Consider the following 71,678-nt stretch of genomic DNA (forward strand, 5'->3'; position numbering starts at 1 on the left):
GGGAATTCCATTGGATCCTTTATTGTTGCGAGTGAAGTTCACTTGGGCGTTTTTGCTGCTGAATCTTTTTTTTTTACAAGTTAGGCTGACTTAGGCGTTTGAAGCAGAGAAACTGCCTAAGGCCGCACGGATCGCGTGGGAAAACTCTAAGTCCGTGACAGTTGGTATCCGAGCCAAGGTTTGAAGCCACCGTTGAAAGATGTCAAAAGAAGTTGAGGGAATAGAGACCCGTGGGAGGGCTAGGAAAGCCAGTCGCTCAAGGGACATATTGTCAGCTTTAGAGGATCGCGTCGTCACTCTCGAGAGTTCAATGAGGGATATCAAGGAGAGGGTTGAAGATGTTGATGATAGGCTCCATGATGGACTGCAGTCCATGCAGGAGCAGCTTAAAGAGTATGTGACGGATAATATGAAACAGTTGACTGGTAGAGATGATGCCATTGAGGCTATGGTGCTGGCCTTGAAGGGAGAGATTGCAGAGCTCAAGGGTGAACTCACAATCTACAAGGTTGCCTTGGGCAATGGTGGGTTAGCGGCTGCCGCACCCAAGCCCAATATTGATGTTCCCAAGCCCAAAGAGTTTAAGGGAACAAGGTCCGCAAGAGATGTGGACAACTTTTTGTGGGGGATCGAGCAATACTTCTGTGCCAAAGGCATCACGGAGGATGTTACTAAGGTAACTACTGCTGCGATGTATTTATCTGATGTTGCTTTGTTGTGGTGGCGTCGTAGGTCCACTGATGTGAGACGTGGTGGGTCTGAAATCGAAACATGGGAGGAGTTTCGATGTGAGTTCAAAGCACAATTTTACCCAGAGTATGCCGAGGATGAGGCTCGGGCTAGGTTGCGTCGGCTTGCGCAACAAGGCACTGTGAGGGAGTATGTACAGGAGTTTAGCGAGCTTATGCTCCAAATCTCGGATATAGGGGAGAAAGAGGCATTCTTTTCCTTTATGGACGGATTAAAACCGTGGGCGAAGCAAGAGTTGCAGCGCCGAGGAGTTCAAGAACTCACCAAGGCTATGTCAGTAGCAGAATCACTTGCTGAATTTGGTGGGAGGAAAGACAATTCCAATTCTTCTAAACCCAGATTAAAGGGTAATAGTGGGGGAGATAAAGAAAGGCCCACTAGGAACGGCGATGGTAAGAAACCTTGGGACAAGAGAAAGAGTGGGCCTATAAGGTGCTTCCACTGTGAGGGTCCACATATGATCAAGGACTGTCCAAAGAAGGCCGCTCTCAAGGCTATGGAAGCAAAGGGGGAGTCCGATGTGGAGGATAACAACCTTGGATCGATACTAGGGGGTGTCGAAGATAGAATGAGCCATGGTTTGATGTTTGTAGACATCATTGTGGCCGGCAGAAAATTGAATGCGCTCGTTGACACAGGCGCTTCTGATTTATTCATGTCTGAGGAGGCTGCTTGTAAATTGGGCCTCAAGATAGATAATGAAGGAGGTCGGATCAAAACAGTGAACTCGGAAAGTATTCCAATCAAGGGGGTTGCAAAGGGAGTGGATCTTCAGCTCGGCAATTGGTCAGGGAAGGTATCCATTAAGGTAATACCACTTGATGACTATGATTTTGTGGTGGGACTAAGCTTCCTTGATCAGGTTAAAGCTCTTATTACCCCTTCGAGCAATTACATGGTGATTTCAGATGCGAAACATCAATGCATGGTGAAAGTGACAAGGAAGAGAAGCTTTGAGGGAAAAACACTATCAGCAATTCAATTTGCTAAAGGTGTACGGAGAAATGAATTATCATATTTAGCCACCTTGAAGATCGAAGAGACCGCTGAGTCTGTTAGTGAGACCCCGAAAGAAGTGAGACAATTGCTACAATCATTTCGAGATGTAATGCCTGCTCAGTTGCCAAAAAGTTTGCCACTCAAGAGGGAGGTGGACCACAAAATCGAGTTAGTATCCAATGTGGTGCCGCCAGCAAGGGCCCCCTATCGTATGTCTCCGCCAGAATTAGAAGAGTTGTGGAAACAATTGAAGGAACTTTTGGATGCGGGATTCATTAGACCATCTAAATCCCCATATGGTGCTCCAGTGTTGTTCCAAAAGAAACACGATGGGTCCTTGAGAATGTGCATCGATTATCGAGCTCTAAACAAGATCACCGTGAAGAATAGATATCCTATTCCTCTTATCGCAGATTTGTTCGATCAGCTTGGTAGTGCAAGATGGTTTACCAAGTTAGATTTGAGATCGGGGTATCATCAAGTTCGGATAGTCGAGGGGGACGAACCAAAGACAGCTTGTGTGACACGGTACAGTTCGTATGAGTTCCTTGTGATGCCTTTCGGACTCACGAATGCCCCAGCTACATTCTGCACCCTAATGAATAAGGTACTTCAACCCTTTCTTGATCATTTTGTGGTTGTTTACCTTGACGATATTGTGGTCTATAGCAAGTCGCTTGAAGAGCACGTAAGACACTTGAGGGAGGTGTTCCAGACTTTGAGGGAAAATGAGCTGTTCGTCAAGGAGGAGAAATGCTCATTTGCCCAACAAGAGGTGTCATTCTTAGGCCACATTGTGGGAGGCGGTAAGATCCGAATGGATAAAAATAAGATTCGAGCCATTTCAGAGTGGGAGCCTCCAACCAAGGTAACAGAGTTGAGATCTTTCCTTGGATTGGCAAATTACTATCGCCGCTTTGTCGAAGGCTACTCCAAAATTACCACTCCCTTGACGGACATGTTGAAGAAGGGGAAGGTATGGGATTGGAACCCAGAATGTGAGAAGGCCTTCAACCAATTAAAGCAAGAAATGACGAGGGAGCCCGTACTTGTCTTGCCGGATTTTACGAAGCCTTACGAGGTACGTACAAATGCATCAGATTATGCTATCGGGGGAGTACTGATGCAAGAAGGACACCCAATTACTTTCGAGAGTCGAAAGCTTAACGAGACGGAACGTAGATATACGGTCTAAGAGAAAGAGATGACTGCGGTAGTACACTGCTTGCGCACATGGAGACATTATTTATTGGGTTCCAGGTTCGTGGTCCTTACCGACAATGTTGCCAATAGTTACTTTTTAACCCAGAAAAAGTTATCTCCCAAGCAGGCTCGTTGGCAGGTTTTACTAGCAGAGTTTGATTTCACAATGGAATATAAACAAGGAGGTGCCAACAATGTTGCTGATGCACTTAGTCGAAAGATGGAATTCGCAGCAATCAGTCAACCTAATGGCTCTTTGTTGGAACGCATTCGAGAGGGATTGTCCCATGATCCTACGGCCAAAAATTTGATTGAGCTTGCCAAGGAGGGAAAAACAAGAAGATTTTGGCTTGATGGGGAGCTAGTATACACTCATGGACACCGCCTCTATGTGCCCCATTATGGGAAACTCCGTAAGGAAGTCATGAAGGAATGTCATGACTCGAAATGGGCAGGCCATCCAGGGATGCATCGTACTTTGGCCCTTTTGGAGGATCGCTATTATTGGCCTCACATGGGTGCTGATGTGGAAACCTATGTGAAAACTTGTCTAGTGTGCCAACAAGACAAGGTTGAGTTAAAGACTCCAGCCGGCTTGCTTCAACCCCTGCCAGTCCCAGAAAGGCCATGGGAGAGTTTATCCATGGATTTTATTATTGGTTTGCCTAAGTCTGACGGGTTTGCTAGTATTCTTGTTGTGGTGGACAGGTTTTCAAAGTATGCGACTTTTATTCCGGAGACCAAAGAGTGCCCTGCTGAGGAAGCAGCTCGGTTATTCCTTAGACACGTGGTGAAATATTGGGGAGTGCCACTATCTATTATCAGCGATCGAGATGGTCGATTTACTGGTCGGTTCTGGACGGAGTTGTTCAAGTCAATGGGCTCATATTTGAACTTCTCCACGAGCATGCATCCACAAACCAATGGGCAAACTGAACGAGTAAATGCACTGTTGGAGACGTATCTTCGGCACTATGTGAGTGCCACACAAAGGGATTGGCCAAAGTTGCTGGATGTGGCCCAATTTTCATATAACTTGCAGCGAAGTAGGGCCACGAATCAAAGTCCATTTGAAATAGTGATGGGTCAACAGCCACTCACACCCAACGCTGTTGTGACCCATTACAAAGGACCAAATCCGGCAGCCTATAGATTCGCAAAAGATTGGCAAGAGAAGAATGACTTGGCTAGAGCTTGTTTACACAAGGCAAGTAAGCGTAGCAAGAAGTGGGCCGATCAGAACCGAAGGGATATACAATTTCAAGTGGGTGACTCAGTCCTTGCTAAACTACACTTGATTTTACGATATACTGGTTTGCACAAGGGTCTTGTGCGAAGGTATGAAGGGCCGTTTAAAGTTGTGAAGAGAGTGGGCAAGGTGGCCTACAAGCTGGAGTTGCCACCAAAACTTAAAGTACACCCAGTCTTCCATGTAAGCATGCTTAAGCCGTTTCATGAGGATCAAGAAGATCCGAATCGAAGGCAAGTCCGAACGAGCACCGATGGGGGTAAAAGTCTCGTATGATCGTGAAGTAGATAACATTGAGGCAGATCGGGTAATTAGACGAAAGTACCACCGACCACAGCATGAGTACTTAGTTCGATGGAAGGGACTTCCTGATAGCGAAGCAAGTTGGGAACCTGCTGAGGCATTGTGGCAGTTCCAAGGGAAGATTGACCAGTTTCATAAGGAGGATGCGACGAGGGCGTCGCTAGAACAAGTGGGGGAGAATGTCATGGGTTGCGCGTCGGTGCTCGCAACCATGACAAACTGATGCGATCCATCGCGTTCGAGGGAGGTCATTTAGCCCAACCAAACTGGCCCAACCAAACTGGCCCGGTGATTAGAGAGATTAAAAGCCCATCTCAAGAGCCTGATAGAAATGGGAAGTGTTCTAGAAGATATAATTATGGAATCTTAGAGTTCTATTTGTATATAGCTGGTTATGTAAGCTTAGAGTTCTAATTGTATTCAGCTTTTAATTATAGCTATTGATATACTGTGAGTCTCAACTATAAATAGAGACCTTTTTGCTCATTGTACATTCATTAAGTTATTAATAAGAATTTTGAGAGTATTCACTCAAACTTTTCTCTCAAGTGTCCTTGCTTTTGTTCATCTTTCAAGGCTCGTTCTTACTTCGTTCTTCTGCTGTTCTTCGTGAAAATCTTAAGGGAATTCCATTGGATCCTTTATTGTTGCGAGTGAAGTTGACTTGAGCGTTTTTGCTGCTGAATCTTTTTTTTTGAAGCAGAGAAACTGCCTAAGGCCGCACGGATCGCGTGGGAAAACTCTAAGTCCGTGACACTAGGACATTGATGGCCAACACCCCTTTAGCCTATATATATAAGCTATTTGGTTGTGGTATTGTAATTAGATGAGAAAAAATTGTTGAGATTATCATTAAATGGGGGTGTTTGGGTGTGTACCATCAAATGGGGGTACCGTATTTGGGAGTATATCAGTAAATTGGTGTGATGTAGTGGATTGCATATGAGAATGTTTTAGAGTGTACAATCGAATTTCAGGGTTGAATTATATACTATCATGTTTTAACAGAGTGGAATGATATACTGTCACATGAACCACATTGTGCCATTAAGGGTCGAATGACTACTTTCACCATAGATGGCGAACTATGTAGACCGGTGACGGTTAAAAAATACGACAGGCAAACATGGTCGAAATTACTAAATGTAATGTAGACCTGATTCAAGCAAAAGATGACTAACTGTGGAGAAACTACTATTCAAAATTAGTCGGTATTATTTGTTGGTCGAATTATATATTTTCGTATATTAGTTTTCTAGGATGTTCGCATTTTCTTTTATATGTAATTTTTTTAGGGAATTATCATTTTTTTAAATTATTACTTTTTACTTAATCTTTTGCACTCATTTATGCCCATAAATAATTAAGTTAAAAATTTAAAATTTTTCATATTGGAAGAATAATTACAAAGTTAATATCTACAAAAAAATCAAAACTGTCTAGATCCTGACGACATCCCCGAGGCCGGCATATAACGATTGGGCTGTTTCTGTTGGCAAGGACGTGCACCTTGAGGAGGCATTTGATAGTTGCTCGAGCCGGTATCTGGTGTCCCTCCCAGTGTACTTAAAAAAGTTGTATAATTGTATACCCCGTCATCAGGGGTGAAGGGGTATTGCAAGACCGGAGGTGCTGAGCAAAAAATATCCTCAATGTTAAACGTAGGTGCTTACTGATGGAGCTCTGAGTGGTATGAGGACGATCCAGAGTGTGTCGAGTGTTGAGGCTCAAGGTTGTCGCCAAATATGTCCTCGAACGAAGGAGGATTCGGATGGGGGTTTGCAAGGTTTCCTCAGATGATTCAGATTCGAGCCCAAGGTTTGAGACAAATTCTATGTTCCCAAAAAGTAAAACTTGGTTACAACGCGATCGTGTTCCGGTCCTTCGCCATTGAGTAGATGTCGATTGTGCATGCTCCGAAATCACCATCTATCGACCCTGACGTATGTAGGGCAACCCATTTTCAACATACCATGTTGCGTACTCGCGTGAAGAAATGAACCCTATCTCCGAGACAAACAAGAGGGGTTACCTCTCATGTCGGGCGTTCCACAGAATGATGTACGGAGCATGTTGGTTCGCCCAATTTATTTGGTCCCTCTCCTTTTTGTCCATCCTGTGTGTTTCTTTGAAGTCGTATAGAGGGTCAGGGATAGGTTGCATGCAACTGAATTATCTCAAGACCCAATTCGTGGCATGCCACTCGACCATATGAGAATTAATCAATGGAACATTTGTCATGAACGGAGCTTGCTAATCGTGAACCCATGTTGGTATGAGTGGCGTAAAATTTTTTGTCCGAATACGACATCCGCAGAAACTATATAGTATAAAGATGACATCCGGTGGACAGGATAGCTTCTCGTGGCTCACATCTCCTAGAAATAACATCCGGTATAAAACGCACAACTGCAATAGAAGGCAACAACCACCCATGGTTTTCGTGGATGGCTTTGTCGCTTGACAAAGTTCGCGGTATAAGCACGCCAATACTGTAGATCCCCAAGTATAGTTACCGACTTGGGCCAGGTCTTCGAGTAAGGGGAGATACATAATGTGGACTTTATTTTGATTTACGTTCGGCATCAACATCCCACTTATGAGCTGTAGAATAAACGCTTTAGCAGTGTAGATAATGCCTATCTCCGTTGGAGGACTGGGGAGATGCTTGAAGTTACTTCTTAATCAAGTTAATTTCAACTCGATTAATTTTCTTCCCTCATCATCGGGGGCATTTTTCCTAATAATCGGTGGCAAGTGCCCCACGAATCCATCACTTTTCCCGGCTTGGTCACTGCTTATTCGTTAATAGACAGCCCTAGCTGGGCTGCTACGTCTTGTAGTGTGATTGTTGCCTCCCCACATGGGAGGTGGAACGTGTATGTCTCCAGCGCGCTATCGTTCAACCAATGCTGATATTAAGTCGGCCCGAAGATCAATAATTTGAATGTACGCGACTACCCCAGACCCCGCGACATTCAAATACGGTAGAACCCTCTGATCTAGAAAATATTTTGGATTATGGAGTTGTGGTCTGACAACCTGGTATCGTTCCTGCAGAAATAGTAAAAATAATAAGTTTTATTTATTGGTAAAAAACAAATTATTGTAAGTTTTGTTCAAGGTCAATAAGTGAATATTTTACCTTATCGTGAACAAATTTAGCAATGTGGTTGTCATACTTTAGAAGAAATTTATCAACCATTCCGATATCCGCGTAAAAATCGAAGAAATTATCATGAACGATATTAAAAATAAAATAAAAATTGAAAAACCATTAATTTTGATTGAAATATTTTAGTTACTAACATATTTAAAGTATCAAAAAAATTAGGAAAAAAATTCGATGATCGACGGTGGTTGACAGCGTTTCGACTATGGTTGACAACGTTCGGCGGTGGTCGACAGTGATCGATGGTGGAACTTGCGGTGATCGGCGGTGGAAATTGTGGTGTTGGGACAGTTGGGGTCCAAATGAGGGATTTTATAGTAGGGGGACCATTAGGGAGGATGAAGTAAATAATTAGGAAGAAGAAAGGAAAAAAATACCTGAGAGCACCGTGATCTATGCCCGTCGGGTCACGTCGATACAGGCCTGACGCTGACTACTAATGAACCGTGACCCTGCTGACAGGGCTAACGCTGGCTACCACATGCGCGGCCTGACATAGCAGGCCTGCCTAAGCCTGAAGTCGACCATCTAATGGCCATTCTAGGCCTGCGGCCTCTGGGCTAGCCTGGGCCTGACACCGACTATCCCCTTCCCCTTCCCTTTCCCTTTTTTTTTCAATTAAATATTAAGTTTATTTAAATTAAGTAAAAATAAGAAATTCAATTAAATTTTAACTTAATATATAATTATTAAGTTAAACTTTAATTGTTTAATTTTTAAATTGATTTTTTTAATTAAAATTAAGAAATTCAATTAATTTTTAGTTTATACTTTAATTATTAAGTTAAACTTTATGTATTTAATTTTTATTTTTGAATTGAAATCATCTACACTTTAATTGGTTTATAAGTTGGTTATAATCTATATAATTGAAACGTATTAAATTATTTTTATTTAATCTTTAAATTGATTTTTTAATTAAAATTAAGAAATCATGGAAAATTATCTATACTTTAATTTATACATTAATTGAATCATGGAAAATTAAGAAATCACTAGACATCTTCCAATTCGGCATTACGAGAAGATTGACAGGGATCATAGATACGATGTGGGCAAGTGGATCGGTTGTTGCCGGATGTTCGGCATACTGTGCACTGTTTAGGTTCGCCCGTCTCCCTGACATCCATGCCATTTTGAATCCTTGTCGACTGTGGTCGACCTTTAGGATGTCTACGGAGATTGCGGTTAGACAACATCTCGAAAGCAAGCGGCGGAACTTCCTAGTTGGAGACATTAGGCATTATTGGAAATTCATTGTCCTATATACGCAATGTGCGTTGCAGTATGTAAACTTCGTCTATGAATTGTTCGATGTCTAGATTTGCACGTGCACACGCTGCATGAACATGCGCACATGGATATTGAAAAGTTTGGAACAACCTGCACTTGCAACGCCTATTTCGTAGATCAATTGTGTATGACCTGGGCGAAAGCCCTAAGCGATGGCAGACGTGCTCTTGAACCCGAAAAGTCTCCAAGTCACGCAAATACAGTTCTGTGTTCATCCTCCGCACTCTATTCGCATTTACTTTCAATGTAACAGCCCGATTCTGGGCCTAGTCGGAATAGTGGTTTCGGGACCACAAATCCGACGAGGGAAAATATGGTTATTATTATATTTTTATGGTCTACAATTTCACGGAAAATTTTTGTAAAAATTTCGTTTGAAAATTTCGACGTTTGGGCATTCAATTTAGTCAAAAGGACTAAATTGTAAATAGTGCAAAAGTTGAGTTCTACATCTTAGAGGTGTCTAATTGTTATGAAATTTTAAATTGGAGGTCTTTATGTGGTAATTAGACCATTAGTTAGTTGATGGACAAAAATAGACATAAGAAATGGGTGAAATAGATTTTTTTTAATGGGGGCATTTTAGTCATTTGGTTATTAAATAGAATTAAATGGGAAAAAGATGGCAAAATATGCTCATCTTCTTCATGGTGAACGAAATCAGCAAGGGGGAAGCCATATTTAGGGTTTTTAAGCTTTCAAGCTCCATATTAAGTGATTCCAAGCCCCGTTTTTAATGTTCTTTATGTTTTTTGGAATCCCGGTAACTTGGTTTAGCTTATTCTACCATTAATTCGTGTTAGGGTTCATATTTGGAAAAATACCCATAGGTGAAATGTGTTTATTTTGCTGTTTTATGGTGGAATATGAAGCTAGAGATTATGTTAAACAACTTTTGCTATGCAATTTTAAGCGAAAATGGGTAAATAGACATAATCGGTAAAAATAGTTAATGTTCAAAAGTATGTGTTAGAGTGGGAATTTGATGTTGCCATAGAAGGGAAAAATGTTCAGCATGTCATAAAACCTAAGAATAAGTGATGAAGTTTAATTTCCGAGCTTGGGGACAAAAGTGTAATTATGCAAAAGTTTGGGGGCAAAATTGTAATTTTTCAAATAGTTGGGTGGTGGATTATTTTAATGAATGTGAACATTAAATGAGTCAAATTTGCTATTATAGATCAAGAAAGACGTGAAGATTATCTCAAACGAGGAAAAGAAAAGATAGTGGAGTGAAGTGCAAAATTACGATATTTTGCACCGAGGTAAGTAAACACGTGACTTAATGTACTATTTTGATATTATTTGACAAGTGTTGAGATTTATTTGAAATTAAAATAAATGTTTGGCAATATTCCAAAAATGTTGTTAAATCGGGAAAGGTGGTAAGGGGTTGCAAAACGCGGTTTTTGGGTTGAACACTTGGAATAGGTCGGAGTATATTACATATAAAGGGGTTGCTGTGTGCTGATTCCCCGATTCATTGGTGGTTGCTAAGTGTTGATTCCACCGTATTTTTAAATGTGAAAGGGGGTTGCTAAGTGCTGATTCCCCCGAGGGGTTGCTAAGTGCTGATTCCCCTACTTATTGGTGGTTGCTATGTGCTGAGTCCACCGTATTTTTAAATGTGAAAGGGGGTTGCTAAGTGCTGATTCCCCCGAGGGGTTGCTAAGTGTTGATTCCCCCAAGGGGTTGCTGTGTGCTGATTCCCCAATTCAGTGGTGGTGCTAAGTGCGAGATCCACCGATAACGGTTAACATTCCGAGTGTTCAACGAGAAAATTGGAAGGTGAATATTACTATGTGGTGGATGAGTTTATGGGGTAAATATTGAGTTGGATACTAAATCAACCCATGTATGAGATGGGAGAAAATATTAAAAACGCAAAAGGAACGATTTAAATACAAAACTGTGTTGAACAACAGCAGTTGGGTAACTTTGAAAAATCACCATAAATGGTGGGAATTGAATGGGTGGTTGAATAATATATGAAATTGAAGTTGAATGAGTCTATTTTCATATGAAAGAAATAGAGTAAGCAAAAGAGTTGTATTTTTGGAGATATTTGAATTTTACTGAGACAGGGCTGGATTAATTTTGAAACCCCCTGTTCCAACTTTGGAAAATCACTAAAAGTTTTACAAAAATAATTATGGCCTGAAATTTATATCCCTGGATTCCTGATTTAATCTATTTTTAATAGAAACAAACGAAACCATTTTTCAAATTTTGTACAGTGAGTTAAGTGAATTTTAGTAAGGAAGGGTCAGAACTGTGGGGCAGTGAAACAGGGGAAGGTTTAAGGAATAAACTGTACTAATTGGCTGGGTCAAAAATTCTGAAATTTTTATGGTGAAAAGGTATATGAGTCTAGTTTCGGATAAAATTTACGGAACTCAATTTGGATCCCTGTAGATCCGGATAAAATTAAATTAGTGACTATGATGCAGAAAAACAGCTTGCTGGAAATTACCCAAACAATGAAATTATGTGTGAATAAATTTATATTATGGTGTAGTTATGTGAGAAATTACTTAATTATCATGTGTTTACTTACTAAGCTATATGCTTATTTGATTTTATTTTTCCCTTGATTAGAGTGACTTCCATCAACTTGGAATTTGGAACGGAGTCAGACAATCATCTACACTATCCTCCACATTTGGGTATTTTGCTACTAGCATTCCGGAAAAATTATGGCATGTATAGACAACTTATGTAATGTGGAATCATCATGTAAATATATGTTATGGTTTGATTTAAAATGTAGTGTTTATTAACGGTTAAATTGTGTGTGTTTATACAACTGAACTTGGTTGGTATATTGAAATGTGTTGTAAATTTGCAGGAGGTTTTAAGCAAAATTGAGCAGAAATGCTGTCGAAATTTAAAAAAAAAAACTTAGTAATACCTCATACTCTGTTCCGAGCCGGAATACGAGTAAGGCGTGTTACATTCAATGCCTTTTGGATGCCCTCAACGTACACGTGCCCGGTCTCTATCTACTTTACTTGTCTCAGCCTCATTCTTAGCATTAACGTGGCTAATCTATAGAATGTTTCTAAGAAAACAACAGAAATTGGCAAATGACGTATATGCCTCAAGATTGAGTTAACCATCTCTACGAGGTTGGTTGTCATCTAACTATACCAAAATCCATCATCGTAACTTAGACTCCACTGCCAATTCTCCATACTACCTAACCATTAACGGAGATGGCAATTTTCTAGTAATGATGTCATCTGAGCTTCAAGTCTCGCGAACCTTTGCCTAAATCTTCGCGGTTCTAACTCGTACCCTATTTACGCATTTTTGAATCAATATTTTTAAACAATTACACCGTTATAAATTTAGAAAAAATAAATTTAAAATTACAAATTTATAAATCTTGGAAAAAATACAAACAAATTCAAAAAATAAAATATGATCAGATCAATTTTGGAACAGTGTTTTTTACCCATTATCACGATTTCTTTATGCTATTTTTTATTCTTATACTCTTTATGGAAGTTTGACACGATGTGTCGAATGCAATAAACGAACCTTCATGAAACCTTCAAACGCCTTATCACAACAAGTAGTCCATTTGATTTGTCCGAGATTAGGCAAATGCTGTCTTTCCTGACAACGTGCCTCTGCATATTTGACAAGAAAAATTCCCAAGACTCGAAGTTCTCACTCTCCACAATGGCAAAAATGATAAGAAGTATATTTCGATTGTCGTCTTGTGCAATCGTAATAAGGAGTATTTGTGTGTATCTACCGTAGAGCCAGGTTTTGTCCACCTGCAACATCGGTTGTAGTAAGGGAAGGCCCTAACACACGGCTCAAACGTCCAAAACAATCGGTGGAAAACTCGTTTCCTAGGTTCTATCTCACCGTCTGGGCCTCTATACGGCAATGTTTACAAATCGCCACCGTTCCCGGTACATACTCCTACATCACAGCTACCCACCCTTGTAGTTCGTTGTATAACACATCAAAGTCACCATATAACTGCTACATCGCCATTTGCTTCGTCCACTATGCCTTCCTGTAGGAAACCTTGTGCTTGAATCGAGCTTGCATATCTGCAATAAGCGTAGATACAGGGATGGTGGGCGAGTCTTTCACCAAGGGGATGATGCAATTGCATATCGTTTTTGCATTCAACTTTTGATGGTCTTGAGACATATGAGCGGCCGTGCATGTATGAGGATATTCTATTTTTCTGATTGTCCACATTTGTGTCCGTTGTACTAATATAGCTCGAATACGCCACTTATAGCCATTTAAGGATTTCCAGCATTCTTCGACATATAAAGATTTCATTGACTTCGTGACTTTGTAGTCGACAGACAACTTCAAGCTATACTACTTTATTGCATGTAAGCAGTCTTTCTTGTTATCGAATTGTTATCCTACGAACAACTCTTCAACTTTCAATTCTTCATCCAGTAGGTAAGTTGACACTAAATCTGGATATTCAGAGAACTCGTGCAAGCGTTGCATCAGGAGGTACATCACTCATGAAGGCCCCTGAATTACTGTGGATAACTATATCGGATCTCGTGTTTCGGCCTAATGGGGATGTACATCTTCACCCTCCACCGGGCTTTCATCGTCTATGTCTTTAAGGATGTCATTCAAATCAGGGTCACTAAAATCTTCACTATTAAACCCTTCATTACCGGACCCTTCATCACCATCTTCTATGGTGGCCAACACCTCTGGATGAATCTTTAGACGATGACACGGGATTGGAATGTTGTACGAACATCCACCGTAGTTTGGATTTTTAGGAGTTTGCAGTGAACCTCCACAACCTGATTAATCTTCCTAGAAGACATTAAGATCAAAATCAATTCTCGAACGCTGGCTTACTAAAATTACAACTTGAACAAGTTCCGGTTCAGCTATCTCCACAAACAACTCAACAGGGGACAATAAATTGTTATCATTGCCTTTAGATCATCATCATCATCTTCAAGCTCCATTTTCGAGAACTTCAGCGGATTTGTTGAAATTGAAAATTTGTAAAACAGTTTCAACATTTGCTTCCCGCAACGGGTAGCTATCTTTTTACTGATCTTCTGTTTCAAATTCGCTAGCAACACAAGCTTGTTGAATCTCATTATGATTTTCTGCCGACTTTGAAATACACAACCTTCTTCAGCTGTATTTATCATTTCACCATCAAAATGAATATAAACAAGCAGAATTTAGAAACTCATCTTCAACAATTTCTACTTCCTCCTCAACAAACAAAACTGAAATTTTTAGTATTGATTTTCAATTGGTAAAACAAACAAAAAAACATTTTTTTTTGAAATTTGGTACAAGAGTGCCGACCATCAGCGTCCCAGCATCCAATTTTTTTTCTCAAATCGAGTACAAGGGTATCAGCTATCGGTGCCCTAACACTTGAAAAAAAATTTCGATCCCCGAAAAAGCTGATGTCGGCCATCTAGTACCCCCAACCCAAATTTTTTTTATCTCGTAAAATGGGTGCCGACCATCAGTGTGTTAGCACAAAAAAAATATTTTTGTGTAAAAGTGGTGCCGGCCACTTACACCCCCCAACCTAATTGTTTTTTCAAATACTGGTATAAATGTATACCAGTATGCTACCGTCTGAAAAAAAATACAAGGATACCGGCCATTAAGTCCCCCAACCCCAAAAGTTAATTTTTTTAAGCTTGACACAATAACAAGGCAATAATTGGGTTAAAAATCAAGCTGGTGCCAACCATTAAGTCCCCCAACCTTCATTTAATGTCATTTGGGTGATTGTTTTTAAACTTGAATCATTTTTATAATTATTTACTTTTTTAAGGCTATTTTAATAAGATAAGCCAGATATGATCTCACTCGGGGTCCTATGATCAATGAAACCATGTCTTTTTTGGTTTATTGGAGAGACTCTTTTTGGTTCTTCTATAAAAGAGCAGCTTGGAAAAGCCATGGAGCATCACAACCATAAATACAATAAAAAACAAAACCTGTTCCAAAAAAAGATAAGAAAAGTTATGGCAGTGGACATGCTTGTAGCGATTCTCTTGATTGTCCTTTATCTGTTTCTTGGCCATTGGTATAGAAACCAAAACTCAGGGGTCAAGGTTTGGCCTATTGTTGGCCTGTTGCCTGCACTTGTTTCCAATGCAGAAGGAATCTTATATTTTTTCACCGACATGCGTAAGTTCTATGGGGGCGCGTTCAAGTTCAAGGGACTCTGGTTTCCAAGCTTGGACTTTGTTATCACCCATCCTATGAACATTCAACCAAATTTTACAAAGAAACCATGAAAACATTCGAGAAAGGTGCAGAATTCAGGGAAATCTTTGAGCCCTTCGGCCAAGGAATTCTCACTTTGGACTCACACGTATGGAAGAGGCAAAGGAAGGTGCTGCAGTCATTAACCAAGAACAACAAGAAGTATGCAGCCTACTTACAAATGCTCGAAGGAAGTCTCATCCTGGTCCTCGAACATTTTCTGAGGCTTGGAACTGAACTGGACCTCAAAGATGTGCTTCACTTACGATTACATAGAGGAGGCTTTGCTTTATAGGAATGTGGTGCCTCAAATGGTTTGGAGATTGCAGAAATGGTTTCAACTTGGTGAGGAAAAAAGCTGAGCAAAGGGTTGGGAATTGTGGATGATTTTGTATACGACTGCATTTCGTCGAGATAAGAGCAGTTAAGGTGATCCGAAGGCCGATGATCAGTTCGACTTGTTGACAGCTTATCTAGTGGAAGACGAATCAGATGTGTGATTTGGGAAAATCAGAAGCATAGGACTCACATGATTTTTCTGGCTCATCACATCACATCCGTCCGTCGAAAACAAGATTTTGGAAGAGATCAAAGCCAATTGTCCAGAAAGTAATGATGGGAAGATGGTGTGCTTCAGTGCAAAAGAGCTGAACAAGTTTGTTTACATACATGCAGCATTGTGCAAGACATTGAGACTGTATCCACCAGTACCTGTGAGCAACAAATCTTCGATCGAAGCAGATGTACTTCCGAGCAGGGATCGTGTGGGACCGAGAACAAGGATTCTTCTATAAGTGTATTCAATGGGAAGAAGCGAAGAAATAGGGGGTGTGCAATGAACATAATCCTCAATAATCTTCCATTATGTTTCAAAACAACAGTTGTGGAGTATTGCTATGTATATACTTCAATTCATCTATAGATGTACTAAAATGGTTATCTTTAGCCAAAATATGTAAGAGTGAGAAAGTTTTCCATCTACTTATAGTATATATATATATAATCCCTCTCAGACAATGTGAAATGCCCTATATTGGCAACTACTACACAACGAAGTGCATTTATATTTTACAGCAAATAGGACTAACTATTTGAATCATGAGAAAACCTTGATTTACTCTGAACCTGAGTTTCAGTGAAAGCCGTAAAGAACCTTCCGGGGATCCAACTGTCCGCTGCAATAACTAGAGGAGACTGTGGAGATCTCTTGTCGGCCTTTCCATTCTTCAAATGGTTTCAAGATGATCGGGGTTTCTATAACAGCAGAATCTACACATAGCATGGATTGATAATCCTCATCCCCTAAATCTTGCAGAGCCTTAGCCTTTTTATCCCATGGATTCCATACAACTGCACACAAAGTGAATGTTTAGATTCTTGGAAAGAATCAAGGATTACAAAAGCAAAGTAACTTAAGAAATTTGAATGAACCTGCATCCGGCATCCCATCCTTCCACAGTTCGAATGTCCTCTTCTTCTCGTGGTCAATGATGGCAATCTTTGTTGGGGTGCTCAAATATACTCTTTCAAACTAAAGCATAATAATTATATGTTTTTAGTTATGGTTTTAAGGCTTTACACATGCATATGAAAATACGAGAGGACTACCTCGCCATCAAAAGTGATTGCATCAGCTTGCTCAGTGAACCTTTGTCTGTTATTCAAATTGTCAAAGTAATCGAGCGTCTCCAAGCCCTCCACACGCACTTCACTGCAAATTTAACAGAGTTTTCCGACTCTTCTAAGCAAAGAATATGGAACTTCTTCCTCAATCATCAATGCATAATGCATAAGCAAAATAAAGCAAAAAAATGAGCAAAGCTGTCCTGATATGTCATCACTACAGTTCATGTTTGAATTTATATCGATTAGGGCAGTTCAACATTTAAAACCTTCTGGCCATTATTGCATGAAAAAGAAGAAACAGCGGTCAAAAAATCATGGCTCCAACCTGATGTCAGAGACAGAAAAATAGTTGCAGAGTGTGAACATGAAAGAGAAGGTCTTGTTATCCGTATTCCTCACACGAGGGATCAACGTCAGCCTGCCAGCACTGAGAGTTACACGAAGACGCAATTCGAAGCTGCAAAATTGCAGGGTGATCAACATTCATCAGTGCATACATGAAGTCTGCTTTTCCACGTTTAATCTCAAAAGAACACAGGATACACAAGCATACCAACGGGGCCAGATCTTTAGATCCTCTTCTGTAGACTTCAATATAAGATCCACCGATGACTGGTTGTTAGCAGGAGGCAAAGGCGAAGGATCACTGTCCAGTGACCACATTCGGTTCCGTGCAAACCCATGCTGCTCCAGTGAACCAAGATTTCCGAACTGCAACAACCAGCAATAAAATAAAGAACATACACCCTACCCTACCCTCAAGAATGTCTCTAAGCTTAAGGTTCTCCCAACTCCGTGGTATATACTAACCTGAGGAAAGCAGATGGGTATACCTCCCCTGATGGCTCTAGGTGGCTTCCAATTTGCCTAGGGATCACAGGAAAAACAGGTAAATACAAAGACAACACCAGCATTTTAAGATCGAAAAACATATAGAATAAAAGAAGAATTAATTCACCTTGCTGCTCATAAAAAGCAGTTCTTCCCTTCTTTCGTTCTTCCATGAAACAACTTGTCCACCATAGAGTAGCACCTGAAACTCTTTTATGTCAATTTTGAAGCACCCTTTATGTACTAATCTGATAGAAAATTCCAGTAGCAAAGAAAAGGGAGAAAATGGTTAACATATTTGATAAACACATCCACACACACACATACATCTTTCGAAATGTTATCAACTTTTATCCATCAATTCAAGAGTTATAATCATAGCAGCAACCCCATTATTTGATAATCAGATTCAATCTAAACTGTTTAATTATGTAAACTTTAAAATAAAAAAGGACTTGAGCTTTAAAACAATATATTTATCTCAAAGTAAAATTATATCTGATAACCATATTCACCGTTAAAATATCAATCTCCCCTACTTTTCACTCTATTGCTTCAGATTCACCTGGCCATTTCCTTTTTCACTGCAAATTTCTCTAAATTTCTTGTTGATAAAAATTCAGGGAAAAGAAGGCAAAACAAACCTCAGCAGATGAACCGGTTGGTTCAGTGAGTATAATTCTGGGCAATCCATCAACATCATGAACTAGATTCATTGGCATAGCTTTTGGCCTTAATCTGGCCCTTATGCTACTTGAAAATGGATTTACTTTCCCTTTCCTCCACTCCAGCTACACCATAAGCATAAAAAAAAAAAAGCCCCAGTAAAACAAACATGCAAACAAACAAGAAAAGCAGGAAAATTTTCACATCAAGATTTCATATTTGAATAAAAGAACAAGTTAACACGACAAACCCACATTAGATAAACAAAAATTACAACTTACATTTACAGTTGTGAATGTGATGATAAGGAATATATATATTTAATGAATAAAAAGAAAAGAAATAGAAGATTTTGGTAGTAATATCAGTTTCGACTATGAAGAACACCCAACTTTTCACCAACTCCCAAGTTGGAGAGAAAGCTGTGAAATAAGGAAGTAAAGAATATTAAAAATTGAATATGAATGAAGAATACATGTGTCTAGAAGAGAGAAAAAGAAAAAGAAGAGGAAGTTATGGTGAAATGAATGAAGGATATCCAAAGAAAACACATCAAATGTTAACTATTTGTAATGCTTTTTGTCATTGGATACTCTGTCTTCCTTCTCTGTCTGTCTCTTTCATTGTACATCTGATGTTGTGTGTTTTGTCTTTGATTTTTTCTCTTTACTTCGTCTTTCTTTCACTTTGCCATGTCTATTCTCAACCAATTTTTATTTCACTACATCAATATTTCTTGCTCTTAACTACCCTTATTATCCAAATTTGATGTCAATCAAGATTTCATAATAATTTTGAATTTAATTGTGATTTAATATCATTCAAAATTTTTATTTTAATGATCATTTTTTCATTAATTTTAAATATTTATTACCTTTCTCAAACTCTTAAAAAAAATGTGTTTAAAGGCATTCAAAGAATTTTTTTTTAAAGTTGCTTAATTGATTTTTAAAATAAATTCCTAAATATTTTTTGTTTAGATGCTTTTATTTTTATATGTTAAATTTAAAAATAGTATACTAAATCAGAGGTGCTTAACCATTGAAGAGGAAGAATCTCAATCTCAGAGGATTAGGTTCATTGAAGTTTGACACGTACATCAGTGATCTTTTAAGGAAAATTTTAAAATAATCAACGGTTCTAATTGGTTTATTGAAATCTAAATTTTGTCTGTTTTCATTATTAGTGATGGGAAAATATTGAGTCCACGTCATTCACACCCCTAATGAAAATGTTCAAATTGTAAAAATTTCCCCTTCATTTTAAATTTTTACTTGGAGGGCCCATACCCTTTTATATTATATTTCTTGGTTACTCTTCCAATATTTTATCGTTTATTTTCAAATTTTCTAATCGACATAAATACTGAAAAATTGTTGAAATATTTTTTAAATAAGTCTTATGTTTTTACAAATTTTACTATAAATAAAATTACATTAAAAGATTTACAAACTGGCCTAGAGATCTTCATTTTACTATTACTTTTTATATTATTATATTTTAATTTAGTTATTTTTAGTTAATGTATTTTTCGAATTTTAAAATTTTAATTCTAATCAAATTTTAGTCTTAATGAATTTAATGATTATCACTGAAATTTTAAATTTTGAAAAAATATAAAAAATAAAAATAATTAAATTAAATTCACGTATAATACCTAAATAATTTAATTATTATCAAGATTAAAATTTAAAAAACAAAAAAGGGTAAGATGGTGTTAGGAATAGGGTAGGTAGGTAAGAGAGATAAGGGGTAGGCAAATTGCAAGCAAACAAACAAATCTATTGTAAGGCTTAGGTATTCTTTTCAAACTTTCGGTGTATTTCTCATTTCATCCAATCTAATCTTAACCCTACCTTACATCATTTTCACTCTTTTAATATTTCATATCAATCCTTAACTCCTATATTTTATATAATAATATATTATAAAATATTTTTAAAAAAAATATTTTTAAATATGCATTACCATCTTATTATAAAATTATACCATGTTGATATTAAAATTTATCATATATCCAATTTGTCCTCTCCTTACCTTAGGAGGAGTAAGGGGCGATGCTTGAGACATGCCGTCCAGTATCCCTCATTTTTTTGATCCCAACATTTCCCGTGGACATTGCTAGGGTTCCACGACCAATCCACGGAGGACCTAAGCTACCATATTGTTCGAATCGAAAGCCCCTAATTCATTACGAGGCTTCCAACTCCCGCCCAACTCAAAGCCAACACTGTAGAATCCATTCAAGCTAGCATAAGCAATAATAGTGGAACACTTTTCGGAGGGTAATGTATCTGGTAGGGGGTGATATCGATTCAGTTCGATTGAGTTTTTTAAATTTTTAAAATTTTTAAAATTATTCATTATAAATTCGTTTGGTTTGATTTTTGATTTTTTCAAATAAATTTTTGATTTTGATATTTTTAGATTTATTTTGATAAAGTATTTTTTTATTGCTTTTAAACATTATTTGACAAAATTTCAATATCTTTTCTATAAATATTTCTAAAAATCAATAATTCTTTTAACAACTTTTAAATTACTTTCACTATTTTAAATATAAAACATTTATTTTTATATCATAATAAATTAAAATTTATTATATATTAAATAAAAAATAGAATTTGGTTCAATTTAAGGTAATCCCAATTTTTGAACTTACATTCCATAAACCGTCAAAAGACTTCGATTTGGGTTGATTTTCGGTTTGGTCGATTTTTTTGCTCACCCATAATCCCGGGGCACAACAACAAACCCCTCTCCTGTAGATCAATTAACACTAGAAATTTTATCACATGCGTATATGTGTGAAAATCAAGAATTTAGAATACAGATATGTGTTTGAAAATAACATACAATAAATAATAAAACATATATTTGAAGCTAATTAATAATGACACATAAAATATGTATAATATTAAAATAAAAATAATTAGATTAAATTGTGACACTAACTTAATTAATAACATTATTAATACTAGAAATTTTATCACACGCTATGCATGTGTAAACTACATACTTAGAACACATATGTTAGTTTAAAAATAACATATAATAGTGTACACAAATTTTGAATTGAATATTGACTTTAAAGATTTGGAGTCAAATTTTATTTATGAACTTTGAAAAAAGTTACGATTTTTTAATATAAAAGAAACTCTAATTTTTTTCTCCGATTTAACTTTGATCTAAGGATCATTTAAACTTGATCTAGGAATGATGTGGTTTACTTCAAGGGTTCTTGAGACTTGATCTTCAAGTTAAGTTTGGCGAGAATTTGATTTGATTTGAATTTAAGAGTAATCAAACTTTATCTTAAAAATAAGTTTGGAGAGAGTTTGGATCCAAGGGTCATCTAAACTTGATTTTGGATGATTATGTCTGCTTCAATTATCATGATGACTTATTCTTGAAACACGATTTGGTCTCTCTTCTTTAGGTGAACAAAGACAACTTTTCTTTAAAACTGATATTGTATTTATCAAAATTTCCTCAAAATTTTTTATAAAGAACTTCTAGACTTTTTGAACTCGTAGAACCAATGCCGTTGCTTCCAAATATAATAACAAGCTGACGCGAAACAACTCTTCCGATTTGTGTCCATTATTATTCTAAGTATTAACAAATATTTTTTATTAATATTAATATATTTTTATAATTAAAAATAAATATTTAAATATTTAAATAAAAGTAAAGTGGAGCCAAGGTGATCTCTTACCCAAGATCCGATTGGGCGACCCATGGACAGTTTTAATAGCTTATATGGCAACTCCTCTGTTGGTCCTCTCGGATGAGCCTTTAGCAGTGATATTTGGGCTTCAAAAACACATGTATTGACTTAGAATGGCTGAAAACAGCCCAATTCCTCTGCAAAAACCTTCGCCCAATTCTTCTGCAGGAATGAATCCCTTGGCTTAAAACAAAGGGCAAAGGACTTTGGAAGCTGTCAAGAATAGAGCAGAAAACCAGACACGATGAAAGAAGAACAAAGCAGAAAGCGGAGAAGGGGGAAACACAAGAAACCCCAAAAAACCCAACCATCTTTGCTACCTAAACACTCAACAAAGCTTCACAAAAAGACCCATCAACAAAAAAACCCTGCCCATCAATCTTCTTCTTCTTCTTCTTCCTTAAAATCCTCTAGTTTTCTTGACAAGGTTACTTCTATATGTATTCGCATATATTTAAATATATATCTGATATTGGATTTATTTTTATGGGATTTATTTCAATATGCAGATGAAAGCAAGGCTAGCTGGTGGGCATTTTAGGATGATCAATGAAAAGCTTTACACTTGCACGTATGTTCTCTTTCTTTTCACTTCTCTTCTATTTGAATTTAGTTGCGTATTGGTTTTGCTCAAGTCCAAAGGAGGAAAAGAGAGAAGTTTTGTTTCTTTGCCTTATGTACAAGCGGTGCTTTATTTTTGTTTTTAGTTAATTTTTAATTGAAGTTGTAGCTTTTCGACTTAGTACTGCAAATTCAGCTTCGTTTCTTGTGTTTTCTTAGTGGTAAAGAAGCACTGGACTATTTCAAGGAAGACCCAGAATTGTTTGACATGGTAAGCTTTAAAATTATTCCTATTCTTCTATTTAGCTTCTGTATGATATTCAATTGCATTCCATGAAATTACATGTCTTTTTTTTTTTATATATTTTCTTGTGATAACTATTTGCTTCTGAAATTGAATCCTTAGACAGCTTACAACTCAGCTGCAATGACTTCTAGTAGGATCTTTGCATTGAATTCGTTTGTTATGCTTGTGCTAGGCCAAATAGGTGTTGAACTATTATTGTTATGTAACCATGTTGATGCATCTAAACTGCCTTTTGTTTCCTTGTCATTCATGGTTCATGAATGGTAGTTCTAAGTTCGAACTGATGTTCTTAAGTCTGATATTGAAGCTGCATTCTGGACTTATACATTCTGCTCACTTGGCCAGTACCATGCAGGATATCAAGAGCAAATGTCACATTGGCCTGAGCTGCCAGTCAATATAATCATAAAATGGCTGAAGGAACGTAGTTCTTCTTTGATCGTAGCTGATTTTGGATGTGGTGAGAATTTGGTTAACTGGATTTTGCCTTTGTGTATTGCAATGATAATTTCTTGAACTCATATCCATTATAAATGTTTAACTACATCCGTTATATCTTGTTTTGGCTCTTCTTCCATTGTCATCCTGCTCAATTTTATCACAGGCGACGCACGCCTTGCAAAAAATGTGAAGAATAAAGTTTTCTCGATCGATCTCGTCTCAAACGATCCTTCAGTAATTTCTTGTGATATGTCAAACGTAAGCCCCTCCTTCATCCTTTATACAAGCTTGTTATGATCATTGCATGAGTCCTTGCTGTCATCACTGAGTGTTATTACTTAATTTTGATCCATCAGTAGGTATACTGCATATGCTATCAGTTATATAGGATCTGTAGAGAAAACTACTGTCTGCCTGCAACTATAAGTTGCCTGATTCAAAATTGGTTCCATAGGATACCATACAACCAAATACCTAGTTTAATTACCTTTTAAAACAAAAGGAAACACGACAAGCAGATGGTTCCGTTTATAGGTTTCATTTTCGACAATGAATGCAAGCTGTTATATATGGATCGAAGATAAGAGTTTAAGAATCTCTGCCTCTCTACATGTGCACATATGTGTCCAAATGTTTGAGAACACAAAGTATTGGGTGCTTCCAATGTAGTAATTGATTGTTTTTTGAAATTTTCTGGCAGACACCACTTCGTCCTTCATCGGTAGATGTTGCTGTCTTTTGCCTTTCATTGATGGGGACGAACTATGCTAGTTACCTTAAAGAAGCATGTAGAGTTCTTAAGCCAAGGTTTGCTGAGCTTTAATATATTGTTTAATGTTTGTTGTTACCCTTTTTTTAATGAGTTTTTCGTTAATTAACCCACTTGTTTTGGTTCTTCACAGTGGTTGGCTTTTGATAGCAGAGGTAAAGAGCAGATTTGATCCAAATAATGGAGGAGCAGACCCAAATATGTTTTCAAAAGCTGTTTGTGAGATGGGATTTACTTCAGCATTGAAGGTTATTATCTTTCTTTTATCGGTTAATGTGTAAAATCAACCCTAAAATTATACGCCCTTTCACAATTTGGTCAAACTAGCCTAATGGACTAAATTGACTAATACTAAGATGGCATTAATATTTAAAATATATATATAAATTTGGCTTGAGAATGGCAATTTGATATTGGTTTTATCACATAACATTAGCATTTTATATAACCGCTCTATTGGAGTAATCGAATACAAGGTTTGGTACCTAATTGTGATTTTATGTAACTTACATATGGACCCTTTTATTTACATCAAAGCATACCATTTATCCTTAGCTAACTCATTCAATTCAACCCTATTTGCAGGATTTCTCAAATAAGATGTTTGTTCTATTATACTTCAAGAAAAAGGTTAGTGACTTTTTTTTCTCTCTTTATTGTGTTGTTCCGACTTTCCATTTTTATTGAAGTACTCGTGTTTGACCTCTGTGTCCGACACATTTTAGATATGGGTATGAGATTTGACCTTCCGAGGATCCTTCAAATGCATGTAAAAAACTTACCAAACACATACCACTATTTGACATTTGCACCAGATTTCGAGTAAACAAAGCTGATATGGGATGGCATGGCAAGAATTATATGTAGTTCCATTCATATCCATTGTTCCTTAACCTCTGTTCATATTTTCCATTGTAGGAAAACAAAAGTTCAAATGGGAGAGAAATTGAATGGCCAGAGTTGAAGCCTTGTATATACAAGCGTCGTTGAGATTAACCTATTCTTTTATTTGCTTTGATAAGTCAAGCTTGTTGTCAATCATAGATCCACATTAATGTAATGTTAGGCCACATTTTAGCAACTGTTTTTGTTCATTGTTATCATTTTTATTTGAGACGATCAAAGAACAAGGTATGATCATTTCATGACTATGAGTTTTGGCAGTTTTAGCTATGTTGCCTGGATTTTTTTTCTTGAAATATCTATTTAAATATGAATATAGCTTTTAATCATTCAATGCGTAGAAAATCTTTACAAAGATTAACATATCTATTACGTTTAACACTGGAATCAATCTTCTCAACAGACCATGTTAGTTAAATTTTACTTGGACGAAATAGGCTCAAACAAAAATATCACCGAAATTAGTCCCACAATTATTATATATTCTACAAATACCATAAAATACAATAGAGAGAAAAACATAGATATATACTTGTGAAATATATGATTATACTGAAATAAAAGGTAAAGAATAAATAAAATAAGGAAAGGTTAACAAGAGACATGTGAGAAGCAATGGAAGGTGGAAGAAGCTAACATGTCTGCCCTACTTATCCTTTTTATATCCAACACCACCAGAATGCATCACATGAAAATACCCAACTCTCAATCTCATGTCTCTTCCAAATTTTGTACTAGCTTTGGTTTTGAAATTATATAAAACACCCAAAACAATCTAGCCCTACCGAAAGAGAGAGCAACTGCCTTAATAATTTGTTTTCAGTGCATGGTTTCATAAGAAAGTGGATTTAATCAACAATTATTTAATCTTATTCTCATCATATGATATGAGCCATCTCATGAACCTTATGCAGACTGATTTTTTACTTTTTCATGTTTGGTTTATGATCAAATACAAAATTAGTTCAAGAAACAAACAATAGAAATCGCTGTTGTTTAAGATTCACAAGGAATAACACTAGGAAATCAGAAGGGAAAAAAAAGAACCCAGCTTTCATTGCACTTCCGTAGTTCTATTACAATAACTTTCAACAATTAAATAATCTGTGTCTGTCTCTTATCAATAGCCAGTAACCAGTTCTTATCCCACCATTAATGCTCCCGGTACTCCAATAATTCTTCCTTTCATTTCCTTCATCTTAATATAATTCAACTATTTCATTTCTTTGCTTACTCAGCTCACGTCCCATAAAAAAAACTTATCTTTGTTTTTAAAATTATTTTCTGGTGTCAGCACTTGCTTGTTTGCTGAAGGGTCTTTTCTATTGTGTGTTATCTCTCTCTGGGTTTATATATTTCAATTTTCTATTACTACATATTCGTTTTATTTTATTAAATTTTTTGTTTGTTGCGGGTTGTCTGCTGAGAACATGTGGGACTTTATTCCTTGCCTCCCATTAAAGGGCAGTTCTTGATGGTTTTTTGGATCTACAATCCCTGATTTTTGGGATGGTTTTATTGTTTTAAAGCTGGGAAAATAAATTTTAAAAAAAAGTAAAAATTCAGGCTTTAGGTTCTTTAATGTAGGCAAAGGCATGTCCTTTGTTTCCTCTGTTTTTTTTGCCCTTCAGCTATGAAAAGTTTGAGTTTCTGAGCTTTTCATGTTCCCTTCAAATGCGGGATTTTCGAAAGGGTACCTTATTGTTTGTTCAATAGATTTAGTTTGTTTTATTCTTGTTTTAAAAAGGGTGGTTTCAAAGTATGGGGTCTGGAAATGATTTTTTTTCAACTCAAGAGTTCAATTTAGATGCTAAGTGGTTGATTGATCCTCAGCAGCTTTTTGTTGGTCCTAAGATTGGTGAAGGTGCTCATGCTAAAGTATATGAGGGAAAGTAAGTCAATTTCCTTTGGATTCTACTTCATCCTGTCTGACCTTTTGATCAACTTTGAAGAACAAAAAGCTTGTGTTTCTTGATAATTTGATTATCTGTAGCTGTTATTATGTAACGGTTATCTCGTGTAATTTAATCCATTGAATGCATTTAGATACAAGGATGAGACTGTCGCTATTAAAGTTGTTCGAAGAGGGGAAACCCCTGAAGAGATTGCAAGGAGAGAAGGAAGGTTTGCAAGGGAAGTTGCAATGTTATCCAGAGTTCAACATAGAAATCTAGTGAAGGTTGTTGAATTATTATATATGCCATTAATTTCTTGTTGCTGACTTATGTTTTTTTTTTTTTTTGTGTGTGTGTGTGTGTGTGTGGATATTGTTAATGAATATCTGCAAATCATGAAGTTTGTAAGTTATATCAATTGGAAATAGGTTCATATCATATCTTAGTTATCAGAGATTTTATCTGTTTCCAGTTTATTGGAGCTTGCAAGGAGCCTATAATGGTCATAGTAACTGAGCTCTTACAAGGTGGGACATTGCGTAAGTACCTTCTGAATTTGCGGCCGAAGTGCTTGGACTTGCGTGTAGCGATTGGGTTTGCACTTGATATCGCTCGTGCAATGGAATGCTTACACTCCCATGGAATCATTCATCGGGACCTGAAACCTGGTATGACTAGTGTGTTTATAAGCCTGATTTAGTAGTGTTCTTAGAAAAGGTTAAAACTTCTATGTTTAATTGCATTTTTGTCTCCATGTATCTGTAAGATTTGGTGTTTACAGCTTTATGGCTTTTGTTCCTTTATATTGTTCTAGTCCAACTCGTAAAACAGCAAAAGGAATCCATAATAACCAATGGTGTGTGTTGCAAGTTATGTTATCCACCATTAAGAGTTTACAACTGATGAGTCCTGTTTTCCATATTTGTATGGGGCCACTGATAATTTGATCAGTATAATTTACTTACCTTCGAAAAGAAATACGAAAAAGAAAAAGTTTTTCTTTGAAATACCAATGCATGTACCAAAGATCTATTGCTTATAATGATAAACGTAAGATGATTGGCGCGCAGGCAATTTGACATAATATAAGATGGCTTAACGTTCAAGGTGTGGCATTTGGGGTTTTGCAGGATCCAGTTATTTTGCTTGTTGACACCCTAGTTGTTTTCACCAATGCTTTTATTGGGCCATATAGTAGGTGTTGGAGGGATTGAATATGCTATTTATGATTCCAACAGCAAATTTAACTTGAAGTAAATGAAAGTAGCAACAGTCTTTAATGAAATTTATGCAATATTGCTGTCACCTCTCGTAGGTATGCATGATCCTGATAATTTCTTCTTTTCTCAGAGAACTTGATCTTGACCGAAGACCATAAGACAGTTAAGCTAGCAGATTTTGGTTTAGCCAGGGAAGAATCGTTAACCGAAATGATGACTGCTGAGACCGGGACATATCGTTGGATGGCTCCTGAGGTAATGTACTGACCTATTCAGAACTTAAAATCGACTTTTCTTCCCTTCAGATTTTTTTTTTTTTTTTTGAGATGCCGACCCTTTTACATATGTTAACAGCTTTATAGCACGGTCACACTAAGGCAGGGAGAGAAAAAGCATTACAATCATAAGGTGGATGCCTACAGCTTTGCTATTGTGTTGTGGGAACTCATCCATAACAAGTTGCCTTTTGAAGGCATGTCAAATTTACAAGCGGCTTATGCAGCTGCTTTTAAGGTAATGATGTGCAGTCTTTTTCTTATAATAATTTTTTGATATTAATGATTTCTTGAGTATGTGCTTGTTAGCCTGCCTTTGAAAAGCTCGCCTGATACTATGTACCATGAATATCACCGTAATACTAATATGTTATGGTCAAAAATTACCTGACCACTGTTGAACCTGGATAGTTCTACCTTATCTTATACATAAGTGATTTGGAGAGTGTCCAGTTCTCGATGATGCTAGAGTAGCATGCATCTTGAAAGCTGTTCAAAGTTTGTGTTTGCCAAGAATAAGCTCATATACGATTAAGTTTCTTCAAATGCAACTATGGTATTCCGGTATTGGCATCGTGGTCTAAGTTTTAACTATGTTGTTTCAGAATGTCAGGCCTAGTGCCGAGGACCTTCCGGAAGATTTGGCATCAATTGTGACTTCATGTTGGCAAGAGGATCCAAATGCTCGGCCCAATTTCAGCCAAATCATACAGATGCTATTACACTATCTCTCGACCATTTCACCACCCGAGCCTGTGATGCCTCCTAAGAGAACGACTTCAGAAAATGCTGTATTGCCACCGGAGTCTCCTGGTACAAGTTCATTGATGGCTGCAAGAGATGACGTAGTGGAAACCCCAAAAGCCACTGAAGAAGACCAGCCTAGAAGCTTCCTGTTCTGCTTCAACCAGTGTTACTGAATCTCTCAGATGCACAACTTCACTTTCGAGGATATCACAAACTAAAATTTAGGGGAGTTCAATAAGATAACTAGTCTCGGATATTAGAAAGAATACAATCTAATCGGATTAGTTTAGTTCAGTTATAACATGTATATGACAGAAAGCTGTCTGGTATGAATCTGATGTGTCTGTTAGCTTTACATACTGATTTACATGAATTTTAGAATGCCCTGACCAAGATGGTTCAGAAAACTTTTGGGGTTTAGGGGTTGCTGTGATGGAAATATCAATGTATATAAGGTGCATCCTAATGCCTATGCTCTTGTTTTCTTCTTTAGAATTTGCATTAGCTTTTACGTTTTGACATGCTATGCTACTCCAACTCGGATACGAGTGTTGTCTGTATAAAATTTCAAGGGGTTTTTGAAATGTTATATTACTATATCATGTTCAGTATATGTAAGATGCCAATACTGCAAAAAGAAAAAAGGTTAATGAAGAGCTGGAGCAACGAAGTTAATAACTTCAATAGCATTATTCATAATCTTTGATTTCGTTTTTAGTGAACTGAGTAGCTGGCTTGAGAATGATTGACAAGATCTGTAAAAAGGGGACGAAAAGGTTAAAGAAAATTAATCTGCGAGTGAGAGGAAAACTAGCTAGACTTTGGTCTTAATTATCATAAATTTAATGTTTAAGAACATCCTATCACTTATTCTTTTCTTGATTTTAATGTTAGCTGCCAATAAAACCTGAAAGCTAGTAGAAGGCTATAAATCAATAGAGTGTGATTGATAAATATAAATTCAAGCTAGCAGTCAAAGGCTTTAGACAAAAAAAAGGTACATTTTTTCCTGAGCAGAATAAGATCAATAAGAGTTGCTATCATCTATGATTTGATAATCCATCAAATGGATGTAAAAACAACTTTTGTTTAAATGTCAAGTTAGAAGAAAAAAATGGTATGGGGCATGAGAGCTTTGTTATGCCAGGTAATGAAAATAAAGTGTGTAAATTGTTAAATGGTTTAAAATAAATCTCTAGATAGTGGCATGTGAAATTTGACTTGTCTTTAATTTTTAATGGTTTTAAAACCAACAAAAGTGATTGGTACAAATTAGATAACAATTCATATTTATATGTTGATAATCTTCATAGGAGAAGTAAATGTAATTCTTGGCATGAGGGTTACAAAGACTTTAACTAGTATTTTTTTAAACAAAACTCATTATATTGAATTTTTTAAAAAGAAACCTAAGTTTTTTCGATTAGACTTTGGTGCTCTCTTTTTTATCCAAACGTACATTTATTTCCTATAGAGAATTATCAAGATGTATGTAATATATTTATATATATATATATTGTTAGTAGCTTGAGGTATGCCAATGATTACACCAGACCTAACATAACTTATGTTGTAAGGGTGCTAGCTAAATTTACAAGTAAACCAAACTTGGAGCACTAGAATGTAGTTAATAATGGGATGAGATATTTAAAAAAGGATTCTAAATTATGGTATACTTCATCAAAAGTATTTTGTACTAGAGGGATACAATGATGCTAAGTGAAATACATTGTCCCATAATTCCTAATCTACCACTAACTATATATTTTTACATTGAGAGATGGAGCAATTTGTTTGAAGTATAAAAAGCAACAAATTATAGCAATCTCCACCATGAAGGTTGAAATTATGGCATTAACCTCAGTTAGTGAAGAAGTAGGTTGATTAGGGAAAATTTTTTTATATGAGATTCCAATATAGAGAAACCAGTGTCACTTGTCTCAGTCTGTTGTCATAATACTACAACTATTGGAAGAGTCGATAGCAAATATTATAAAGGAAAATCCACATCTATAAAAAGAAAATATGGTTGTGTAAGATCTCATATAACTAATGGTACCATGTTCAATACATAAGTTGATTTCGGAAAGAATACATCAAGGGAGAATTAATTGCTGATCTTTTTGGATCCAACAATGAGATGCAAACCGAGAGTGAGTTTACAAGGCCAGATTTGGAATGTGAATCTTCCAATGCATGACCAAATATCCTTGCAACAAAGCTGTTCATGAGCATATTCAAAATTACATGTCAAATCACATTGTAATACCCGATTTTGGCCCGAGTAAAAGGCCCAAACCGATTTAAAACAGTGGCCCAATTTCGAATATGGCCCAAATACAGTGGTCCAAAACGGATGAGGAAACCCTAGGGTTTCTGAGGATCAACAGTGCCGCAAGCCACCTCCACGCGATCTCCACCTGCACAGCAAGAAAGGAAATAAACAACAATGGCAAGAAAAATCAAGAAAATTGCAACAGATTCGTTTCTTTGTTTTGTATTTTTATTATGGCTATAAAAACCATTGAGATACTGTATGAAAAAGAAAAAGGGGATACAAAGAAAAAGAGAGAAAACAGATACAATAATTTTTTGAATACAAAGGTTTCTTTTTTCTTTTTTTTTTTCGTTCTACATTATTGGCGTTCATCATTCTTTTACTATCTATCTATATTTTTTCTTTTTTCTTTTATTTTTATAGTTTGCTTAAAATAATAAAGAGGAAGAGAACGGGAAACTTACCTTTTCTGCCGGAACCACCGAGTTGTTGCCATCTCTGTCGTAATCGGAGCTTTGGCACAAGGCTGAGCGGTGGCACTCAAGGGTTGATGAAACCCTAAAGAAGCCATTTCATATGCTGCTTCAGAGTAGAGGTGTTCATGGGCCCGGCGGCCTGGCCCGGCCTGAGGGCCCGCCTGAAATATGAGAGGGTTTGGGTAAAAATATAGGTCCGAAATATGGGCTTGGGCAAAAAAATGAGGCCCGATTAAAAAACGGGCCGGGCCTCGGGCACCACTTTTTTGGCCCGGCCCGAATAATAAATATATTTTTTTATTTTTTTAATTTTAAAATACTTTTTTTAAAATTTTTTTAATTTTAAATTTTTTTAAAAATACTTTTTTTAATTTTAAAATATTTTTAAAATACTTTTTTTTTATTTTTATTTAATTTTTAAAATAAATTTTTGGTATTTATTTAAAAAACGGGCCGGGCCGGGCCCGGGCTTATGAATTTTTTCTCGGGCCGGGCCTGGGCAAAATTCTAGGCCCATATTTTGGGCCGGGCTGGGCCCGAGCCTAGGACCTGGGCCGAAATTTTTTCTGGGCCCGACCCAAACCCGGCCCGGCCCAGCTCAAGAACACCTCTACTTCAGAGAAAGGGGAAACAAAATTGTTTCCTTAAATTTGGCTTTTTTTTTTAACTTAAAAAGAAGCAGAATGGTGCCATCCAGTGGGGTCCACGCATTTCCACCCTAAGTGGGAAATTTGCACATTTAGACCTCCTCTTTTGCGACATGTTTGGATTAAACCTATTGTTCCTTTTTAATTTGGCCCAAATGTTTCTGCCTTTGTTCATTTCAGCCCATATCGCTGCACACCGTTTTGGGGAGGCGGATTATTTCCGATTTGGCCTTCCATGTAATTGGCATGTCGCGATTTGGCCCATTATTTTGATTAAATTTCATTTATTTCTTGTTATTGTAGTTTTTTAACTATTTGGTTTTTTTTTTGCAATTTCGCTTTTTTTAAATTTATTTTCTCCTTATTATTATTATTATTATTATTATTATTGGTATTGTAATTATTATTTTCATGTACATACAAACATTTTTATAATATATATATACACTTTTAAAAACTTGTTTTTTTTACTTTTGTAAATATGTAAATACGTATGCTTCTATACATTATATATATATTATTCTTCATAATTTTTTTAAACTAATAGTTTTCTCATATTTATATAATTATGCATGTTTATTTATTTTGATAATGTAGATATTATTTAATTATTTTAATATATTTTATATGTTCATATATATATATATATATACGTATGTTTTTTTATTTTCGAAAATGCTTAAATACATGCTTATATTTTTAACACGTATTTTATAATTTACATATATATATATTTATTTATTTATTTTTTAATATGTTATGACTTTTGTATATATAAGTTTTATAACCCAAAATTTTATTTGTAAATCATATGTATTTTTCTTTAAAATTTCTATGTGTAGATTATATACATTCTTTTCTTTATTTATTTTGCTTGTTTTCTTCTTTCGCTACTTAATTGTGTTTACATTTATATTTTTTATTTAATATTTTGCATGTCATGAAATATTACTTTTATATATATTCATTTCGTTTATTTATTTGTTTATATTATTTTTATGCTATTGATGTATTTATTGTTGTTGTATTTATTATTATAGCATTTGTACGTATAATATAACATTACATCATCTTTTACTCAAATTTAAAAATAGAAAATTTTCAAAATAGAGATAATACTTGTATTTAGGATTGTCAAGAAATTTGAGCCCTAACGTATTGGGTTCCGATTTTCTTCGTTAAATCTAACGATCGAGCATTTCTCTTTAACCAAAAAAATAAGAACTCATTATTGGGAATTCAACACGTTGTGTCCTAACGTATTGGATATGACGCATTGATTGCTCGAAATGAAGATTTTTCTCTAAAAAAGAATAAAAGAAATATTCTGAGTTTGGGATTTTAAAGGAATTGTACCCTAACGTATTGGGCCGCGATTTCTTAAATCTTGGATAAATGGATATTCTTTTAAATTTTTTTCATTATACGAGTATTCTGACCTAATTCATTTTGGAGGAAATTAGAATGTTGTGCCCTAACGCATTGGGTGTGTCATTTTTTCTTCTCAGAAATGATAAGGGTCTTAATACGTAACGTTTTCAGTTTTTTTTTGTTAAGGATTATATTTTGCAAATTCTCGACATTAAGACATTAATTGATTAACTAGGTACCAATTTTGGGCGTAATGAGGGTGCTAATCCTTCCTCATACGTAACCGACTCCCGGACCTGTTTTTCTAAAATTCATAGACCAAAGTCATTTTTAGGTGACCCAATCACACCTTAATAAAAGATTGGTGGCGACTCCTAATTTTTATTTTTTAAAGTCGACAACCTAAAACCTTTATTTTTCAAAAATATGGTTTCGACACACATAAACAATAGAGAATCCAAAAAACTTTAAAATTATTTTAAATAATAGTATTTTAATTTTTCCATTTTTAACAAATATTTTAAATTATTTTAAATCCCTGAGCATTAGCGGCGCTTTCTTAAAAATGCCGCTAAATCCCCGAAAGCTCAGAAAATAACGTCGTTGGGCTTAGGTATTTTTACGGCGCTTTCCCAAAAACGCCGCTAAAACCCTGACCATTAGCGACGGTTTCTTAAAAATGCCGCTAAATCCCCAAAAGCTCAGAAAATGGCGTTGTTGGGCTTAGGTATTTTTACGGTGCTTTCCCAAAAACGCCGCTAAAACGCTGACCATTAGCGGCGTTTACTTAAAAACGCCGCTAAATCCCCGAAAGCTTAGAAAACGGCGTCGTTGGGCTTAGGTATTTTTGCGGCGCTTTCCCAAAAACGCCGCTAAAGCCCTGACCATTAGCAGTGCTTTCTTAAAAACGTCGTTAAATCCCTAAAAGCTCAGAAAATGGTATCGTTGGGCTTAGGTATTTTTGCGGCGCTTTCCCAAAAACGCAGCTAAAGCCCTGACCATTAGCGGCGCTTACTTAAAAATGCCACTAAATCCCCGAAAGCTCAGAAAACGACGTCGTTGGGCTCAAGTATTTTGCGGCGCTTTTTGGAAAACGCCGCTAATGCTTATTTTCAGCGGCGTTTTCCATGAAGCGCCGCTAATGATCAATCTTTAGCGGCGTTTTTTATCCAACCGCCGCTAAAAATGCCGCTAAAAGCCTGTTTTGGTGTAGTGACCATATTCAAAAATGGTAATAATCTTGTAAATCATTTGAAAAAAAAAACTCTAATTGGAGGAAAGATCTGGATAACATTGTCAAGGGATGAGGTTAAAACCTAAATAAAAATAAAAATCAATTACGAGGATACCTACCTAATGATTGAAGATCCCGAGAATTAAGTTCAAAAGAAAAAACAAATCATAAAGTGGTTTGATGTCATGCATATATAAATAATATATATAAATCCCTCCCTATGATGTAGTGCATGAATTTTGTAACAATAATAAAGGTCGAATATAACTTATATGCTTAATGAGGTCTATAGCTCATTTGAGTGGATGTAGAGTTACAGGAGCATCATTGATAGCATCACCCATATGAGTTCGGAAGCGAGGTTGTTTCCTATGAGCATTAGGATTTATTTTTTAAAACGTTCATTATAACTGAGATAAAGCACACGATGACTTATGAAGTTCATTCTAGAGCACTAGAAATTTTTGTTTTCTCAAAGCAACCTTAATTCGAAACTTAGTTCATTATTAATTTTGGAGAAGAGATTGTTCAACACTAAAGTGTAGGCTTAAGTAACTGACAACTACATTATGCATAACTCTTTATCTTCATCTGAAAATTTTAGTTAAATCATTTTATTAAAATAAGTGAAAAAAATATTGGAGTATTTTAATAAGAGAAAAAGTTTATAAGCTCACTTTATTAAATGTTTAAAGTTGCATTAAATTTTTAAAATTTTACAACCCTTTAAGATTCAAAGTTTATGAACATTTGCTTTTAAAGTTTTACTTTCATTACTTTTAATTTAAGATATTGTTTGATAGATTGAAACATTAAATGTTAAAAATTAAGTGTTAAGTTTAAATTATAAAATATATTTGATATATTACTTAAAATTAAATACGGAATATAATTAAATTATTTGATAAATGAAACTTTTAAATTATAAAAATATGCATTCTACATTTTCATCCTTATTTGATCTATATGTGATGCTCATCCTTCAACTTGTGATAAAATTCCACCATTTTTTGATGAATTTTTTAATTATCTTCATCTTCATTACCGACGTTTTCCGAGAAAGCATCTGTAATGTCTTATTTTCTAATATAGTTATGCATAATTACACAAACAATAACAATATTTCTCTATACTACAAACAGATTTGGTGCCATCCTCTTCAAAATTGAAAAAGGAGCTTTTAAAACTCCGAAAGACCGCTCAATCACGATTCTTAATTTGACACGTGTATAGTTGAATATCTCTTCTCACCATTACGAAAATTAGACAACCAATATCGTGCATTACGATAAGGTACAATAAATCCTCGAGTATGCGTGTATGTGACATCACAAAGATAGTATTTATCTATTACAAATTATATAAACACTTTTATGAATTTATTACAGAATTATTTATTGAAGAAAATTACTAACCTGGTGGAGGATATGGAAAATTATTTTTAGCATTTTGCATGGTTTCTGCTAATACTCTTGAATCATGTGCTACGCTTTCCCATTCAACCAACACAAAAGTAAATTTCATGTTAAAATCACATGTAACCAGCACATTTTGATAACATTCTTCTCGTCCTCTTCCTTGATAAGGGACTTGTTTGTTAGTTAGTATTACTGCATGAACAAGGGTCCCATCAAGTGCACGAATAGCACCCTATTTGTAATTAATAAAAAGAAAATTATTAGAATAATACAAATAATAAGTACTCATATAATAATTAATTTACTACCTTAAATACAATATATTTAAATCATCATCTTATATAAGCTCACTTTATTAAATGTTTGAAGTTGCTTTAAATTTTTAAAATTTTATAACCGTTTAAAATTCAAAGTTTATGAACATTTGCTTTTAAGGTTTTACTTTCATTATTTTTAATTTAAGGTACTGTCTGATAGATTGAAAAATTAAATGTTAAGTATTAAAATAATAGTCACTATAGAGAATATCTATTGTGATTTCTTCCGGTGCTATTTCCGATGAGGCTGAGGACGGTGGATCACCTGAAGGTCGTTCAACCAAAAAAGTTCGGAATAAAGATCAGAGAACAGAATCTGTTATATCAATAACAGAGAACATGGTCCATATGCCAACAGTGGCATGGAATGATAAATTGGTAGGTACTTCGTCGATAGCAGAAAAGACGAATAAATTTCTAGAGATGGATTTAGATTATGAACTAGAATTTGATGAGGGGGACATTAAGAATTCATATATTAACGGTGTCCCTGCTATTGACTTTTCCAAGAGGATTAATCAGTTTTTAGTTAAAGACATGACCTTGACGGTCGTTGTCAAGTTGCTAGGCAAGAGTATTGGATTTACGACCCTTCAAAATAGAATTTCAAATCTTTGGAGACCTTCGAAGCCTTTCCATCTTATGGATATTGAAAATGGTTATTACCTTGTTAAATTTCAGAATAAGAAAGACTACGGAAATGTGCTTTCACAAGGGCCTTGGATTATATTCGGGCAATACCTTACAATTCAGCCTTGGTCATAGGACTTCGATCCGGTGAAACCTTATCTGAGCATGGTGAAAACATAGATCCGGCTCCTTGGACTTCCAAGCCACTTCTACAATCGCAAGATTTTCTGGGAGATTAGAGAATTAATTGGTAAGGTAGTGAGGTTGGATTTTAATACCGATAATAGGGCACGGGGTAGGTTTGCACAGCTGGCTATTTTTATTAATTTGGACAGACTATTGATTTTTAAGATTTTGATAAACGGAACCCTCCAACGAGTTGAGTATAAGGCTTTGCCTGTTGTTTGTTTTTCTTGTGGTAGGTACGGACATGGACAAGATTTGTATCCCAACGGGAAAAGAAATGAAGCTAAAGAGGACAATCGATTTGCAGAAGTCAGAAATGAGAAGTCCGATAGGGTAATAGAGTCTACCGGAACAGAAGGCGGATCGACGAGCTATGGTCCTTGGATGTTAGTAGAGAGAAAATAAAGGCGAAATCCTAGAGGGGCTGGAGGAGTTGACGGTGAAAATAAGGGGAGTGGATCTTCAGGATAAATATTCAACATTCTACCTGCTAAAAATAAAGGTAAGAGCTCTAATAGTGGGATTAGGGATGCCCGTGAGGAACAACAGGTTGAAAGCATACATGGTAGAAGGTCTGGAACAGTTTTGACGAGCTTGGGAAGTGGTCTGGTACAAGGGCCAAGTAAGTCCTTTTTTAATGGACCAAATGTTTACAATGAGGACCTTTTGGGGAAGACCACTGCTGGTGACGTCTTTTCTCAAGAAAGGGGGGCCTTTAAAGGGTAAGAGACTCGCTTATGATGGTGAACCTAGGAGGGTTTCAGTCGACCTAAATGCCGTGGATTTGCAAGGTATGTTATCCACAGATTATGTTTCTACTTTGGATGGGGCCCCAATAAATTTTGATCATAATTTTAATGGTAGTAAGATGGGGGGTGTGTGTTTGGAATCTGTGAACCTTATAATTGATAGGGAGTCTTCACTCCTCTCACCTACTGCTAATTTATCCCATTTTAACCCTGATTTTAAAGGCCCTATTGAGATAGAGGTCGGGGTTAAAGAGGGGTTGCTTGATAAAGAGAAGCATAGTGCAGTAATTTTTAAAAATAATCAAAGTCATGATACGAAAGATCTTGTTTCTGCTAATAGTGATGGTTTTTTTAGGAATGCTCTCACCTCCTCAACTAATCAAGAAAATCATAGGAAAACGGGTATTCGTCGAAGAATGAAGAATTTGAGTAAAACCATTCGTGGTCCAGGTAATAGTTTTAAGGTTTCAAGCTGTCTTCGAGTGTCATTGGCTGAGTCGGTCAATTCAATGGTGGAATTTATTTCGACTCAGTTTACGACACCAAATGGTAAAGGTCAACAGGTTTACTCACTTTTATATATGGATTTAAATTTTAATATTATGTCTTGGAATTGTCAAGGTTGTGCAGGGTCTAATTTTCCTCATATCTTTAAATGATATAATCGAGAATTAAGCCTGATATTGTGAGCTTATTGGAGCTAAAAATTAGTGGTTTTAAAGTTGGCGCTGTAATTACTAAATTGGGTTTTAAGCACTCTTATCGTGTCTTATATAGTATTTTTCATAAAGGTGTGTTGATAGCCTTCGTTTATGGAAGCTCAAACAAGACTAAGCGAAAAACCCTTTGGGAATATCTGAAATTAGTGATTCCTTAAGAAAGGATTCCTTATATGGCAATAGAAGACTTCAATGCTATTTTTTCGGAGAATAAGAAGTGTTGTGGTCTCACAAGGGGTAAACATTGCCCTCATTTTGGTTACTTTATGGATTCTTTTGCCTTGCATGACTTGGGTTTTAGGGGTCTGAGTTTTACTTGGTAGAGGAATATGATCTCTAAAAGACTCGATCGTGCTATCAATAATGATGATTGGGTAAACTCATTCCGCAATTGCACGATCTCACATCTTCTTAGAATCAAGTCTGATCACCGGCCTATTTTTCTTTCCATTAGACTAGATATCCATATTTTGAGGGGACGTTCATTCTGTTTCTTAGCGGGGTGGATTGAACATGGGGGGTTTTCTGATTTTGTCAAAGATAAATGGTCTTTTAGGGGCAACATAAGTGACACTCTTTCTTATTTGACAACCGATATCAAGATTTGGAATAAAATGGTGTATGGCCATATTGGATCAAGAAAAAAAAACAACTTTTTTAGAGGTTAGTAGGTATCCAGAGGGCTACGAAAAAATCCTACAATGAACGGGTTGCGGTATTGAGTTGCAGATTAGAGATGAGTTGGAATCTATTTTGGTTCACGAAGAGTTGTTGTGGAAGCAAAAGTCCAGATGTGAGTGGCTTAATCTTGGTGACCGTAATACAAAAAATTTTCATAGACGTACACTTAAAAGACGGAAGCTCAATCTCATTTCGACCTTGCGCATTCATGATGGTGATTGGTGTTATGACCTTGAAGTTCCTCAATCTGAGGCCGTTACTTTTTACAAAAATCTCTATGGTGAGGTGCCAGCCCTTCTAGTTAATTTATCGCTTAGTTTTTTTTCGAGATTGGATGCTAGAGGAACTGATTTTCTAGGCAAGTTGGTTTCCCATGAAGAGATTAAAAGGGCTCTGTTTGACATGACTCCTTTAAAGGCTCTCGATAGAGATTGTATTCATGCTATCTTTTTCTAGAAATAGTGGAGTGTGGTGGGAAGTGATGTTTATAATTGGGTCAAAAAGATTTTTGAATGTGGCACCATTGATCCAAATTTGAACAATACTCTCATTACTCTGATCCCTAAAGTTTTTAATCCTGAAACTTTTTCACAATTTCGACCCATCAATCTTTGCTCTATACTCTATAAATTAGTGATGAAAGTTATAACGAACCATTTCAGGGTTGTCTTTCCTAGAATTGTTACCGAATAACAAGTAAGGTTTATAGCTGGGAGAAATATTACCGATAACATCTTTATAGCCCAAGAAGTCATTCACTCTATGAGGGGTAGGAGGAATAGGAAGCCTTAGATGATGATTAAAATCAATTTTGAAAAGTATATGATAGGGTGAGGTGAGAGTTCATTGGTGCATCTATTTAGGCGATTGGTATTTTGGATTATTTGGGTAAGTTTATGATGTCTACGATCTCAAACTTTACCATGCAGTTATTATAGAACATGTCTCCTACTCAAAAGTTTAAGTCGACAAGGGGAATACGCCAAGGATGTCATCTATCCCCTTATTTGTTCGTTCTCTGTATGGAGTAGCTTGGACATGACATTCGCTCTAAGATAGCTAATAATCAGTGGACTCTAATCAGACTATCCAAGTTAGGTCCTAACTTGTCTCATCTTTTTTTAGCTGACGATTTAGTTATTTTTAGTAGGGCTGATATGAAGCACGCCAAAATCATCAAAGGAGTATTGGATCGCTTCTATACTTACTCAGGCCAGAAAGTCAACGCTCATAAAACAAATATTTATTTTTCTCATTATGTTGATGTGGATCTTGGAGAATGAATTAACAACTGGATGGGGTCTCAAAAGGTTAACGATCTTAGATCCTACTTGGAGGTTCCCTTATTCCATGTGAGAGTCACAAAAGGTACCCTTAGGTTTGTGGTGGAAAAAGTACACAATAAGCTTTCTAGTTGGGATACTAGATAACTGTCTCTTGCCGGGACTACTTTAGCTCACTCTGTTTTACTTTTCCTAACTAACTATTTTATGTAGACTATGAAGATTCCTATAAGGGATTTGTGAGGAGATTGAGAGTTTGGTTAGAAATTTCATCTGGGGATTTGTTAGCTGGGATTCGGTTTGTCAACCACGTTCGAATAGAGGTCTTGGTTTAAGAAAATTAGAAGACCAAAATGTTTCATTTTTCATGAAGTTTGGGTTTAATCTAATTTCTAACCACAACGCCTTATGGCTTAAGGTTCTTCGATCTAAGTATGGTTTGAAAGAGAGCTTGCTTAATAGTATTACGAAGAATAATTACTCTTTTCTTTAAAAAGGTCTGTTGAGGATATAGCCCTTGTTTAGAGACAATTTAATTTTATCGGTGGGCAATGAGAAGTTTGTTCAATGCTGGTTGGATCATTGGATACCACAGATTGAACCTTTAGTCAATCAGATTCCTTTACACATAAATTTGGAAGTAGATTGTCGACTTGAAGACATGGTAACTTCGGGAGGCAATTGGAATCTTGATCTCTTTCACTTATGGATACCTGAGTCTATTATTAGACACATTTTGAGCATTCCTCCACCAAACCTTGTTGATGGAGTATATAGGATTTCTTAGGCACCGAGCCCTAAAGGGGACTCCTCTATGAAGAACGCCTACTGGTCATTGAAGGAAGATTGTTGGAGCCCCAATGACTCTTTGTGGAATACTCATTGGAAATTCAAAGGCCCTTATAGAGTTTGACTTTTTCTTTGGCTCACTTTCAAGCAACGTTTACTAACAAACTTGGAGCATGTTCGGCGAGGTATTGGCTATGAAACTTCATGCCCGATCTGTGGTCATGTAAACGAAAGCATTTTACATGTTCTGAGTGACTATTCGACGGTAAAAGAAGTTTGGAAACAGGTTATTCCTTCGAATTATGATAGTTGGTTTTTCTCTTCCAACATTTCAGATTGGCTACTTTCTAATTTATAATCTATTGAGAGATTTGACTCCTTAAAAGTTAGCTGGGCAAGTCTATTTGGAATTATAGCGTGGAGGATATGGAAGAATAGAAACCTTAATATGTTCCAAGGAATTATGTGGGAAGCGACACAGATCATTAAAACCTCTATCACTTGGGCAAAACAAATTTGAAGCACCCATAATATAGTTTTGGATCGAAGACGTGATACTGCTCCAATGAACTCTTTTTCGATTAATTGGATTTATATGCATACTGATGGAGCTGTCAATTTGAGTACAAGTTATGCATTTGCAAAGGGAGTGATACTGTAACAGCCTAATTTTAGTGGTGTCAAAAACAGTGGTTTCGAGACCCCAATTTCTACTAGAGAATAAATAGTTTAATATTTATTTAAAGTTTTATGGGATTATATTAGGGTCGTATTAAAGTTTCGTTAAGAAATTTCGAAGTTTAAATGGTTAATTAGGTAAAAAAGACTAAATTAAAAAAGGTGCAAAAGTTGAATTCTATTAAAAGAACTAAAGGGCTATGGAAAGGTCAACTAATGGACTTAAATGGTAAATATACCATGTGCTTATAGATAGTGGACGGTTATAAGTGTTGGTTGTGTAAATTGAATGTTTAATTAATGGTAAATTGGTAATTAACTAATTAGTGTGAAATTAAATAAAACAATCAAGGCAATCATTTTTCTCTTTGATGTTTTGCTGAAATTGAGAAAGAAAGAAGCCATGGAAGGGGCTTGAGCATTCGGTCTTCTCTTTGAAGCTTTCATGGTAGGTTTTCAAGCCTTATTTTTATTGATTTTTATGTTTTTGAGCTCATATTAGCTTAATCTAACTAGCCCTGGGGTTAATTTGCAAAACTGTTAAAGGTTGAGGGACTTGCCATAGTTGAGTTTGACTGTGTTTTGATGTTAGTTGATAGATTATCAATCTTAGTTGTTAAACAAACTTGTTTTGTTAAGTGGTTTTTGATGAATTTGGGATTAGAGATTAAATTGTTGAAAGTGTAAAAATCCATGGGTTTTAATGTGAAATGTTGGTAATTATGGGTAGTTCTAAGGTCCCTAGTGGAACCAATTAAGATAGGTTTAGGTTAAAATAGTTAAATTTCAAGTTCTGAGCTTAAGGACTAATTTGTGAAAAGTTAAAATATTAGGGGTCATTTCATAATTTTACATTAATATGAATTATTGATTGAATTGAATACTTGAAGTTATTTGAAGTACTTAATTGAATGAAATTATCTATTTAGATCAAGATAAACAACAACAGGTTTTAAATCAAGGAAAGGCTAAAGCTTTGGATTAGTATCAAACTCCACTTCTACGACTATAGTTATCGAGATAAGTTCGTATAAATTATAATCGTTTTAATGATAGTTAAATTGATTGTCTACTATATTGTGTTAGTTATAAACAGACTTGAATATACATATATCAATGTTTTGAGTAATTGATGGATAAATAGTCCTGTTTGAACCTTAAGAATTCTTAGGATACAAATGGCATGTCATTTAAGGATTTCATATTTTGGGTGCCAATCTTGAATGTCCTATCGATGGCTGAGGTCCTACATTTGTTACGGATTCTCCACAGCTTGTATGAGCAGCATCGTGTAGCTAACATTCTAACCCACAACTCGTGTGAGCAGGCCCATTTCACAACTCGTGTGAGCACTATTGAAAAGGAAAGGTTACGGTTATATGGAAAGGTACAATATGTGTGAGTGTTCCCGAGTATCCAATGTAATTCTTGATAGTTCAACGGGTAAGTAAAGGAAATGGCATGATATGTAGACAATTGGATATAGATTCATTATGAAAATGATTAATGTGATTAATTATGTGTACATGAAAATCTACTTATGATATGGTTGAACTTATATGTATCATGTATGAACCTACTAACTTGTGAGTTTGATGGTGCTTATATAGGGTTTTACTAAGCCTATGGTCTTGGTAATGATGTACGCTTATTTTATAATTTGTTCTTGAGAAATGGTAAGTTATGTTTGAGTTTATACGAACTTACTAAGCACTAGTTGCTTACATAGTTATTTTCCTTTGTTTCATTGACTATCGTAAGCTCGATCAGTTGGAAGCTTTTTGGAGATCTATCACACTATCCAACAACCATTTCGGTAGTTTTTGAGTTATTTTGGCCAAGGTTATAAATGACATGTATAGGACCTTTTTTATAATGGTAGTTATTGAATGTGTAATGGTCAATTTGGTATGTATATGCTTTTAAAGTTTATGTTTTGTTTGATGGACTTTTAATGCCTTGACAAGTTTAAGTCATTTTGGCCACTTTTAGGTACTTGTAATATATGGTCTTTTTGGTATGTTTGAGGTGAAATGTGAATGGTTAAATTGATGTCATTTGGTAGTTAAAGGAACTAGGTTTTGTGCTTGAAATGTGGCTATGTTTCTTTGCTTTGGTTAATGATGTTTTGGTATAAATGCGGTGCCTTTGAATGACATATTGGTTAGATGAAATAGGTTGATATAAATTGTATGTTTATATGTGTTTGAAAGGTGTTTAGGTCTTTTGAATGTAGGCAAAAGTGAAATGTTTGATTGGTTATGTTTTGGTCTTGAAATGGCTTAATTTTAGGGTCAATTATGGAGCACACGACCTAAGAGATGGGCTGTCACACGGCCATGTGTCACTTATTATTTTTGGTGTAAATTTAACACAACCTAAGACACGGCCGTGTGTATCAAGTCAGTGAGTTACACGGCTTAGCACACGGTCGTGTGTTACAAGTCAAAAAGTTACACAGTCTAGCACAAAGCCTGCAACACGGCCATGTGACCCAACTCAATGAGTTACATGGTTTGAGACACGGGCTGGGACAAGGCCGTGTGTCCCTTTATTCGATTGTTACACGATCTGGGCTTTGTCACACAACCATGTAACCTGTAACACCCCTAACCCGTCTTCATTGCAAGATTAAGGTTACGGAGCATTACTGATCAATCGAAAATTATTTAACATCATAATATTAATTAGATTAATCTCATTCAAAATCATATCAAACATATGGATTTTGTCCTTAAATCAAGCCTTTGAGGTCCTTAAAATAGCTTAGAAGCAATTCGGGACTAATTTGAAACAAAATAGAAGTTTTAAGAAAAAGTTACAAAAATGTGAAAATAGGGGTCACATGACCGTGTGACATAGCCTAGGCCGTGTAACAGTCAAACAAAAGGACACACGGCCGTGTCCCAACCCGTGTAACTCTCTGAGTTTCCACACACAGCCATGTGCTAGGCCGTGTAATTCACTGACTTAAAACACTAAGAAATTTCAAATGAAACACGGCCATGTGACAGCCTGTGTCCCAGGCCGTGTAATCCAAAAAATTAACCTAAAATCAAGCCATTTCAAGGCCAAATTATACTTAAATAATCATTCCATTTGGGCATACATTCAAGGGATTTAAAAATCATTCAAACACAACTAAACATACCATTTCAAACATTCTAATTAATCTAACCAATATGCCATTCAAAAGCACCACAACTATACCAAAACATCATAGATTAAACTAAAGCAACATAGCTACTTTTCAAGCAAATAACCTAGTTCACATATCTACCAAAACATATCACAAATAACCATTTTCAAGCCATCACAAACATACCAAAAGACTATGCATTTCAATTACCTAAAGGTGGTCAAGATGATCTAACTTAACAAGCATTACAAGTTCATCAACCAAACATAAACGTCAAAGGCATAAACATACTAAATCAACGAATTACACTTTCATGAACTACCATTACAAAATATCCTATAAATTTCATTATTAACCTTGGACAAAATACACAAAAGCTATCAAAATGGTTGATGGATAGTGTGATAGGTCTTCGACGAGCTTCCAACCGATTGAGCTTTCGATAATTTATAAAACAAAAGAAAGTAACTACGTAAGCAACGAGTGCTTAGTAAGCTCGTATAAACTTAAAAAAAATCCATTTCATTAGCACAATTCATGGATTAAGCATAAAATCATTAGCAATTCCATAAGCTTAGTATAAGCCTATACAACATCATCAAACTTATAAGTTAGTAAGCTCATCCATGATACATATGAACTTAACCATAACATAAGCAAATTTCCATATGCATATCATTTATTACATTTTCCTTTTCATAGATTATGAACCATTTCATTTACTTACTTACCATGCCATTCCCTTTTCTTACCGGTTGAACCATCTAGAATTGTATCCGATACTCAGGAATACTCACACACATAGTGTGTCTTTCCATATAACCGTAACATTTCCTTTTCAATAATGTTCACAATAGCTGTGAAGTGGGTCTGCTTACATGAGCTATGGAAAATCCACAACAAATGCAGGACCTTAGCCATCGGTAGGACATTCAAGACCAGCACCCGAAACATGAAAGCCTTAATGACATGTCATTCATAACCTAAAAATTCTTAAGGCTCAAACGGGATTTGTTATCTGTCAATTATTCATGACATTGATACATTTATATTCAGATTCATTTATATTAAAACAACATAGCAATTAACCAATTTAACTAACATTAATACAATCATAGTTCATACAAACTTACCTCGAAAACTAGGGTCATAATAGTAGAGTCAAACTAATTCGAAGCTTTAGCCTTTCATCGATTTAAGTCCGATTGTAGTTTATCTTGATCTAAATAAATAATTTCACTCAATTAAGTACTTATAGTATTCAATTTAATCCATAATTCATATTTATATAAAATTAAAAAATTATCCCTAACATTTTAGATTTTTACGATTTAGTCCTTAAGCTCATAATTTGAAATTTAACCATTTTAATCCTCCATAATAGCTAGCCAAATTTCATAGGGACTCACACCAACCCACATAAAACAAAATTTCATAATTTTAACATGAAATTTTACTATTTTCACAAATAAATCCCTAAATACAATTTCATCAAAAATCACTTAACAAAACATGTTTACTTTACAACCAAGATTAATAATCTATCAAATAACTTCAAAATCTATTAAAAAACAATGGAAAGTCCCTCAAACTTTAACATTTTTTCAAAATAATCCCCCGGCTAGCTAGATTAAGCTAAAACGAACTCAAAAACATAAAAATCATTAAAAATGAGACACAAAATCATACCATGCAATAGTTTTAGCCCTAGCCGAACTTCAAGCTTCTCCTTCCATGGATAATTCAGTTGAAACAAACATAAAAGGAGGACGATGATAGTATTTTGATATTTGTTTTGTTTTTATTTAACTAATTACCAAATTACCCTTACTAATTTAACTTAAAACTAGCATAAATATGTCCATATTTGTCCACCATCAATATATATGGTATATTTACTATCTTAGTCCATTAATTTAAGATTTCATAGCCATTTTATCCCTTTAACTAATAGAACTCAACTTTTATACCTTTTACAATTTAGTCCTTTTTACCTAATTAACCATTTAAACTTCAAAATTTCTTAACGAAACTTTAATACAACTTTAATATAATCCCATACACATTAAGTAAATATTAAATAATAACTCACTCGTTGGAATTGTGATATCGAAACCACTATTTTTGGCACCACTAAAAAGGGGCTATCATATTACCCCTGTTTTCAAAATTTCTAAATTTTCCAAAGTTTTCTAATTTGTTTCAAATTAGTCCCAAATTGCTTCTAAGCTATTTTTAGGGCCTCGAAGGTCCGATTTAAGGCCCAAATGTACATGTATGCTAGGGTTATAATGAGTTTTATGTAATTATTGTTAAATGATATTATTGATATGTTTTGATATTAATTGTTCGGATTTGCATGGTAATGCTCTGTAACCTTAATCTGGCAATGGAGACAGGTTAGGGGTGTTACAGATACCAAATCATCGAGGAAATTGGATTTTGGGCGTTAATTATTCTCTTGGAGTGTGTTTGATTTTTTATGTTGAGCTGTGGGGTATCTTTGATAGGCTGACGCTTCTTCACAATCAGGTTTGAATAGGATTTTGATTTACATTGATAGCCTTGAGGCAGTCCATGCTTTGTAAAAAAGGATTTTCACAAAAGTTCAACATCGGTTAGGCAGATCCAACTGAAGCTACGAAGTTTCGAGCAATGAGAGATCAAACATGTTCCAAGAGAAACTAATTTAGCTGCTGATTAGATTACCAAAATGGTGTTTGCAAATATGGAGGGAGTGAATGTTTTGGCTTCTATTCCTACAGATCTTGTTGATGTTCTTGAAAGTGACAAAGCTAGTTTGCTTTTGATTGTATTAGTGTAGTATAAGCTTTCATGATTTGTCTTTTATGACAAAAAAATGTTAAAAAATTAAGTACTGAATTTAAATTATAAAATATATTTGATATATTACTTAAAATTGAGTACATAATATAATTAAATTATTTGATAAATGAAAATTTTAAATTATAAAAATATGCATTCTACATTTTTATCCTTATTTGATCTATTTGTGATGTTCGTCCTCCAATTTGTGATAAATTTTCACCATTTTTTTGAAGCATTTTTTAAATATATTCATCTTCATGATCAACATTTTCCGAGAAAGCATTTGTAATGTCTACTTTTCTAATATAGTTATGCACAATTACACAAGTAATAGCAATATTTCTCTATACTACAAATGTATATGGTGCCATCCTCTTCAAAATTGAAAAACAAGCTTTTAAAACTCCGAAAGACCGCTCAATCACGATTCTTAATTTGACATGTGCATAATTGAATATCTCTTCTCTTGTACGAGGGCCAACACCATTGCGAAAATTAGGCAACCAATATCGTGCATTATTAAGGTACCATAAATCCTCGAGTAAGCGTGTATGCAACATCACAAACATAGTATTTATTTATAAAAATATATATTGAACACTTTTATGAATTTATTAGAGAATTAGTTATTGAAAAATTTTACTAACCCGTTGGAGGATATGGAAAATGATTTTCAACATTTCGCATGGTTTCTGCTAATACTCTTGAATCAGGTGCTACGCTTTCCCATTCAAACACAAATGTAAATTTCATATTAAAATTGCATATAACCAGCACATTGTGATAACATTCTTCTCGTCCTCTTCCTCAACAAGAGACTTGTTTATTAGTTGGTATTACTGCATGAACAAGAGTCCCATCAAGTGCAGGAATATGGCACCCTATTTGTAATTAATAAAAATAATAATTAATTTATTACCTTAAATTCATCTCTCAATTGTTGGTGTTGTTGCTCCTATGTTATTTTAGTTGCGTACAATAATTTCCTATGAAAAAAGAAACATTGCATTCAAACACTTAATGAAAGTAGAAATGTATTGTTTGAGTTGAATGTATGAATTTCATAAGAAACATTTTCACTTTCTCTTCAATTTTGATATATAACGACTATATTTCAACCATCCTTTAGTTTTGAAATGTCCACACTTTGGTTATTCATTTTTAAAATTTCTAGGCAATATACTGAACCATTCAACATCGAAGTAGTATCCAATCTCCTCATATTATCTTTTTTATTTTATAAAAATCATTAAAATCAAAATATAAAAAGAATAATAATATATCAAACAGAAAGAAACTAATGTTTTTAAAAAACACAAAAAGCCTGCCATAATACAACCATTGTAATACTACTTGAAAATAAAAATAAAAGTAATTCACAAGTAACATGGCAGAATTAACAAGCAATTAACAGGCTTTTTCTCAAGTGCATTTGAAAATAAAAGAACTATGGTTGAACCCCACATTAGTGCTCAGCTTAAATGAAACATACTTCAATAAGTTTTCAAAGGATTTTGTCTGCGAGTGAACATTAGCCGAAAACAAAATAAAAATAATCCATAAATTCATAAATGTAAACAATTAATTGATCATTCAGAAAAAAAAAAAGATTAATTTTTTTCGATGAAAAGCTGTACAATGGATGATTTGGTTTGTGTAATAAAAATCTCATTGTGGCAGTTATCCTTACCAAAAGGACGCATATTCTCTCACCTCAATCTCCGTTGTAGTAGTTCAGCTTGTATACTTCTATCCAGAAGAATGAAATTGGGCCGAAGTTTACGTACTTGACTCGATTATTTATAGGCCTTTGCTTACGGCCTTGAATTGATTAGGTAAGTGTCCAGACTACCTAACTTTTCTCTTATTTATAGGCCTTTGCTTACTGCCTTGACATGATTAGGTAGAATTGCTAAATTCTTCATACATTTTGTGCTGAGCTGAATACAGAAACTGTAAAAACTTGTTAAATCTGATAGAGGAGGGTGGTGTTCTAGTGCGGTAAAGATGTGTACTTGTTGCTTATAGATTTTAAAAAATGAAAAAGAAGTCATTTCCCAGACTCAATGACCATGAGTGCATTGAAACGGCGTCGTTTAAGGGCATTATAGAGATTATATCTAACAGTAAATTAATGGGTTGTCCCTCTCGTTAAGCGAAAAACTAAAAACCCAAAACCCTGGAAACACTTCACCGTTACCCATTCTATTTCGGCAAAGATACCATGACATCAAACAACTGATTTTCGGAGTGAAGAGGAAAAGAGAGGTCTTTATTGCCAGATTAAATGTTTGCTGCTAGGAATCTTCAAAAACACTGCTTGAAGACTCTGTCTTCTCTGTTGCAATCAAATCCCAACAGGTACATTTCTCCTTCTCTCCCCATAAATAAGACTAAATCAAGCTCTGGGTATCGTTTTTTCTTGTCATTTTGTTAGTTCCCATCAATCAGACCTATAATCTAATACACCTTTGTTCTTCAGTTTCCTTTACATCGGAACAGAGTGTCTTATTAGTTTTTCCTTACTTTTTTGGGTTTTATTCGTATTCTTTAGTTTGATTCTTGATGGACTTTTAACAATTTCTTATTTCTAACAAGTTTCCTTTTTTACTGTAAAAATTGGGATTTATTCGTTTGACTGTTTTATTATTATTGTTATTTAAAATGCAGGAATGTTGTGGCTTTTAAGGATACTGCTCCCAAACTAATTTCAAGCAATGTGATACGATTAGATGGATGTTTTGAAGATAATTTTGCATCATTTCCTTCCTTCACTGATCCCTTCAATGGATGGTTTCGGATGATGTCGACTTCAAGGGGGAGAAGTATGCGAAGCAAGGTCGAAAGACGAATGCAGAAAGAGTCTGGTAAAACAGCTAGGGAAATCCGGAGGGCGAAGAAGATTAAGAAAAAGCTTATGACTGATGAGGAGAGGCTTATTTACAACCTCAAGAGAGTAAGTCTTTTGTGCCATTAATAAGTGACAATCAACTATTTCTTGCTGTGATTCTATGTTTGACGCTTGCCTGTAGCATATCGTAGTTGATTTAGTGTAAAGGAGTTTTAATGTTTTAACTCTTTTTCAAGGTTAAACAATCATTCAGACGGAGAGTTTGAGTGTTCTCTCCTGTTTTCCAGTGTGGTAGTTTTGTTGTTGCTAGAGGATTGTTAGAATGATGCTTTACTGTTGAAAAATGGCAATTCTTAGCTGAGAAAATGAGTCATAAGTTCTGGTAGTTTCTCTGGTCGTTTATTATTGGTTTTTTGAAAATAATTCAATCGGCATATGGTTTGTATAACTAACTCAGGCTAAGAAGAAAGTTGCACTTCTATTACAAAAACTCAAGAAGTATGAGCTTCCAGAGCTGCCGCCTTCTGTGCATGATCCCGAGCTTTTGACCCCTGAGCAGCTTCAAGCATTTAAAAAGATTGGATTCAGAAACAAAAATTATGTTCCCGTTGGAGTCCGTGGGGTCTTTGGAGGAGTTGTCCAAAATATGCATCTCCACTGGAAATTTCATGAGACAGTGCAAGTTTGTTGTGATAACTTCCCCAAAGAAAAGATAAAGGAAATGGCAACCATGCTTGCGAGACTGAGTGGTGGAATTGTCATTAACATACACAATGTGAAAACAATTATCATGTTCCGTGGACGAAATTATCGCCAACCAAAAAATCTGATTCCCATCAATACTCTTACCAAAAGGAAGGTAAGTAAATTTATCATGGTCCTTACACATGAAATTGCATTTGTTTTGCATCAACGTTGTATCTGCAAAGTGTTTAGAATTATATATTCCTTGTCATTCGTAAATGCAGGCATTGTTCAAGGCCAGATTTGAACAAGCTCTTGAAGCTCAGAAGTTAAACATAAAGAAGATAGAACAAGAACTTCGGCGAGAAGGTATAAACCCTGAGGATCCAGTCGCAATGGCCAGTATTCAGAGAGTTGCTGCAACATTCTTCAATGCAATCGATGAGAAAGAAGGCAGTCCATATGTCTTTCGTGGCGACCAGTCGCCTATAGCAGAACCTAAGACAACTTTGGCACATGAAGAAGCTCCTGCTGAGAGTGACCAGGAGGATCTAGACAGATTTATAGATGAGATCGAGCATGCAGCTGATCGAGAGTGGGCTGAAGGGGAAGAAGAAGAAAAAGAAGAGATTGGGAGAATTAGATACTGGAATAGACAAGAGTTTGGAGGAAGGCCTGGGAGATTCGATAACCTTCAAAATGATTACTCTGATGATGAGTTTAGAGGGTCAAGGGGTTGGAAAGGTCCACATGGGAACAAGAGGACTGCTGGTAGTGTGGATGAATATGAAGATAATTTTGGGGATGCTGCTGGGCTGGATCGGGGTAATGCTGGTGGTTTAAGTGAGGCTGGAAGTGAAGATTATGATGATGGTTCGGAAGAAGATTTTGAGTTCAAGAGATCTATGGTGGAAAAAAGAAAGCAAGATACAGTTGGAAGGTGGAGTAGCACTGCTGGTATCAAGAGAAATGCTGGAGGTAGTTATAGACGAGCAGTGGCAGAAGAAGATTCTGAGATGGAAAGTATGTTGGATGACCTAGACAGTGCAATGCGAGAATCGGAGGTTGAGGAAGATGAAGATGATGATTTCGGAGCATCAAATCGTAGTAAAAATTTCAGGAGCAGCAGTGATGAAGAGGATGGATTTTATACCACAAAGGGAAGTGAGAAAAATAGGGTCAAATATTACGAGAGTGACGGTTGTTATGAAGATAATGCCGAGCTTGAGAAGTCAAACAGAGCCGCATATGGGAAGGTCGATAGGATTGGTAGAGGCAGAAACGCGGATGCTGAATATAGGAAAAAGATTACCAAGGAAGCTGATGATGTGTTCAGTGACTAAATCTAATAGGATCTGAATTATATTGTTAACATTATTCATATTGCGGGATAAAATGTAGCATCGTATACAGAAAAACTGGGTGGGAAATACTTTGTGAGTGCAAAATGAAATGTTGAATGAAGTTTCTCGTCCTCTGGTGGGTTCTTAAAATTCATTCCGTGTTTATTGATGATGATGATGTATCACAGTGCTGCTGTTATCTGAGTCTTCCTCTCCTGATGAGCAGTAGACTTGTTAGTTCGGTTGAAGGTCTCATTGGGAAAAGAAAATACATATCCTGATAGTTTAATCTAATTGGATGGCGCATGATAAAATTTAAAAAGAGGCTTCAATGAGTTCCACAAACATCACTTCTCAACAACTGCATGCATCAATAATAATCGCCAAAATCAACTCCAATTTGAATATCAAATAAAAAATAATATAAACATCAAATCAATATATACGATATATGAAAACACATGGATACATAAAATATGTAGTTTTATTTTCTCAAGTTAGAACCCAATAATATAGAATTTAAAGTAAGTAAAGTCAAGGGGGACGGTGCACACTGCACAGCAAAACAAGCAGAAGCCTAATGTAGCTCAACACGTTTGCATCAATCACAAATTGACAGATTAAAAACAGGTAATCTAATTTTAAACATTTCTTTAAAACCTAGTCGGCTTTAAGTTATTTTTTTAATATTTAAATATATTATTTTTATATTTTTCTATATATTGCCTTCATCCATGGTAATGAATATGATATGTTATGTTACATGGACAATTTAAATTAGTAAATTTTAGATACAAACGAGCATATTCATTTTTTGTTTTTTTTAAAAAGGATTATTTGTTTAAAGAAACACTTTCAAAAACATATTTCAGCATAAATATTAGAAGATTGAAGAAGCAAGGCGTATGCATTCAAGCAATCAATGCAGAAGAAGCAATCTGCAGATTGGTGAAACACTTGTTTGACCTCAATTTCACGACCCTTTCCCATTAGTAGTTTGAATTTTTCATCATTTACACCTGGAAGTTTCAACTGCCATTCCTTTATTTTATAATTTATATACATATACGTATATGGATACTGTGTTCTCTGGAAGTTGGGAATAAAGAAAAAAACCAAGATTGAGAGTTCAACTACCAATTAAAAACATGTAAGAAGTGTCCCTGTTCTGTTTTGTGTTCTGTCCTGTCCTCCAAGTGCTTGTTTAGAAGATTGTGGGTGAAATTTGTTTAAAATAATAATTTAACTCAAATTTTAGTCAAAAAGAAACTTACTTTATTTATAAAGGTTTATTTATTTATGACAAAGGCATAGGGCCCCAGATTTTGTATACTGAAAAATATAAAAATGTCTTCTTTCCATCCATAAGGAAAGCCAAGCAAAAAGATAAGAAAACTTTGCACCATCCATTGTGTTTAACATCTTACTGAGAATATGATCACTTATAATAATTTATGAAATAATAAAGCAATATACGAATAGCTCAGCAATATGACCAATAGAATAAGCAAACAGCAGTCAAATGGTACAAATCAACGAGTTATGGATCAATTACTTGAAGAAAAACAAATTTCCCACCAATGAGAAAAATCCGGCGAAGATGTCATTCGACCGCTGAGAGATATAATAAGTAAGCGTTGCAAACCAGTAAACCTATCTTCTCCCACAACAACTTATCAGATATGCCTCCGAATTTGTATAATGACTAGATTTTGTTGGATAAAGGTATTAATTCTAGCAATGTTAAGCTATAGCCATTAAACGGCCAATGGAGGCCCTTTCCGGTTCGCGGAAGGACTCGTAATTTAAGACTTTCGAGCAGGTTGTTTTCCGTTAATACAAAACTCCGGTAAGGAAAAAACTCGAACACACGATCGGAACTCGAAAAGAAAAAGAAGAAATAGGACAGGCTCCAAGGCGTGTATCAAGCCACTATCTTTAAGGTTATATTCGCCCCCACTTATCTTCAGCGTGCAAACGAGTTCCAAGCAAATTAACCTCGAGGATACAATGAAGCCAATGACTATTTGCGTTTTGCACTGACGAGAATAGTCCACTATGCACTGAGTAATGTATAACAAAAACTCAATTTCTACAAAGGATTTCTGCAGCAATACTTTATAGAATAATCTAATAATATTAGAAAATGAAGGAAGAGAAGAAATAATATTAGAATTTGTTGATATGATTTCCAAATGAAATCCCATTCCTATTTATAGGAATTTTCATGTCTCTTGATAGAGACATCTTTCAATAGGTGTCTTTATGAATAAATAAATAATAATAATTATTCATTTAATTTTGTAACTATTCAAATAATTTTTTGAATAGTTATAATTCTTTTTTAAAAAATCAAATGATATAACTTTTGACCAATGACCAAAAGTTTTATCTTTTGATTAATTACACCCATTCATTTATAGTTATTGGGATACTATAAATATTTGAAAATATTCCAACAATCTCCCCCCATTTTCAAAATATTTAGATTTTGATATTCTTGGAAATCAATTTGCATAAATAAAGGTGTCTTACGATTGAACCTTCACTTAGTGAAAACATGTTAAAGTTAATCGAAATTGTATGGTAGACTAAGCTTTGAACCAACTATTCCATTTGATTAACTGAACACATCTCACACAATGATTTCAACATCAGTCAATGCATAGTATCTAGGGACACTATTATAGCCATGTGTCTATGTCCTCTTTTCATGAGTGCTGTCAGAGCCAAGCCCTTAAGCTCCTAGAAGCGGCCACACTTCCACTCACATAGGTAGATCCCATCAAAAGTGTTCCCGTAATTATAACACTCTAACATATTTATGTTATGGGTCCATTAAGAGTACATTACTCATCCTTCCCTTATCATTACGGGTACCTAGCACTTTAATCTTAGGATGGATTTATTTATAGTGCTAACAGTCACATACTAATGATGTACTTTGTCTCATTGAACTCAAGACTTGACGTTATACCAAGCGTTGAGTCGAGTTTCCATCATGGGTGACTCTAATTAATAGGCTTGAGTCCCATCCCTTTTGAGGTCCTTTTTACTGCATCTCTAGCAAGACTTTTTGTCAAAGGATCTGCCAAATTTTCACTTGACCTCACATAATTAATAGTGATCACTCCATCAGAGATTAATTGTCGGACATAACTATGTCTTAATCCAATGTGTCTAGACTTTCCATTATATACTTGGCTATATGCCTTTGCTAGAGTAGCCTCACTATCACAATGGATAGAAATAGGTGAAATTGGCTTAAGCCATAAAGGTACATCATAAAGCAAATTTCTTAACCATTCTGCTTCTTTAGATGCAGCGGCTAATGCAATAAATTCTGCTGCCATGGTGGAATCAGTAATACATGTTTGTTTCTTGGAACCCCAAGAAATGACTCCTCCACCAAGAATGAAGATCCACCCACTAGTAGATGCATGATCTTCCAAACTTGTAATCCAACTAGCATCCAAATACCCTTCTAAAACTGGAGGATATCCATTATAACACAATCCATAGTTAATAGTTTTCTTTAAGTACCTAAGTACTCTATTTAAAGCTTGCCAATGCAAACTACTTGGATTACTTGTGTATCTACTCAATTTTCCAATAGCATATGCAATATCTGGTCTTGTACAAGTCATTATGTACATAAGACAACCAATTAGACTTGCATATTTCAATTGATCAATTTTCCTACCAGCATTAGATACTAATTTTAATTGAGGATCCATGGGTGTAGATGCTGGTATACAGTTGAAAAGATCAAACTTTTTAAGCACATTTTCAATGTAATGTGATTGTGATAAAGCTATAGTGCTTTCATCTCGGGTTATTTTAATCCCAAGAATAACATCTGCTACACCCATATCCTTCATAGCAAAGTTGTTTGACAAGAATTTCTTTGTGTTTTCTATTTGTTCCAAATCCGTGCCAAAAATGAGCATGTCATCTACATATAAGCAAATTATAACACCCTTTCCATTATCAAATTTACTATATATGCACTTATCGGATTCATTTATTTTATAGCCATTAGCTAAAACAACCTTGTCAAACTTTTGGTGCCATTGTTTTGGTGCTTGTTTAAGCCCATATAAAGATTTAACAAGCTTACATACCTTATGCTCTTGTCTTGGAACAACAAATCCTTCCGGTTGCTCCATGTACACTTCCTCTTCCAATTCACCATTTAAAAATGCAGTTTTAACATCCATTTGGTGAACAACCAAATTATATATAGAGGTAAGTGATATTAATAGTCTAATTGTAGCAATTCTTGCTACTGGAGCATAGGTATCAAAGTAATCAATACCTTGTCTTTGTGTAAAACCTTTTGCTACCAACCTTGCTTTAAATTTATCAATGGTTCCATCGACCTTCATTTTCTTTTTGAAGATCCATTTACAACCTATTGGTTTGGAACCTGGTGGAAGATCAACTAAGATCCAAGTTTGATTTCCCATTATTGAATCCATTTCATCATTTATTGCTTCTTTCCAAAAAGCAGAGTCTTGAGATTTCACTGCTTCTTCAAATGTAATAGGATCAGATTCGGTATTATAACAATAAGGTATCTTATTGCATATACTTTCACCTTTTCCTTCTACAAGAAACATAATGAAATCTGGTCCAAAATCTTTGACCTTTTTAATCCTCTTACTTCTTCTTAATTCTTGACAAGATTCATCATTATTATCAATTTGTTTCAATGGAATCCCATTCTCATTTGAAGAATGAATCAATTGTTGTGGTTGTAATTGTCTTGATATAGAATTAAATCTATTTTCATCAAAAATAGCATCTCTTGATTCAATAACCGTATTAATTGAAATTGAATCATTTGGTTCAATTACTATGAACCTATATGCCTTGCTATTATGTGCATAACCTATAAATATGCATTCAATTCCTCTCTCACCTAACTTTTTACATTTAGGTGTTGGAACTTTTACAATAGCTCTACAACCCCAAACCTTTAAATAATTAAGGTTTGGTTTCCTTTTCTTCCATTGTTCATAGGGGGTTATTTTAGTTTCCTTATTAGGAACTCTATTCAATATATGACAAGCTGTTAGAACAGCTTCTCTCCAAAAACCCTGTCCAAGACCTGAATATGATAACATTGAATTTACCATTTCAATCAAGACTCTATTTTTCCTTTCAGCTACACCATTTTGTTGTGGTGTGTAAGGGGCTGAAACTTGATGGACAATTCCAGTGAGTTCAAAATAACTTGGATTATAGTATTCTCCACCTCTATCCGATCTTAAGCACTTGATAAATGATTCACACTGGAGTTCAACTTCAGATTTATAAACTTTAAATTTATCAAGCGCTTCATCTTTTGAATGCAATAAATATACATAACAATATCTAGAACAATCATCAATAAAAGTAACAAAATATTTCTTTCCATCTAATGTAGGAGTATTATGCAAGTCACATAAATCACTATGTATCAAATCAAGCAATTTTGTTTTCCTTTTAACCTTAGGGAAAGGATTTCTTGTAATTTTAGTCAACATACAGGTATTGCATTTTTTAATATTATTATTAAAAACAGGAATTAAATCTAATTTATACATGTCATTCAATTTCCTATAATTCAAATGACCTAATCTATAATGCCACAAACAAAATGATTCAACCATATAAGCAGAAATAGTATTTTTATTCTTATTAATAATATTAAGTTTGAACATGCTTTCATACATATACCCTTTTCCCACAAAAATTCCTCCCTTAGACAAAATAAACTTATCTGCCTCAAAAACAAGTTTGAAACCAAACTTATTCAACAGACTTCCAGACACTAAATTTTTCCTAACTTCTGGTACATAATATACATCATTTAAGGTTAAAACCTTTCCAGAAGTGAATTGTAGTTCAACAGACCCTTTGCCTTTAATTGTTGCGGTGGAAGAATTTCTCATGTACAAGACATTGTCATTTTCACATTGTATGAACTTTGTGAACATGCTTTTGTCTTTGCACACATGTTTGGTTGCTCCGGTATCAATCCACCATGTATTATCATCTTGTGCCATATTAATTTCAGATATCATTGCAACGAACTTTTCGTTATTATCAGCCTTAGAAGATGATTTCTTCTTTAAAAATCGACATTCATTCTTGAAATGTCCTGGCTTTCCACAATGATAGCATGAGCCCTTTTGTTTCTTTTTGAACTTAGGTGCTCTATCAGCCTGATTGAACTTTCTTTTGAATGGTTTAGTAGTCTGTACTTCCTCCGTAACATGTACTTTGGCATTTTCAGAATTTAGGTTCTGATCTTGTTTTCGATACTCTTCTTCAATACGAAGATGATTTGCCAAAGCCTCAAGAGATATTTCCTCTTTCTTATGTTTTAGACTTCTTTTAAAGTCTTTCCAAGATGGAGGAAGTTTGTCTATTATAAAGGATACCACAATCATTTCATCCATTTTCATATCATATTGCTTAAATTGATTCAGCATCTTTTCAATATCACGAAATTGTTCCATAACAGAACGACCATCAACCATTTGATAATTATTGAAACGACTGACAAGAAATTTCTTACTTGTAACATCTTCGGTCATGTATCTTGCCTCCAATTTGTCCCATAATTCTTTAGCGGTGACGTCGTTTTGGTAGGTGTCGAACAAACCATCAGATAAACCATTCAATATGTGGCCCATGCACATGTAATCAGCATTGTCCCATTTTTGTCTTTCTCGGGTTGCAGCAATAGATTCGTTTTCATTCTCTTCAGGTCTTGGAGTATCTAAAACATAAGCAATCTTCAAAGTTGATAACAAAAAGTGCATCTTTTTCTGCCATCGTCGAAAATTGCCACCATCAAAACGATCAAGTTTAACAAAGTTGGAAGCCAACTCCCTTAGTGTTCCACTTTCATGTGTTGTGGTAGTCATCATGAAATATAACCTTAAAATTGTTAGTACAAAACTCCGGCAAGGAAAAAACTCGAACACACGATCGGAACTCGAAAAGAAAAAGAAGAAATAGGACAGGCTCCAAGGCGTGTATCAAGCCACTATCTTTAAGGTTATATTCGCCCCCACTTATCTTCAGTGTGCAAACGAGTTCCAAGCAAATTAACCTCGAGGATACAATGAAGCCAATGACTATTTGCGTTTTGCACTGACGAGAATAGTCCACTATGCACTGAGTAATGTATAACAAAAACTCAATTTCTACAAAGGATTTCTGCAGCAATACTTTATAGAATAATCTAATAATATTAGAAAATGAAGGAAGAGAAGAAATAATATTAGAATTTGTTGATATGATTTCCAAATGAATCCCATTCCTATTTATAGGAATTTTCATGTCTCTTCATAGAGACATCTTTCAATAGGTGTCTTTATGAATAAATAAATAATAATAATTATTCATTTAATTTTGTAACTATTCAAATAATATTTTTTGAATAGTTATAATTCTTTTTTAAAAAATCAAATGATATAACTTTTGACCAATGACCAAAAGTTTTATCTTTTGATTAATTACACCCATTCATTTATAGTTATTGGGATACTATAAATATTTGAAAATATTCCAACATTTTCTTGATTCAGCCACTCTCTCTTCTGCAGTTTCCGGGCAAAAGGTATTTATATTTCTCTGCATTGTTCAACAGATAAACAGGAAGATGGACGGCTGAATACGAGTGGGGGATCGGTCCCATCTTCCCGATGATCTCCTTGAATGTGTATTCTTCGGGAAGCATGTCGAATAGGTCAGCCCCTTTGCATATTACATCCTGAATCCTCTTGGGGTTCAAGTAGTGAGGGAACCTCACTCGGTCGGTATGGCTGTAAGCTTTCATCTTGAATATGAACTCACTGACGTACCGAAAACAAAAGCTACAATGCCACCCTGAATCGGACAAGATTATATCGGATTGACGATAATGAGCATATCTGGTCTTACCTGGCTTGTATCTGTGGACCGAAGCTCTCCAGCTCTTGTTGTCAACATGATACTCGAAAGAGTACAAATAGTTTCTCAACTGAAGATGAATGACAGGCGGTATATCATCACACCATCTCAATAGATTAATCGTATGCCCACTAGGGATCTCATCGACATCAGACATTGTCAATAAATCATCCTCTTCTATCCCGGCTATTCTAAGAAGCTGATCCAATGCAACTCTCTGATACGCTTCTTCGACGAAAGGATTTTCACCCTTCTTGAACCTCCCACCAATCATCCCATATGTCAAACGAGGCTCGACAAACTTAAATTGATGTCTGTTGCCAGCGAAAAGCAATGGTTTCAGTAAGCTAGTGAACGTGGAGTTAGACTCGAGAAGTACAAACTGCGTTACATATGGAGACAATTCATTCCAACGAAGTGCGAGGATGTCAATCTCGTTGTTGAACAATACCGCATCGAAGACACGTCTAGGGGACTCACGGACTTTCCATCCATGAAGATGGCAGAGTCTCTCCATTGTCACATTCTCATTATAATAGTGGGGGATTTCATGGAATGGCTTAGGAGGTGATTCCCATAGCGGTCTGAGGAAATAAGTGATCTTTTGACCGTGCAAATATATGCCGAACATGAACACCGGGATTGCGATGAGGACGATGCAAATCCGGATATTGATCCCCCACAACATACACCGCAATCTAGACATCGTCAATGCTGCAAAGGATGCCTGCTGCAGTTTATACACAAATGCAAAGCTTCTAAGATGAAGAAATTAAGCATAAACAAACAAATATTACGAAATTCAATGTCAATTTATGTCTACTTAACAGCATCATCTCTAATAAAGAATATTATTTTCCCGAGAAAACCATTTCTTATCAAAATTCATTTTGTATTATCAGAAAGCATTTTCCCACCTTTCAATTAATTTCAAACAATCACCAGAATAGAATCATCAACTATCTAGAAAAAGAAATACCCATTAATCCAAACCCCAAAATAAGCTAAAAAACAAAGTGAAAGCAGAAAAATTACCTGTCCACAAACTTTTTCATAGATATCATCAGTCTTCTTTGAATTAGAGTAGCCGCCAGACATGATTAAACAACCGCAGAAGAATGCTGATGTTGAAAATAAAAAACTATTTCTTTTCAGAATTCAAATAAAAAGAAAAGAAATCCCCAAAGAAAAAGGCCAATATTTGAAGGAGAGAAAATCTAGCGAAAATAAACCAAGTAAAGAGTTAAGTTTAAGAAAGAGTTGAAGAAAAGAAAAAATCTAAAATTCCCTTCCTTGCCTCTGCTTCGTGTTGTGTAACGTCAATTATAGCCGTTTGGTTGTTTTTCGCTCCTTCACCAGTCCAAAGATAAACGAGAATTTATAACCCCACAAAAATTCCTCCACCAAAATAAATTCATAAATAAAAATAAAAATAAAATCCTCCCCACGTCCCATCCCCAACGTAACTTCCCAAAATTGTTATGTTATGTTATGTTATGTTGAGGTGTTCGTAGAGGATTATTACCTCACATGCGCTGATCTGTCAAACCTAGGCGGTTGCTAAAACCTGTCACCTTTCTTTTTGAGTTAACTCGTCCGCGTTATTCGTTTCTTAATAAATGGAATTTTTTTTATTTTTTAACTATATTTTCCGATTATATTTGTTGTTTTTGAAATTCATACCAATTAAGATAAAATTTAATTAATATAAATTTTCATTTTCCGAGGCTGTCTTTTACAGTTTATTTATTCATTTTTGCATTTTTTCCTTTATTTTACACACTTTTTTAAAACTAATTTAATAAAAATAATTAAATTTCATATTAGATTATATTTATACCTTTTATTTTTTATGCTTATTACAATCTAATTAAAATTTGTTATTATTTGCTTAATTCGTTACCAAGAATTTATGTCAGAAATATACTTACTGTAAGAATTAAATAAAATTTTAGTTGAAATAGGGACGTTAGAAAATTTAAAAATTTATAATATTATAGGTTTGTAAGTTTTTTTTAATTTTATATAAAAATTTAAAACATTTTCATAATAATATAATTTACTCTATAATTAAATCTGTGCCAAACTAACTTGTGATATTAATTAGTTAGGAATTTTAACTATAATATAAATTTTCTATACTTTTACATGCTATTTTTTTTCAATTATTAAAAAAAAGATTAAAAATGTGTGTGTGTGTGTGTTTGTTTTTTTCTGGAGCTGCTTTATTTGAAAGAAGATTACTTAAGTATAAAAAAAGAAAGGCAAAAAGTTTGCTGGTAAGCCAAACATGGCCTTTCTGTTGGGATTGGTATGAAATTGATAATTAGTAACTATAGATAATGTATATAATCTTTTGGAGGGAAAAAAGACAAAAAAAGTTTTTTTTTTCTTTTCATTTTTTTTTGTAAGAATGAGTAGTGATTTTAAGATTTTAAACAAGTTTTAGGAACAAAAATTACTTTAACTACTTAACTTTGGTTTTGAAATTTTAGAAAATAATAAAAATTAAAACCATATAATAAAATATATAGAATGAGTATGCACATAATAGTATACTTATTAATTATGGAAATAATTACTTTTAAAAAATAATAATTTTTCTGAGTCTTAGTTCGGATGGTATTGATATTGTTGCCAGAGCAGGAGGATGTGGGTTTGAGCGTGTTGAAGTGCGTTTATCCTCCTATCTACTGGTGAGAAGAAGTATTAGATAATTTTACACATTGTATCAAAAAATGTTTAATTCATGATTTAGCCCCTAAATTTTACCCATTTTCCCACTTTGGTACCTAAAGTATCAATTTCCTCTATTTTTTGTCCATTTTGTCGTGGCTGTTAAAAAAAATTCATTATACAACTTCAGCTAATAAAAAACGCAATGTGACATGTTTTGGCCAATGAAAAAAATACCACGTGGCAATTACGTTTATTTAAAATAAAAATATTAAATTTAAATTAAAAATAGAAAATCATAATATTAAATATTTAAATGTTAAAAAATACTTTTAATTTTTATCGACGTTGACTGACTGTTGACTAGTCGTTGACCAACCATTGATCTCTTGGTCAATGTAGGTCAACAGGCGATCAACGTTGGTCAATGATCTGTCAAAGTCAAAAGTGTTTTTATATTTAAATATTTAATATTATAATTTTTTATTTTTTTAATTTAAATTTAATATTTTTATTTTAAATAAACTTAATTATCACGTGACATTTTTTTCATTTGACATTTTTTTTCATTGGTCAAAACGTGTCATGTGCCGCTTTTTCATTGACCAAAGTTACCTGACATATTTTTATAACCATCATTACAAAATGAACTAAAAATATAAGAAATTGATACTTTAGGTATTAAAATTGAAAAATAAAGTTTAGATACTAATATGCTTTTGAAGTCAAATCATAAATTAAACTGAAAATAATAATTTATTTTTACATTTATTTTAAAAATCTCAAATTATAAAATGAATAATTTAAGATAAGAAAATATTACTCCTTATAATGTAATATTATTCCTTATAAAAATAATTTGTTGTATTTATTTTTTTAAATCTGTATGATTAAATCAAAATGAAAGTTTCATGTATATATTTAAACCACAATTAAAATTTTATGTGTATAATTCCATCAAATCAAAGTTCATATATCAAATTGCACATTGAATTAAAGTTTATGTACAATTTTGGGATTTATCCTCATGTTAGGAAGTAAATAATGACATTGGTTAAGGAGATTAATTTAATTTTTTAAATGTATTTTTAAAAAATGGATAAAAATCAAAATTATACATGAATTTTGGTTTAATGTGTAATTTGATAAATGAACTTTGATTTGGTGCAATTATACACATTTAACTTGAATTGTGACTCATATGTATACATGAAACTCTAGTTTTGATTCAAATATATAAATTTATTTTCATATTTGATTAATATAATTAGTTGTGCATAAAATAATCAATGCAAAATGGAGTTAATTGGATAATGTTGTTATTAATTTGTAAAAAATAGATCTAATCAAAATTTCATGTATAAAATTATATAGAATCAAAATTTATGTATAATATTACATATTTAATTAAAATTCATGTATAATTTTAATATTTATCTTTTTTTTAATGATGAATAAATACCTAAATGCATATGTAAATTAAAACCAAGGTTAAGAGTTGTGGTTTAAATTATGGGTAAACTACAAAAATAGTCACTTTTGTTTGCCTTAGATTACATTTTAGTCACTTATGTTTGAAATGTTACATTTTAGGCACTTATGTTATCTTTTGTTACGAAGTGGTCTCTGTACCATTAAATTCTGTTACCTCCCTAATAGCAATCCTACGAGGCAGCCCAAATGGGTTTTAAATGCCAACTTAGATGTCCAGTTGCTAGAATGAAAATATGTTTTTAATTAAATAAATTTAATATGGACCGCCACGTAAGACCACCGTTAAGAAGGTAATGGAGCTTAACGGTAGAGGGACCACTTCATAGCAAAACGATAATGTAAGTGACTAAAATACAACATTTCAAATATAAGTGACTAAAATGTAATATGAAGCAAACAAAAGTGGTTATTTTTATACTTTATCCTTAAATTATTGTAGACCACTCTCATTAAATCATTAGGTTTCCTTTAATATCTTTTTCATTTGTATATCATAAATGCTTTAGCGATGGTTAGAGATTTCCCTATCTTTTTTTTTACACATTTTAGTTCATTCAATATTAATTTCTTTTATGCCGATTGAGTTTTAACTCGATTGGTATGAGTATTATTGTCAATGTAGGAGGGCGTGAGTTTGAGTGCGTTGAAACGCATTATTCTCTTATTTATTGAATTAAAGAGGAGCTATGGAACGTGAAACATGACCGTGTTTAGAAAACAAAAAATAAACTTTTTTATATTTCTATTGCTATGAATTGATTTGCCCTGAATTGTTTGCTTTCTCAAATAATTATTATTTAACTTTTTGTACGTGTTTTTTGAATGCAACGTGATGATAATAACATCCATGATTAACTTCTTCAAAGTGGTTAAGTTCAGATAAATTATTTAATTTATCCTCAATGAATTTTACAAATATATATACATTTAATAGTATATTTAAAAATTTTAAAAAATAATTTACAAAATACAGCCTGGAATTATTTTTTTATTTAAAATAAAAACTCCATACCAATGTCTAGCAAATGAAATATTAAAATCATACTAAATATTAAGCAAAAACGAATTAAAAATTAAAATAATCTGGACTAAAACTCACACATAACAATAAATTATAAAAATAGAGATTCACACGTGACAATTATCCATAATAGAACTCAGAAGGGCAAATAACCAAAAAAGGCCGTTTTTTTTCAAAATTTACCGAAATGGGCCGGTTTTTTAATTATTTACCGGAATGGGCCATTTTTCGCGAAATCGCGAAAAGTTATTCGAAATCAAAAAAAAAATTTGTCTCAATCGGACAACCGAGCCAAAAGTTATGGCCTTTCAAAGTTTTTCAAGCTAAAAACACATTGTTCATGCCACGTCAGCAAATCGCGTCCTAGAGGGAGCGATTTCCTTCCACGTCAGCAAATCGCGCTTACGTGGACGCGATTTCCTGCGCGTACCCTGACATCGCGCTGACGTGGACGCGATTTCGCTGAAAATGGCCCATTCCGGTAAATAATTAAAAAACCGGCCCATTTCGGTAAATTTTGAAAAAAAACGACATTTTTTGGTTATTTGCCCAACTCAGAAGCTATGTAATCAAAATACCCAAAGGAGAGGTGTATCACTCTTTATTCCATGTATTATTATTTTTTAAGTTGTAAATTAATATATATAAATATAAAATTTCATTTTAACTTTTTTTAAAGTTTCTCCTTAATTTTTTTTGTCTTTTTATTAATTTTTTGGGAGAGTTAGCCTTGGTTGCAAACCATGCCACACAAGGAATGATATTTCTATGTATCTTCCTAGAAATTTCAGGCTATTTTATTTAAGAAAAAAAAAGGAAAGCATATTCTTTACATTGTATGGTTTAAACTCAAATGATGGAAAATATTTGTCTTTTTGGAAGGGTTTGTTTGAGCGGTAAAGGGATTGTTTCCCATTCCTTTTATGTCCCTATTTTTTATTAGAGGAAAATCGGTAAATACGGAAGATTTAAGATTTTGGATGTTCAAGTTCAGGTTTTGTATAATTAATTTATTTTATAATGATTTATTTTTAAAAATTATAATATATATATGAATCAAATGTTGTTAATGAAAAATAGTAACCTCATTCTTGTGATTAACATATTATATTCTTTAATTTCTAAATTTGTGTATTTTTCATATATATATATAATATTTACATATATCACATGAAAAAGCTACATAAAATAAGGATAGTTTAGGCGATTTGTTCTATTTGCATTATTGATGAAAGCTAGTTGGAATTAATGTCTCACTTAAACATTGTAATTAGCTCCATTATAGTCTCATTGTTAAATTTACAATAAATTAAGATCATTAGCTGTTATCGATGAGATTTTAGGTCCCTTTTTGGATCAATTTTTTGATGAATTTGACAATAATATGTTTGAATTATTGAAGAAAATCATATATAAAATGGGACCACGTGGTTCTTTCCACTTTCAATACAACAGTTTAATGTTTTCAGTGACGATTTTAACGTTCGTCGGTATAAATTGTGAAGTTTTAGTGACAAATGGCTTTTCGGGTGTAATGGATAAATTGATTTGTTGACCAGAAATGTTGAATTTCCTACCAAGGTGCTGTTGAGATCTCCACCCATGTACTTTGTCACCACATAATTCTCTTTTTCTTCATAGTGTTGTGTGACAAGATTTGGATCATTCATTTGTCCTCTTACATTCTTAGGGTATCTCAATGGCTATTTCAATTTTGTTGCATACACATGGAATTTACCTTTTATCTCAAACAAAACTTCCTCAAATTCAAAGCATAAATGCCTACTTTACCAACAACTTGCCTTTTCAATTTTATATGGGAATTCAAAGCATTTATATCATTTTTATGAGATGATTCTCCAAATCTTTATTGTTTGGAGTTAAAAGTGGATTAGATTATGAAAAGTGGTAAGTGAAAGTACTTTGAAACTAATTTGCATAGGTGAAGAATGTTAGAAAAAGTGTTGGGATTTGATTTTGATTCTCAACACACATATTCTTAAGGCTATTAGTTAACAAAATCGCCAGATAAAAGCGGATGAACATTTTTAAGTTAAATAAAATAAAATAAAGAACATTTCGATTCTCGTTTATTAAATGAACTGAACATAAATAAAACATGTTTAATTCATTTACGTTCATGAACAAGCCCATCAACAAGCCCATAATATTCATTCAAAGTTCCCTAAATAAATATATAAAGCTTGTTTATTGTTCAATTATCATATAATTGATAATGTCACAATTGCTTGTGTGTTTATATTTTTTTAATTAACGTATCTTCCATATCTATTTTACTATTCATGTATATCAATCCTTTCAAAATTTTTAAACTTGGTTTTCTTCTGCTAACACTTGTTGGTGAAGAATGTTTAATTACATGCTCATGAGCATGTTCTTGAAAATATCCACTTACTTCTTATAAACAAATTCATTTAATTTAAACGAAAGTACACAAATATAAATAATTTTAAATAAACGAACCCAATTTTAAAATTATGAACATAAAATTTTAGAATAAAGAGAGTTTTGGGTTTGTTTAGGGATGATATTGACTATTAACAAGATAACCAAAAGAGAAACTAAAAAATAATCTTAGCCAATGGGTATTGTGTCTTGAATCTACCTTCATTTAATATTTTGATAGGATAAGGAAAAACTTTGAGTGGAGAATATGTTACATGTCCCTTTTTGTTCCTAGTAGTTTTGACAAAGAAGCAACAGGCTTTTCTTGAATTCATCAAAGACTTGTTCAAATGTAATATCCTGTTTTAGGAAAATTATCCAATTATTCTCAGTTTCGGGCTTCTCAAGTGGTGTTTCTAGCCGGGCTAAGCTTGGAAACTCATTTCATTATTTTAAAATATTAATATTTTTATTTTTAAGATTTTTTTTAGTGCGATCATATCAACATTAATACACCGAATCTCATCAGAATTCCGCAGATAAGTATGCTTGGACAAAGATAATATTAAGATGAGTGATATTTTGGGAAGTCCTCGTGTTGCATCCCACATATTTTACGGTGTATTTTAAAGTTTATAATTATTTTTTCCAACTTCAAAATTTGGTAAAATGATCACGTTAAAATATTTTTTTATTAATTAAAGGTTTTATTGGTAAAAAAGGATATAATACCTATTTTGACCTATGTATTATATACAAATTCTCAATGGAGATTTTTTTTTTGTCATTTATACTATCATTCCATCTATCTTGACACCTCATTTCATATCTCTGTTAAAAGAATCCCACCAACCCAACAAAAAATGTCATGTGTGATGTGTCAAACAAGTAAAATAATAAATAATAAAAATTCATTAAAATGCAAAAAGAATATAAAACATTGTAAAAATGCATAAAATTCTAAAGAAAACCTAAAGAGAGTTTTTTTTTTGTATAAGTCATTGTCTTTTAAAATAGAAATATATATAATTATTAAGAATGAATGCTCATGGCGAACATGAATGGATGCATGTCTAGATTTATCCTATCAAAATTCAAAAAAAAATTGAGAAATTATTTTGAAATTATAAAAAATATATAAAATTATTGAAAAATCACATCTAAAATAAATCAAAACAAGTTATGTCCATATTCAGCTGAACATGGATGTCAATCTGTCTAGATTTATTTTGGACATCTATTTTTAGTAGCTAACTCATAAAAATTATAAAAATATAAATAATTTAGGGAAAAAAACTAAGTTTTTTTTTAATTTTTGTTTTTCAATTTAGAAAAAAAATATAATTTTTTTAAAAAAAATCATGTTTGAAATGAGCAGAGATGAATAAACGTCTAGATTCATCTTATTAAAATTCAAAAAATATAAATTTAAAATTATTATTTTTGAAATTATAAAAAAATAAAATTATTAATAAAAAAACCTTATCCTAAATGAGTTTGGACAAAATGGATGTCCAGATTCAATTAAATTTGTATGTAGAATTGTTGAGGCTTATTCTAGATAAGCAATTTTAGTAATTTTGTATATTTTTAGATTTTCGGTATATATTTAAATTTTTAATGATTTTTTATTTTTATTTTTGAGTTTTCATATTTTAAAGGAATTTTGACTTTTTTTTACATGTGGCGCCATTTTATTAAGTTGATATGATGTTATTTTAATGGAAATGTCAAATGGGGGTAACAAGATAAACAAAATGATAGTACAAGAACACAAGTGATCAAAAAATTTCTTCAGGTACCAAACTGAGAATTTGTGTGTAGTATAAATATTAAAATAGGTATTATGTAATAACTCGATTTTTTGTGGTATCGGAAAAGGTGATTTTGGAATTCCATTTTCGTAGACTGAGTTTGTTAATATTAAATATGAATATTTACAGAGTTGGTATAAAAAATATTTTTAAGTTTGGTCTAGTAATTTTGTTGAATTAATAGTTAATTTAGGTAGATGGACTAAATTGTAAAAGTCCAATTGCTATATGTTTTTAATTGATGAAAGAATTAAGGACTTGAATTGCAATTAATCAAATGTCTAAAATGATAATTTAACCATTTTGGAATATGTGTTAGTGGATGTTGTTGTTGGAATCCTCTAAGGTTACATACTATTTTAAGCATCTCATTTGTTCATAAAAATGGAAATTAATTAATTAATTTATTTATGCAGCTATAATAGGTTTTATAATTAAATAATATATTTGATTAAAACATATCTAGTATGCAAATTTGTGTTAATAAACCAATGAATTCTATGGTTATTCAGATTTGATTTAGTTCAAAGAATTGTTAAAGGTAATAGTTCATACGTTTTATATTATTCCATGTGTTAATTATTTAGAGAAATGACATGAATAATTGTAAATAAAAAATCTTATGAGCATGAATGGTTGGATTTTGAATTAAATTTCATGCATGTTGTGATGATGATTATGAAAGGAAAAAATTGCTAGTTTTTTCATTATAGCATATTTTTATGTTTGAGATATGATTTTTATTAATATATTTAATTTAGGCTTGTTTCTATATATACATGATCTAGCCAGTTATTCTTTGTAGTTAATTGATTATGCAAAA

At 34.2% G+C, this 71,678-nt stretch overlaps 5 protein-coding genes and 2 long non-coding RNA genes across 9 annotated transcripts; 3 read left to right on the forward strand and 4 right to left on the reverse strand.

Annotated features, from left to right (window-relative positions):
* Window positions 1-16,177: 16,177 nt before the first annotated feature.
* Window positions 16,178-19,068, reverse strand: LOC107926065 (putative glucose-6-phosphate 1-epimerase). Of its 2 annotated transcripts, none has more exons than XM_016856847.2 (9): window positions 18,626-19,068; window positions 18,323-18,469; window positions 17,806-17,880; window positions 17,658-17,714; window positions 17,401-17,558; window positions 17,173-17,304; window positions 16,830-16,932; window positions 16,653-16,752; window positions 16,178-16,571 (listed from the first exon to the last, which is right to left on the reverse strand). In XM_016856847.2, the coding sequence occupies exons 2-9, from the start codon at window positions 18,398-18,400 to the stop codon at window positions 16,354-16,356; spliced, it is 921 nt and encodes a 306-aa protein (XP_016712336.1). In that variant the 5' UTR covers window positions 18,401-18,469; window positions 18,626-19,068; the 3' UTR covers window positions 16,178-16,353. The 2 variants fall into 2 exon arrangements, with proteins under 2 accessions (XP_016712336.1, XP_016712335.1); XM_016856846.2 differs by having other exon boundaries at window positions 17,806-17,926; window positions 18,626-19,043.
* A 1,308-nt stretch (window positions 19,069-20,376) lies between these two features.
* On the reverse strand, window positions 20,377-22,198 carry LOC121216316 (uncharacterized). Its single transcript, XR_005912482.1, has 3 exons — window positions 22,063-22,198; window positions 21,007-21,106; window positions 20,377-20,574 (listed from the first exon to the last, which is right to left on the reverse strand). It is a non-coding gene; the product is annotated as an uncharacterized lncRNA (long non-coding RNA).
* Window positions 22,129-25,303, forward strand: LOC107926066 (ribosomal RNA-processing protein 8). The gene is made up of 9 exons (XM_016856849.2): window positions 22,129-22,501; window positions 22,584-22,645; window positions 22,855-22,906; window positions 23,288-23,402; window positions 23,547-23,641; window positions 24,084-24,190; window positions 24,286-24,400; window positions 24,738-24,782; window positions 25,071-25,303. Exons 1-9 carry the CDS (start codon window positions 22,319-22,321, stop codon window positions 25,140-25,142), a joined length of 846 nt encoding a protein of 281 aa, XP_016712338.2. The 5' UTR covers window positions 22,129-22,318; the 3' UTR covers window positions 25,143-25,303.
* A 360-nt stretch (window positions 25,304-25,663) lies between these two features.
* Window positions 25,664-29,664, forward strand: LOC107926064 (serine/threonine-protein kinase STY13). The gene is made up of 6 exons (XM_016856844.2): window positions 25,664-26,947; window positions 27,102-27,234; window positions 27,423-27,618; window positions 28,301-28,425; window positions 28,525-28,683; window positions 29,051-29,664. Exons 1-6 carry the CDS (start codon window positions 26,817-26,819, stop codon window positions 29,363-29,365), a joined length of 1,059 nt encoding a protein of 352 aa, XP_016712333.2. The 5' UTR covers window positions 25,664-26,816; the 3' UTR covers window positions 29,366-29,664.
* Window positions 29,665-31,203: 1,539 nt separating this feature from the next.
* LOC107926040 (uncharacterized) lies at window positions 31,204-32,090 on the reverse strand. The gene is made up of 2 exons (XR_001692107.2): window positions 31,935-32,090; window positions 31,204-31,612 (listed from the first exon to the last, which is right to left on the reverse strand). It is a non-coding gene; the product is annotated as an uncharacterized lncRNA (long non-coding RNA).
* An 18,421-nt stretch (window positions 32,091-50,511) lies between these two features.
* On the forward strand, window positions 50,512-53,625 carry LOC107926099 (CRM-domain containing factor CFM9, mitochondrial). The gene is made up of 4 exons (XM_016856899.2): window positions 50,512-50,977; window positions 51,287-51,572; window positions 51,925-52,326; window positions 52,436-53,625. The coding sequence occupies exons 1-4, from the start codon at window positions 50,904-50,906 to the stop codon at window positions 53,492-53,494; spliced, it is 1,821 nt and encodes a 606-aa protein (XP_016712388.1). The 5' UTR covers window positions 50,512-50,903; the 3' UTR covers window positions 53,495-53,625.
* Window positions 53,626-60,204: 6,579 nt separating this feature from the next.
* Window positions 60,205-62,818, reverse strand: LOC107925985 (uncharacterized). 2 transcript variants are annotated; one of them, XM_016856753.2, is made up of 2 exons: window positions 62,480-62,818; window positions 60,205-62,174 (listed from the first exon to the last, which is right to left on the reverse strand). In XM_016856753.2, exons 1-2 carry the CDS (start codon window positions 62,540-62,542, stop codon window positions 61,077-61,079), a joined length of 1,161 nt encoding a protein of 386 aa, XP_016712242.2. In that variant the 5' UTR covers window positions 62,543-62,818; the 3' UTR covers window positions 60,205-61,076. The 2 variants fall into 2 exon arrangements, with proteins under 2 accessions (XP_016712242.2, XP_016712243.2); XM_016856754.2 differs by having other exon boundaries at window positions 60,697-62,171; window positions 62,480-62,812.
* Window positions 62,819-71,678: the final 8,860 nt, after the last annotated feature.

Source organism: Gossypium hirsutum, chromosome D04 (genome assembly GCF_007990345.1).
Source record: "Gossypium hirsutum isolate 1008001.06 chromosome D04, Gossypium_hirsutum_v2.1, whole genome shotgun sequence".
In the NCBI taxonomy this organism is placed as follows: domain Eukaryota; kingdom Viridiplantae; phylum Streptophyta; class Magnoliopsida; order Malvales; family Malvaceae; genus Gossypium; species Gossypium hirsutum.

Coding starts and splice junctions, on each gene's coding strand:
- LOC107926066 (XM_016856849.2), top strand. CDS start 22,319: ATGAAAGAAGAACAAAGCAGAAAGCGGAGAAGGGGGAAACACAAGAAA. Junction 22,907..23,287: donor ACCCAGAATTGTTTGACATG/GTAAGCTTTAAA, acceptor TCACTTGGCCAG/TACCATGCAGGATATCAAGA. Junction 24,191..24,285: donor TGTAGAGTTCTTAAGCCAAG/GTTTGCTGAGCT, acceptor GGTTCTTCACAG/TGGTTGGCTTTTGATAGCAG.
- LOC107926064 (XM_016856844.2), top strand. CDS start 26,817: ATGGGGTCTGGAAATGATTTTTTTTCAACTCAAGAGTTCAATTTAGAT. Junction 28,426..28,524: donor ATCGTTGGATGGCTCCTGAG/GTAATGTACTGA, acceptor ATATGTTAACAG/CTTTATAGCACGGTCACACT. Junction 28,684..29,050: donor CTTATGCAGCTGCTTTTAAG/GTAATGATGTGC, acceptor ATGTTGTTTCAG/AATGTCAGGCCTAGTGCCGA.
- LOC107925985 (XM_016856753.2), bottom strand. CDS start 62,542: ATGTCTGGCGGCTACTCTAATTCAAAGAAGACTGATGATATCTATGAA. Junction 62,175..62,479: donor ATGAAAAAGTTTGTGGACAG/GTAATTTTTCTG, acceptor TATAAACTGCAG/CAGGCATCCTTTGCAGCATT.
- LOC107926099 (XM_016856899.2), top strand. CDS start 50,904: ATGTTTGCTGCTAGGAATCTTCAAAAACACTGCTTGAAGACTCTGTCT. Junction 51,573..51,924: donor TTATTTACAACCTCAAGAGA/GTAAGTCTTTTG, acceptor TAACTAACTCAG/GCTAAGAAGAAAGTTGCACT. Junction 52,327..52,435: donor ATACTCTTACCAAAAGGAAG/GTAAGTAAATTT, acceptor TCGTAAATGCAG/GCATTGTTCAAGGCCAGATT.
- LOC107926065 (XM_016856846.2), bottom strand. CDS start 18,381: ATGATGTTGATGGATTGCCCAGAATTATACTCACTGAACCAACCGGTT. Junction 17,927..18,322: donor CAACCGGTTCATCTGCTGAG/GTTTGTTTTGCC, acceptor ATTTTCTATCAG/ATTAGTACATAAAGGGTGCT. Junction 16,933..17,172: donor TTTTCTGTCTCTGACATCAG/GTTGGAGCCATG, acceptor TTAAATTTGCAG/TGAAGTGCGTGTGGAGGGCT.